Here is a 65173-nt window from a genome sequence, read left to right on the forward strand (position 1 = left end):
AGTAAGTTATAACACCTGGATATTTGTCTTCCCTTCCTTCCCCACCACAGCTTGGTTTCTGTTTGAAACTATAGGGTGTTCTAAATGGCAGCGACTATACACATGGTATATATATGAAGGAGGGGAGTTAGTGTAAAGAAAACTGTTGAGTCAGACAAACATACCTCCTTGAAGCTCAAATTCCAGCATGTTCGTCCTTATCCTGTAAACCTAAGTTTATGGCGGAGTGTAGAATTTTCCAAAAAAACTTTTTTGAACAAGATGCGGCAGTGGAAAGGAAACCTGAAATAGAAGAACTGTAGATGAACAAATGAGTCCTTCAAATGTGAGTGTTCTCATATTGATGAAAGGAGCTGAAACAATGCTGCCTAGAACCAGAGCCAACCTCGGCTAGATGGGCTTTTATGCCCTGTGGAATCTGTTGGTACCACCCACTTCTGCAAATCGGGAGTACGGTTAATGGCATTAAGCACTGTACCTGGAAGCAGCATTTACCCACCTGAGAACTTAGTTGATTATCAACAGGACTTGTATAAGAAGTTCTCAAATCATATTTAATGAGAAAACAGTTTTCTATCAGCACAGTTAAGTAAAGCAATTGGCTTTTACCCATTCACCCTTAATTCATTAAAGTATCCTTTTGAAATCTTCACTTATAGGATGGGTCATGTAACTTGACCATTGTATCAGTACCATTAACAATAAATGGAAATGTTCTCCCTTCATCATAGCTATGAGATTATAAGTAAGAGAAAAATCATAATTTTGATGTAAGTATCAAATAGCAATGAATAACAATGAATAATTGAATATAAAATATCACAGATTAATATTCACTATTATTCAATAAGTTTTTGAGTTCCTGTTTAACAGTTTGGAATTTGTATTTCCATAGAACATTCAGATAACACTTGGATAACTGTGACAAGAGTTGTACTGGTGGTGATAGTACTGGCGGTGATAGGACTGGCAGCGATAGGGGTCTATCTCTGTCGCAAGGTATGTACAAACATTATGGTATTTACTTTTGAGCATACTATTAAGCTGAATTTCAGACCTTGAATGTTTGACCAAAACAGACTTGATTTTCATGGCATAAAGGATGCAAACAACACTGAAAAACTTAGAATAATGAATCTCAGCTTAAGTAAACTGCCCTATTTTTTTTTTTCTGTATTCTATGTCCAAAAAGCCCTCTTTAGTACATCTAGGCAATAGTATTTTAGTTGTAACAATGCTAACATGCCCTTTCCTTGACCAGATTGCTCTCCTGCACTCTATAAAAAGATGAAAAAAATTGATTACCTGTCACAAATACTTGCTGATAGCTTGCTTTGAAAATAATTAAGCATTTTTATAATTTTCTCTCACTTTTATTTAAGACAAACAAAACCAGTGAAGATCCCCAAACAACGGGCTGTACTAGCATTCATTTGGGCCCAAATTATCACTTCAGCTCTGTCCAACTTCAAAATTCAACGAAGCTTGTTTGTGTAAAGACATGCAAATTGCTTTGTTTGGGAGACTGCTGTGACCATATAGCCTCTAATCTCGTCTCTCTGTACATCTGTCCTATTTACTAGTGCTACCAAGTCAGAAGGACATATGGTTCTCCCCCTGATAGATTAATAGAACCAATACCTTTGAGATGAAGCTGTTTCATTTAAAGAACTTAAGCAAGATGAATATATATTGGGACCTGTTGAAACCTTTAACATATAACTGGAGGAAGCAGAATAATTTACAAGTTAACATTGCTCTGTTTATGTTTATGAAAACTAAATGGAAGAAACGGGAATGCTGCTGCCCTTTTATGTACATGTTTATTTTATTCAGCTGATGTTAAAATAGAAGATAGTGACTTACCTCTAACATGAGTATGTCTTGTTCTGTTCCTACTGGGGGGTTAATTTTATGCATCAGTAGTTCTCATGGATGTTTTTGTTTTAAATAGAGAATCGGGATCACTCCAAGATGCAGGGGATCAGGAGTGGTATAAGCACTTTGACATACCAAAAACACCTGTCTGCACAAACACAAAAACTACTGAGCATGCTGCTGAAATACAAGCTTGAGCAGAGGAGTTCCTTCGTCTTCCCTATTGAATTACACTAAGAACCAAGTGGAAATGCAATCATCTGAACAACAATAACAAACAAGTAAACTGACAAAGAACATATACAAGTCAATTGACATTTGTATATGAGGAGTCTGCGTGAAGAACCGGCATGCGAGTGTACTAAAAGGACGATGAAAAAGTGTCACACAAGGTTGAGTTTTGAGTGTCGGTGGACTTTGGGTTTGTTTTTGGACTATGAGAGGAAGAGAGGGCTTACTGTTTTGCACTTCGCTGAGTATTGTAATTCCAGTTCCATGACAACTCTTCCCTTTGTTTTCAGTTTTGACATTGAAATGTTTTAAAAGAATGCTATTTATGAGCCAGGGGCAGTCCTTATGGGATAAGTCCCCAAGCAGTATCTCTTAGGCCCCTTGAGCAGATGGAGAACAAAAATGCTTCCACTGATACTAGTGGAAGTTTCTGAACTGACCATTTGCATTAAAGTTAGTTTCTGCTGTCCTAAAAAAAAAAGGTGTAGCCTTTGACTGGCAGGACAGCTAGAAGCTGGGCTATCCCAGCTTTTAGGGCTGTCCCCTACACAGGTTTAATCCAGAGTGCTTTAACGATCTGCACATGAAGGATGTGGGACTGTGAAACGTGACTGGATTTGCCCTTGGGTTTGATTTCATCATTTGCCCTTAGGTTTGATTTCATCTGCCAATTAGGATTTGTTCCAACATAATGAAGTGGGTTGTTGGCAGTGTGTAATCTTGTATTGATCCCTGGGGCTTGACAAAACAGAAATACATAGAAATGAATGTAATCCACTACAGAGTCTCTTTGGGTTTTCACTTGACATTTATTTCTGTAAGTGCTTTTTCTTTTTTTTTTTTTTTTTTTTTTCCCATACACCTGCTTTTGGTTATGCCTGATTATATGAAACATCTTCTCATATTTGTCAGCTTGGACTGCACTTACTCCTCTTCATGAACCTGAAATGCAATTGAGAGAGATAGTACACAACTGTTAAAATTAAACTGTTACATTTAAACTGCTAGAAATTAAAATTACATTGTTGATTTTGATCTCTTTAACAGTTTAATTAAAATTAAACTTTTAAAAACTGTTCAAGTTTTACAGGGGGGTTTAGAGTTCAAGTTTACATGTAAACGACAGAAGTTTCTGTTAACTAACACTTCTGCTTCCTAGCATTGCCAGCTTGTGTCTGAAATACACTAACACTAAATAGATGTACCATATTGAATTTAGCCGTCATTTTGAGTCTTACTTCAGCTAAGAAGACAGGCTTCTTGTCCTTATGCTAAGATGTGCATCATCCCTTTGACAGCAGAGGATTTCTATAGAGCCCTCTTGCAATACATGATGTTGTTTGCTCTGAATGACACATCCTTTCAAAAGTATGAACATACTTTTGAACATACAAAAACATGAATAGCCGTAGTAGAGAAGGTATTTTTAGGGCTACGCTATTAAAAAAAAAAAAAAAAAAAGTCTTTCCAATGCCTTTCTCTTCCTAAAGGAGTTGTTGTTCACTGATTTTTGGGACAGCATTCGTTATCTGAACAAGTGCCCACTTCTCTATGACTTCTGCAGTTATGAGGCAGAAGGAGGTGCTAGGAAAATACAGGGAATGAACTACAGTCTACAAAGTACAATAAATGATTCTCATGATTTACCTATTTTAGTGTCTGAGTCTTGGGAAATTAGGAGTTTTTTTGGGGGGGGAAGGAGGAGGTGGAAAAAAAATGAAGAAAAACATGGAAATTTTTCCTCTTAAAGCCTACAAAACTTCATGTGAGTTTCAGTTGCAGTACTGCTTCCATCACGTGCAAATGCACGAGACCAGATGTTCATCTAGTTTTAATGTAGATGGTGGAGCTACAGGAATTAATTTCAACTAGAGGTGATTTTTTAGTCCAATATAAAAGCAGAAATTTCCTCCCACAGAATTGTGGATAAAGTAGAGAGAAGGGATCAAGTGGTATGGAAATAGCTAAATGATTACAGAAAGGTTTCTTTTATGTCACTTGACTGTGGAGCTGTACCCCCATTAAACTTACCTGCTATTAAGTATGGGAGTTTACATTACATTTGTAAATGAAATAGATAAAGCAATGACCCAGCTCCTCTTTCTGTCTTTCCTACAAATAGCAGCACCAGTCTTCCTTGCTGAGGTTGCCATCAGGCAAGCATAGACAAGCAAGGGTTTGCTTTCAGTTCCAGACCACGTTCCTAGGCACCTTTTAGTTTCATCTGTATTACTCTACTACCATTCCGATCAAGTGCAAAACACCACATATATACTTCTAGTTACTAATTACTTCCCAGCATCCAAGTGACTAATGACTACTATTTTCATCAAGCTCTTCAATTCAATACAATTTTTGAAAGAGCACTCTTAAAGTATCTGGCAATCTGCTAGTGCAGTAATCCCCCGGCTTTATTACATAGGTAGAAACCTACATCAGACAGAGTGAAAGAGATGGAGCTTTTAAATATCCCATGTAAAAAGACAGTTTGGCAACTTCTGGATGCTGAGCGGAGAGGTTAAGTGACACCATCGAGAGAACAGAGATTTCATTTTGTATAAGCAACAAATTGCTGTCCTAAAGATTTACTGTAACATTAAAACAAAGGGTTGACTGAAACTAAAAAAAAATTAGTAAAAAACTATTTATTCTAGTCCATATTACTTGAGGAGATGCAACAAATCTTCCTGTATACAGAGCATGTGCCATCGTCATTAACCTGTCACATTTGCTCCATATGGTAGAACCATACCTTTTTCATGCCAATATCTCTCGACTTGCTCCTCAGCTTATTAACTTGAGATTCAGCTATTTCAGCCCTTTCTTCAGCATCATCCAGATCATGCTGCTGTTTTCTGTACTTGGAAAGGTACAGATTGGCTTGTGCTTCCTGGTGAGAGAAAATAGTACAGCCGATTTCCTCCAGTCCACGTGAAGCAAAGCCTTCCATTTCAAGCAGGACAGAAGTGCTCAACATGAATAACCAACACTTCTATGGGAACCACTAGACTCTTGGAGGGATGAGGGTTTTTGTTTGTTTAAGGGTTTGTTGTTTGCAGTGGCACTCTTCATTTCAAGTGAACGGGGAGGATTTCAACGTGTCTCCTGGGGGACTAGCCAGAAGAAAAGGTCTTTCCTGTTCCTCCCCTTCCCTCCACCCCCTGCAAATTACACTCCAATCTTAAGATAAAATGGAATACCTTAATGTAATCAACACAAATGCTATATACTATGTATATAAATACATTTATAAATAAAGAGTTTGTATAAATACAAATAGTAATACACACAAATTCGGTACTTGTACTAAAAACTTTTGCCGATTAAAGATTGTGGTCATAGGGTAACGAATTTCTCAGAGGAAAAAAGGCCTAAATAGTCACTTACAGCTTCCTCTGCTTGGTGCTTGTAGCTCTTCACTTTTAGTTGTAGCTTATCAATCAGATCCTGCATCCGGGCCAGATTCTTCTTATCTTCTTCTGACTGTACCAAAACACCATCAGTTAAGTTAATAGTGTACAAAAGCATCTGTCAAATACTTATGGGTGACATATATATCATTTTACAAACGCGTAGTTTAAAATATGAACCAGCCATATTGTGATCAACCTGTGTGTAGATGAGAAAAAAAAATCTGTAAGCTGAAGATTTGTGAGGGCCTGCTTGCTGAGGACTAAGAATAGCCTCCCTATTTATATGTATGTAAATATTGAGATACATACACACACACATACATGTATGCACACACATGTGTACACACAGAGTTCCTTGCTTGGCAGGTGAGGACCTCTCGTCATTATAGAGAGCGTCATTACTGAGTGAAACAGACCAATGGGCAGGCCTAAAATACGTGTAATTTGCATATTTTAAATTTTTGTTGGGGGCAGGCATTTCTGGCAAAATGATCCAGGTTTAAGCTGTCACAGTCCATAAACAGAAGGACCTGCTAATTCTGTGTGCCTGCGCCGCAGCCCTGACTTCTAAGAAAACAACCTCTGCACACACAAGTCAGAGTAAGACAACATGTAGGATGCTAAGTAATACCCTAAAGCAGATGGTTACGATTATCTGCTCAGGATTCATGTTGAAAGCAAGGGAAACAGTGCTCTGCGATGAAGACCTTTTCAAAAGGCAAGCAGCAACAGCAGCTGATAGTAAGCCTGCAGGAGGCTGAGACTACTACAGCAGTAGTAGTACTACACCCAGCAGTAGGTGACAGAGCCCTGGGACTGGGCAGCCCTATGCTGAGTGATGCACAAGAGTTAACTGACTCCTTATGGCTCTTTTTAGCAACACCAGCACAGCTGAGAGACATCTGAGCTCTTCCTTCTCTTGCAGTATGAATAGTCCTGTAAGCCTGCTCCATTTAGTACTGTGCTGAAACTGTCCAAATCCCAGCAATAGTAACCTAACACTGGTTACAATTCGTCAGGCAAGATGATGGTAGCACTAGGAAGATGTTCCTCCCATCCCTAAAGCTTCCTGCAATGAGAAAGCTCTGGGTAATGCCCTCCTTCATCCTTCACTGAAACACTGAAACAAATTCAGTCCCGGACAGGGAGAAAACCTTTCTTTCCAGGGTGGTTACTACAGTCCTCGGCGTACCTGATAAGTCAGCTCTTTGATGCGCCTCTCAAACTTGCGGGCTCCTTTTTGGGCATCTGAATTGCGACGGAGTTCAGTCTCAAGTTCATTCTCCAGTTCACGAACCTGCAAAAAAGGAAAAAACCTTGCAATTATGCTACAAATATAAAGCAGAGGGTAACTTAGTTCACAGTTCAAGACATACTCATTTTCCTCAGCATCTTAATAGTGCTCAATGTGAGGAATAGATGAAAATGTAGCCTTTTCATTCTATTTTTTCATAAATGTATTTAAGCTGTGCCAGCAGCCAAAGGACCCACTCAGAACTAGATGCTCTATATACACGTGCAAAGGCCAAGCAGAGGGTTTTCCTAGTTGTAGATGTCTTGCCTTTTTTTTTTTTTTTTTTTTTTTTTTTTTTTTTAAATCAAGGGCTTGGTCATCTACTGTGCTACAACAGCTCACAGCTCACTATAACTGGATCTTGGAAGGGAAGGATGTGTCCAAGAGCTGCTCACCTGCATCTTTTGAACTTACCAGGCACCCCAAGGGCACCCACCCGCTCCCAAGTCTGTAAAGCAGCAGGTAGCAGTCCATAGTTTGATCACAAACTTACCCTGGATTCCAGTTTCTGGATCTGTTTCTTGCCACCTTTCAGGGCTATTTGTTCTGCCTCATCCAATCGTTTCTGGAGATCTTTAATGGTTTGTTCCATGTTCTTCTTCATTCTCTCTAAGTGAGCACTAGTATCTTGCTCTTTTTTAAGCTCCTCAGCCATCATTGCTGCCTGAAAAAACAACCAAACTTTACAACACTTCTGTCAGTCTGCTGAATTATGTCTCAGAAAATAGTGATAGAAGATCCATGTTGGGTAATCCACTACTTGGCTCATTGGCTATACCTAATGCTGCCAAGAATAGATTGTGTATGTTTCTCTCTCCTGGACAGAGAGAATGCTTTTTTTTTTTTTTTTTTTCTTTTTCCCCCCATATTCTAACACTGTGATTTAAGTCTTTGCTTGCTTGTATCCATGCTACACAATGTCCTCATTTATAATAGCTACAAGTAAACCTATGCCACTCACTGCAGGCATTTCACCCAGAACTTATGTAAAGTCTAATATTGGAATTTGGGACTCCTGAAAGGTAGTGAATTAAAAAAAATGGCAGACGAGTTTCCTGGCACAGCCATAGACAAAAGCTGCCTGAGCAGCTGTAACAGCACAGCAATTTCTGCAGTCTGTGCTGTGATAGGAAGCTCAGCTTCAGCATCTTACATATTCCCTGACCGTTCGCTAAGACTGGTAACAAGGGTGCCAATTAGCTCATGTCTGATCTGACATGTGTCCCTGCCTCCTAGAGCCATTTGCAGATTCTTGTATCCATCACTGAACATCCATCAGAAGACAGCAAGCACTGCAGTCCAGGCTGGAGCTGAATCAAGGACAGTCAGTGTCTTCTCTCTGGCAGGCAGTAACAGTACTGCCAGCTGAGAAGCAGTGAAGACCACGGTACAAGAATAGCTTCATCCAGGCACTCCAGACACAACTCACAGAAACATCCAGTTCTAGATTTTACTCTGTCTGCTGGTATGATGTGATATGTCAGCCAAACTCTACGTTACTCCAGGTCTGTGGGAAAAGAAACTATACTAGTCCAAAAATGTCATCTTCCTGACAGGAAGAATGCACTCACTGTCTCTTCTTGGGAACTTCATCCTCATGTTTTTCTAATAGATGCCTCATTTTGGATTTGGGAATTGTACTCCTCACAGCAGATTCTATGCACACCTGGCGACCTGTTAGTGCTCGTTCTGTCTGAAGTATATAATATATATAATAAGTATATATAGTCGAGGTATATAATCCACCCAATTCAAAGGTGACGTGACCTGAGACTTTGGGGATCAGTGGAATCTGCATTCTCAGGGAAAGTAAGAATAAAAAAAGATCAAGCAGAAGTATTTCCTTTCTCTTAACCTCTAGTCTGTTTACTTTTGTAGTTTCATCACCTGCCTCCAGATAACTGTGGAGCACTTCAGATATATCAGCTTTGTAACAGGTGCTTCGGAAATGCTGGGTTGTCCTAAGACAGTGTGGTACTGAAACAAACTGAGCAAGGAATGAGGCTACTTACATCTGTGATTGCTTTCTTAGCTTTTTCCTCTGCATTTCGGCACTCCTGGATTGATTCCTCCACTTCATTCTGCATCTGGGAAATGTCACCTTCCAGCTTCTTCTTCTGATTGATTAGGCTTGTGTTCTTTATAATGTTTTTCACAAAAGAAACAGTGGAAAATTAGGAAAAATGATTATTTGAGACATAACTTTTCTAAATACCATAGCACACAAAGGCTTAATGATTTTTGCAGCCCCTGGATTACACAGAGCAATATTTAGGGAGGGAGGTCCACGTATGGGTTAAGGGTTGGCCTTTACTATGTCGCTTAGCTTCAGACTGAGGAAATATTACAAATACTTTCAATAACGTAAATATTCAAATTTCAATTCAGGCAAAATAATAAGCAAGAGGCTGAAACAGAAGCATGAATAAAGCAGTTCATCTTGGAAAAGTAATGATCCATTATCAGTTAGTCAATAAGGTGATTAAAACAAAAGTCCCACGTCAGACTGTTGAAGTATCACATGTGCTGAATATTACAAAATATTGCCAGCCTGTAGCTCATTTTCATCTCCTTCTGAATGTTGGTTGTTTGGTGAAGAGAAGATTGGGTTTTGCAGCAAAAGTGCTGGTGACTCAGGACATTTGCCTCCACAACCCTGTAAAAACAGCGGTGCCCATTGTGACCAAGTCCAAAGGGCTCTCTTAACGAAGACCTGACGTGGTAGAGCACGCTTTGCTGCTGTGCACAATGCACCTAGTGATCTTGAGGCATTGAAGTTTGCTTTGCTAAGTAATAACAGCACCTTGTGCAAACACTGCTGCTTTTCAAAGAAATACTTCCCTATCCCAGCCACAGCCTAATGAAAGCGGGAAGCTGGGTTTTTACAGCACCAAAGAAAGTAAGAAATAAAATTTATTCTTGTTATCTCCCATCCTTATATTTTCTGTGAACCGTTTAATGCAGTTGGTTGAGTCATCAGTTCCAGCTAACCTGACAGTAACGAGGTGGCATTCCTGCAGAGTGACTTATTTCCTCTACCATTTTCTACCTTGGAGGTGGGCAAGGAGTGTGTCTGCCTTATGACAGCAATGGACAAACAGTGTCAGTGCTTAACAGGCAAGGCTGTTTAACCCAGAAAAAGCCAACCTGAGTATGCAGCAGGTTCACACGTTCGGTGGCTTCCAGCAGCTCATGCTCTGCCAGCTTCCTTGCCCGTTCAGTCTGGTCCAGCAAAGCCCTCAGCTCATCCAGCTCCGACTGGAGAAGATTGTTCCTCCTGTCAGAGACTGCCAGCTGTTCCTTCAGGTCTTCATTCACATGCCCTGAGTCATCCAGCTGCACCTGAAGTTCCTATAACAAAGCAGACAGGTTTTTACCAGTCCAAATGCATTTTGAGCCACTGTGCTTACATGAGAGGGCCACCTCTAGAAGTTCAGTGCTTCTTTATTCGAGAAAGGCTTCCTCCAGACCGTAATCTGAATAGCTTTTGTGGTATGTGATGCAAAGAGGGAAAAACCTGATCTGCAATCTGTCAGAACTAGTGCTTCTGCCCGAGGCAGAACCAGCTTCGTAGCATGGGAGAGAGATGAGGCAGGCGATGACTTGAAAGGTCTCTTAGCAAGGCTCTTTAAACTACAACAACAAAAATTACTTACGTTGAAGCACATTAGAAAGCTGAATATATACACACAATCTGTACTGTGGCTAACTGACGCGCTCTCCACTTTTAAAGGCTTTGCAAGCTCACATGGAAATCAGATTTTCAGTACCTCATGCTGTAACTTTCTGCCCCAATGGGAAACTGTAGCCAGCAGGGGTTTTACACCTGGATCTCATCCCACTTGTATGCAAGTCTTGGAAGAGATCCACAGTTCAGTGTTCTCTCGTGTCAGAAGTGATCACTAAGGGCTTTTCCCGCATGTCCCTGAGAGTAGCTTCTCTTAATCACCATCACTGTTTTGCTGTGTGCTATGAAACCCAGCCTGGGACTGAGAGCTCTCAGAGTACCTTTATTTGTGTTTGCAGGACACGTGTTGACTTTGTTGCTTCTGCAGCATGCCTGTTGGCATGGCTGAGCTGGATTTCCATTTCATTGAGGTCCCCTTCCATCTTCTTCTTCAGCCGAATGGCCTCGTTTCTGCTCCGGGCTTCAGAATCAAGGGTGGACTGCAGTGAATCTATGGCGCGTTGCTGATTTCTCCTGGTATTGGAATAATGTAGAAGGGTCATTTAGAGTGAATGGACTCTCGGAAGTCCATTAATCTCTGGGAAGGAACACAGAACTACATGCAACAGTACTTCAACAGGTGTCTCGTTGCTAGAATCAGCAGTACGTTCCTGAATGACATACATAGCATGGGTTTCTAGTGCCTCATTGCCATCTACCTGTCTGCTGTGTTTCACACCCTCAGATAACTCCTGATCTGCAATAACCTATAATATTAATCTCCCTCATTTCCTTTGGCAATATTACAGCAAGGATTTCCCTTAAAGCTCTTGTGAGCTCAAGCAAGTACAGCTTTGAACCTAGCAAGAAGCATTTCAAGCTTAGCTGTCACTTACCAAGGTATTTACCAAATCATTTACTTGGTTACTTTACATCTCGGCCTCTTTATGAAGGCATTATGGAATGAAATTAATCAAACTGCTGGTAGGTAGCTATGTTCAAGCCAATCATTCTAGGCACCCTGTATATAGTAAATGACACTGGCAAGATCCAATTTATCACATCTTAAAGTAGATGTTGAAACGTACATTTCTTATGCTCGATTATGACAGGAGTATTGCAAGAATAGAAATCTGCATTACAGACATCTACAATTAGAAGAGGTTGAGCCCACTGTAATTAACAGGCTGCTCCCCATGTGAAAGGCCATTTACTGTCTATGTAAGAGATGGCAAAACAGAGACAGGTGCATTATTTTCCTCTAACAATCTCAACAGAGAGGCTTAGAAAACAACAACAACGAAAAAAAAAACCTGCAATTCTAGGCTCTGAGTCCAGTAGTACAGGTTTTGCCTTCCTGCAACCAGAAAGAAACTCAAAACACCAAATATGACTTACACAGTGAATTTTCTTCTCACTGCCAGCTGAGCTTTTCTGATTGCATAGGATTTCTGGGAAATCACCAAGTCAACAAGGAAAACCTTGAGGGTGTTATTGCTTAGGCAAGACACTGAACTGTGCCCTGCATTCCCAGGAGACACCACAGCTTGCCTGCTGAGCACTCTAAGCAGTCTAGAAGCAAAACATGCATGCGGCTGAGGCAGAAACACTAATTAGAATAGCCTGTTGGGATTTCTGTAATCCAGACATCTGCAGGACATCAGAAAATAGCACCAAAATCTTGTTTGTTTTTCTGAAGCAATTAACATGTTAATGCTTGTATCTGTTCTAGCCAAAGTGGACCTTTGGCCTCCCCTTTCCCTGGCCTTTACACTTCTAGCAAATAATGATGTGTTTCTTGGACTAATAACACTACAGCACGAAGTGGTTCAAGACCAGAGTTTCCTGAAGGACTGCACACACATTGCTAAAAATCTGACCCAGGATCAGTGTAACTCTGCAGACTAGAGATTGTGCTGCAGGGAGGAGGGGAGCGACAAAAGACATCATCCCTCTGCCATCTAATTGCTTTCCGTTTTTCCTGTTCATCCCTTTCACCTGCAAACTCCTTTCCTTCTATATTGACACTTCCTGTACCTCTGCAAGTCTCAGGGGTTACCCAAATGATTTACAGGTAACTGCAAGCTCCTCACATCCTCCCACAATCGGTGTAGCCATGACTGCATAAATTGACTGAATGCAGAGGTAAAGATTGCCTTTAGCCAACACCAGTTTGAGCACCACTGATTTTGCCTGTGGTTCCCCCCTTGGGAGGCACTCATCCTAGGGGATGGGAAGGAGGCAGCAGACTAGCTAGACGTGCTTGGCTCCATGCTGTAAACATGTAGGGTTTGCAGCTCATGGTCGTGTCCATGACTTTGGCTGTGCCAGCCAGCTGTTTACTGGTTGCTTTGTGATGTGTCTGACGGGCTTACGTGTACACTGGCAGAACCTGGACTGACAGGAATATCTGAAGCAAGGAGAGGTAGTAGGTAGGACTAGTAAAGTAAAGAAAGGTAGTAGGATTACCCTGTGGCAAATAACCAGAGCTGCCTTCATTCCTGATAGTGAGTATCAGCTTTTGCTGGTGTGTTTACCTGTGTTTTGTTTGACTGGCTTGGGTCTTGAGAATATTTCTGACCTTTTGAGATTTTCCCCTTAAAAATAAGAATTTAAAAATTATTTGTCTCTACACGGTACCTCATATTTTCCATTTCTTCATCCTTTTCTGTAAGTTTCCTTTCAAAATCAGCCTTAAGCTGAGAAAGTTCAAGCTGAAAACGAAGGGTCTTACTTTCTTCATGTTCCAAAGCTCCCTGAAACAGAAAACACCAAGAGCTTGCAATTGCACCAATGATCCCTTCATGCTTTTCTCACTGCTCCCAGTAGCACAATTCCTTCCCTGCTCCTCTCTCTAAGCAAGGACATGAGCAAAACAACACATTTATCTGCCTTCTAATGCAAGCTGGCAGCTGAAAAATTGAGCAGCAAGCTCCTCAGAGTACAAATTGTCAAATAGTCCATGGCTCACAAAAAGATACATTATGCCTTGCCTGTATGGTTTTGATACCAACAAATGCATTCCCCTGGCACCCCAATACAGACGCTCTCTGGAAATTCATGGGCTTGCAAGCAATAAGGAGAGGCTAAAGCCAGACTGGTGTTGGAAAGTTGAAGGGGTCCACACTCCTTCCAGCTCATAAGGACTTCTCCAAATCATAGAGTGTTGAAAGCCTCCCAGGTATACAATCTTGTTATGCCAAATGACTTTAAGGAAAGAAATAGCAGACATCAGCTCTGTATGAAAATACAAAACTACTCTGTCCCCTTTTTCCAGTTAACATGAAGGAAGCTGTGGAACAAGGCAGGTTTATCCCAACATCTTTGTTCTTACATCATCTCTCATGTATGGAGGTCAAAAACTGCACTGAGAGCAGCCTGCAGTTATCTAACAAGGCCTCAGACTCCCAGGTCTTGCCATTGTAACTCAGTGCTGCTCTCAAACAGGGAAGGAAAGCAGAAGGAACACCACATATTTTGGAAATGCTCTCAGAAGGGTAAAATTGCACTGGCTTAGCTGTGTTTCCCTTAAGAGATGATGGAAACAGAATGGGGTTTCTGATGGCAAAGCTGTTCAAAATCCTTCCTAATCCGTGGACACTGTGCAGCAGCTGCAGGTCACTCAGATGCAGGTTTCATGCCAAGGAACCACCCCACGTTAACAGCACACAGAAGTACCACATTACCAGTGGTGACTGCCAGAAACTCAAACTCACAAGGGAGGGAGGAAGTCAGCATTACGCCATTGCTTTCACAATTAAAATGAGATACATCATCACTTTACTTTCATTAGCCAATAATTTCACTGAGCTTTAGGAAGCCATTCCACACGGTTCAGGAAAGTAAAGTATGCCCCTGAGATCCCCCAAGAACTGGATGTATTCTTTGGTGTGAGAAAAGCTCAGTGACAGAGCATGTAATCACTCTTCACATCTCAGAGCTGTGGAAGCGAGATGTGCTATTTCCTCTGCTCTTATCACCAGACCTGCTTGGTTGGCTGTGAAATCCCTGCAAACTGTAAAGCGTCCTGTAACAGACAAAAGAAGTTGCACGATATTTGAGGTATTAACAGATCCCTGTCACCGCATGATGTTTACTTTAGCATACGCTATGCAGAGAACAATTCAAATGAAATGCAGCCCTCACTAACAATCCTGTGCTGTGTTGCTTCTAGCCAGCAACACCTACACCCCTTCCTAGCTCTGCCATGCACCAAACTTCCAAAAAACCTGACAACCCGTCTTTCTAAGTGAATCGTCAGGATCGTCAGCCGGCCTGTTCCATGTTGTTGGTTTGTTTCTGGAAACAGGGATGGGGTGTCCCTCTTGGTACATGTATACTTGTCACTATATAAATGAACACAGTGATGTTAAGTGTCTATTAAACTCCTGTGGGAGACAAAGATTTTCTAGATGGCCTGTTTTCATCTCATATCTGAGCCTGGTACCACTTCTGTTTTTGTTTATTTGTTTGTTTGTTTTTTGTTTTGTTTGTTTGTTTTGTTCTGTTTTTTGTTTCTGCAGGCAGCAGTATCTAACACACTAAGACCTTAGAGTATTTCAAGTTATCAGGAGGTTTGTTTTCTTATGCTCAAAGACGGGAAGTGGTGAATTTGCTGATTGAAATCTAGACACTAGAAGTATCTGATAAAATATTGTAAAGCCATGGTTCCCAGCAATTTCTATTTCCTGAAAGACTGGAATATTCCATGCTAGACTGTCAGAACATGGGCAGAGGATATCTGAGCTTTCTGAAAGAAAAGAAAAAACAACCACAGAAAAACCTACAACACACCTCCTTTGACATGGCCTCCATTTGATGATCTTAGAGGTGAAATCTCCAAAAGTCACCAGTCACTTTTGAAAGCTATGGCTAGGAAATCCCAGGGGAACTGGGTGCAAGGAAGTTACACTTGCTATCAACACATTCACAGTGTTGCTGACAGAATCAAAAAGGAAGGAGTTTCATGACAAAGGCACCCTTTCCTCTTGCTTTGAGCTCTCTTTCCTTACCTCTGCTTCTTCCAGAGCCAGCTGAACTTCTGACTTTTCTTGTTCAACCTGTTTCTTGATTTTTTCTATTTCGTGAAGGCTCTTGTTTCCTTCACTAATCTGGTTGGTCAGATCAGAAATCTCCTCTGAAACAAGAAAAAGGTCGGAGGCATTTATTTTCAGTCTGCGTGTCCCAGACATAACGCAACTCAGGGAGTGAGAATACAGGATCTGTGCCTCAGACTACTACTTCAAAGGCTCATCAGACACCTTGGGTTACAAGGTGTACATCAGACATCTTGGGTTCAGCTTCCTTTTACAGCAGCTGTTTTTACCCAATTTACTTGAAGGCACAGACTTTGTCATAAATGCTTTTTGAAGTGGTTTAGTTTTATCTGTGATTGGCAGGCTAGCAACATCGTGCTCTGCTCTAGGAGCTATCTAGGCTTCATCTGTTGCACCTTTGCTATCTTTCTTGTTCCTGAGACTGGCACCTCTGCCAGTGGTGGGCTCATTTCCCCTGCCCCTCACACTGATAGGAATGCTGAGAAAAGCACTGGGGACAACTAGAAATTTTCTTTCAGTGACGTGAAGTTCTCCATTGGTTTATTTTACAGACTTTTAAGAGCATTTCTTCTCCTTTGTAATGAGGATTATCATTCTAAACAAAACTGTAGGCAACATTAGATTACACAGACCTAATCAATCCTCCGGCCACACCATTTTCTACACTTAAACCCCCTGTTGCCAGCATCAGTCAGTATCTTTAAACACACCTGAAAGCTATTCCCAAGGACATGAGAAATGCCTTTCCCTACAACTGTCCTCCCTGCTGTGGCACTCACACCAGGCATGGGGCCTGAATGAAACCTACCTTGGAGATTCTTGTTTTCCCGTTTCAGTGTCTCCAGGTGGTCCAGTGTCTCTTCATAGGCATTCTTCAGCTTGAAGAGCTCGGTGCTGAGGCTACGGGCCTCCTTTTGAGAAGCCTCCAGCTCAGCCTGTGACTCTTCGTACTTTTGCTTCCAGTCATTGATGATCTTGTCAAACCCACGCTGCTTCTTGTCCAGGGAGGCAGCTGCTGAATTGGCCTTTTCCAGGTCGATCATCATGTCTTCCAGCTCATTCTGCAGCCTGTGCTTTGTCTTTTCCAGAGAAGAGCACTTGGCATTGGCAGCCTCAATTGCTTCCTCAGCTTCTTGCAGGCGGGCAGCAAGTTTCTTCCTGCCAGGTGGGGAGAGACAGTAAAATGACTGAGTAACCACTGCCATGCTATCCAGAAAAAAACTGATGCCAAATCAGCATCTCAGTAATTCAGTTTCCAAAAGGAAAGTGTGAAGGAAAAATAAATAGAAATCAAGCCTCTAGAGAGAAGGGTCTATGACAGGCAAAGAATAGCATCTAAATTGTGAATGCTGAGAAGTGGCAGATAATTTTGTGCATGCGTGTATATGTGTGCGAATGTTTGAAATTGAACTTTTGACCTCTCAAACAGAAGCCTGCCATTATTTGCTAGCTGTAACCAGTAAGTGCTGATTGTAAATTTTGATAAAACCTGGTCTAAGTCGAAGTTTCACATACTGAATTCTATAACTAAAAGAGATGACCACTGATAAGGATTGGTTCATGCCTTGGGGCTTTTGTTCATAGACTAGACTGGGAAAATAGGGTTTGGTAGTCACAGCAGCAAGAAGAGGTCCTGGAAATAAAGGAAGGGTCCCCAAAAGAATACAACAAAGATGCCACATGGAGAAAATGTACTGGAAGTGGGGGAAGATCCTGCATATTGGAGACATGCAGATGCTACAGTCCTCCCAGTTGAGGGGCAGATGAAACCCATAGTACCCACTTACTTGGCATCTTCCAGCTCCTCAGTTCTCTGTATGGCATCAGTCTCATACTTTGTTCTCCACTGTGCCACTTCTGCATTTCCCTTAGAGAGAGCCCGCTGCAGCTCCGCCTTGGCTTCTTGCTCCTCCTCATACTGCTCCCGCAAGAGATCACAGTCATGCCTGGCTGCTTGCAGGGCATGAGCCAGGGCATTTTTGGACTGCAGAAATAGAAAGGTCAAAGCATTGGACGGGTACCTACTGAAAAACCCAAATAAACATACTCTAGAAATTCAAATGGAGACAGAAGTCTGTTTCTTTTTTGCCTCTGGCCTTGACAGTCCTGATCAAGTCAAGTCAAGAAATACTAGAGGTCATCCCTACTGATGACATTCTGGGCAAACCATCAAAACGGAGGATACCTCTGGAGAAACAGAAAAATTTTTAAGATGCAAGATTTAAGATTTTGGGTATACTATTAGATAAGTTTCATTTGCCAGTTATGGGCACCAGATATTTTCCAAAACTCTTCTCCTTTGACTTACTTGTGTCAGGGGCAGGAACATATATCCTTAAAATTACCAGGAAGTATTCTCACTCCTATGTGTCATTTCAGCTTTTATCCAGGGTACAAACAAGCACGAGTAGTTTTTCCCTTTCCAACTCAATGAATGGGACAACATCAAAGCATTACCTTAGTTTCCTCTTCTAGCTGTCTCCTAAGTTCTTCAATCTGCTGGGTAAATGATGTTTTTCCCCTGGACAGCTGACTTATCAGTGACTCCTTCTCTTCAAGCTGTCTTACAAATTCACCTGTCACAGAATTTGACCAAGAAAGGGTAAAAACAGGAAGTGACACACTCCTAGCCAGAGCCAAAAATCAAAGTCTGACTTGTCCAATTCTGCAGAGGAAAAGAACTAACAATGATTGTGGCTAACCTTTTGTGAAGTGTCTTTCGAACTTGTAACCACCAAGATACTTCACTTTCTTCTCTCTCTTTTTTCTTTTTTTTTTTTTTAATAGTTATTATTTGTAGTGCCATTACTTTGATTCATGATTGTTAGTTCATCTCATGGATCAGGCTAGATTGATTCTTACTTTCACATGCAATTGTAGCTGGTTTTGCTTACATATTTTCTTCACTATTTTGCTTTTCTACAGACTGCTTTTCAGTTGGCTCCAAAGTATCCTAATGTCCTCACAACTGCCAGCATACAGAACAGGGAGATACATAAGGAAAACTATTTATCATGAGAAGGGCACCATTGCAGGGTGGAAATTGCAGCCTTATAGGAGTACATAGAACTAACAAGATAACTGACAGAAAATGAAATACATGTCTTTGAAAATACATGGAAAGTTAATATAGCAGAACAGTGATAACTGATGAGGATGATGAGATTAAATGGTTCTCTAGTTAAAAACATAGCACACACTTGGAGGATATGTCTGAGTGGATCCAAGTATCTTTTAGGTTGCAATGCCTGAGGTTATGCTGAGGAAGGCAGTATCCACACAGACAACAACAGTGCACCAACTTCCTCATCTTCCCTCTAGCTTTGCAGGATAGATGCACATGTCATTGTTTATGAAACTGGATATTTAGCCAACATATCCATTTCAGCTCATGAGGTGGTAGCACAGCATGCTGGTACCTACAGTTATAGCTTAGTTTTAAAAGCCAGTCCAAGGCAGGGTCTCTTCTATCAAGCTTATGCAAATACTGAAGACAGGAAAATTGGAAGATACAAAGCTACAGCTCCATTCAGCAGTCCTAATCCAACCAGTTCCAGTACAAGTGCTACTGCACAATACTCCTCTCTAATGTAGCCGCCTGATATACTGAATCCCAGTATCTGGGCTGAACACTCATGTGCCACACATACCATTCTCACTCTGGAGCTTTGCCTTCTGAGTAGTGAGGTCGTTCATGAGGCGAGTCATTTCATCCAGCTTAGTTTTTGTCTCATTCAGATGATCTTCATAAGTGCGACAAAGTTTTTCTGCATTTGCCTAAGCAGGAAAAAGCAGGAAGCAGGAGAAAAGACACACAAAGCTGTAGCTTCCAAGTAACTATTTGGAAGCTGTAGCCTTCCAAATCTGTGTGTGTGTGTGTGTGTATGCATCCCTTTCAGAGAAATGTCAGATAACAAAGACCCAAATATCACTTTCAGCAGCAGCATACAAGGAGCAATAAGGCAGAGGTTAAGGCTTGAATAAAGAATTTGGGATTTGGCTCAGATATAAGAGTGACCAAGAAGAAATGATCCTGCTCATCATCATGCATGTGTAGTTAATGTTTTTCAAGATACAGTTCATGAACAGCAAAGGTTACAGAGGGACAAATGACATCCCTTGTTCTTAGCAAACTTCTCATAAGTATCTCTTAAAGCTCTTCAATAAAACAGATCAAAGTCTTGCCACTGTTTTGAAGACAGGGACACTGGAACTGAAAGAGGAAAACCTGCTTTGGCATCTTGGAGGACAGCAGCAAAGCAGGAAATAGGAGCCCTGTGTCTGCAGCCCCAGTCAGGGCTCTCCCCACCAGACCATACCACATTCATTTTCCCTTAACTGCATTCTGAAATAACGCACCAGAGTAAAAAGACTTTGCAAGACCTTCAGAAGCAATCACATGCCTATGAAGTTCAGTCATAAGCCTCATCATAATTGCTAGATGGGAATATCACCTCCAATGAAAACTGCTTTACTGATTCTATTTAATTGCCATTTATCATAAATTGAGGCTGATGACAGCCTTCTAACACTCAGAATAATGAAATCTCTTTTTTTCAGTTGCACAGAAAGGACTCTTTAGAGTGCCCTGAAAGCTACCGAGCTCAGGAAGCAAAATGGGAACTCATCCATAGAAGGTCAAAATAGAGAACTGTCACAAAGCTTTTGTTTTATGCTCCTTGTTAACATGACTCAAAACAGTGAGCCAGGAACAGGATCTGGGGGTACTGTGCTTGGGATGGGAATCTAACCTTGGATGGCATCACACCAGTTATCATCAGCCTGGTGGAGCACAATTAAAGTGACACAGTTTTGTGCTCTGAAATATATGATTAACCAATATGTCTGGGATGGGGGATGCACTATATATTAGACAGGTCCTCTCAATTGCTGTCTCATCTCTAAGGTAAGGAGGGTTATACCACCAGCTGAGGAAAGTGTGATACTATGCGCACATGCACCACCATATCGCAAGAAACCACTTTGTGAAACACCCCAGTCCTACCAGGTGTCCTAGGAAACCTTCAGACCAGCCTTGGCTACGCATGACCACTGTAGGTTTGAAAAGCCTCAAGATGCTTACTTTTCCCTTCACCATCTGCTCCATGTTGGATGACAGATCATCCACCTCCATCTTCAGCTCACTTTTCTCCTTTTCCAGTTTCTGCTTGACCCGCTGGAGGTTGTCCAGTTGTTCCCCCATCTCAGCCACACTGTCTGCATGCTTCTTCCTCAGAGTGGCAGCCGTGGCTTCATAATGCAGCGTGGCCTCCTCAAGGTCCCGACGCAGCTTCAGGAACTCAGCCTCACGTTTCTTGTTCATCTCCAGCTGGGCAGCAGTGGCTCCCCCAGCCTCCTCAAGTCGCTCACTTAATTCCTCCAGTTCTCGGGCCAAATCTGATCTCTGCTTTTCCACCTTGGCTCGAGCAGCTCTCTCTGCTTCCAATTCCTCTTCCAGTTCTTCTATACGAGCCTATCAAAAAGACAGGAGTGCCTTTGGGTTACCCTCCATGATGATTCCTATCAGGGAAACTTGAGGCACCTTGCAAATACTTAAGCCTTCTGACAGCCCACACTTCACAACAGAGATGCAAGCAGAGCAGTTAAGGACTTCCCAAGTTGTGCCAATAAATTGGATCTTGAGCTAGAGTAAGGATGATGAGTTACATCTTTCTCATAGTAGATTGCTCTACAAGCTCTACAGTTTGCTATACAAGCTTTAGTTCAAGACACTGAAGTACACTGACCTTGTATTCTGTCATGTACTTTACAGTTAGGTCAAGTACAGCAGTGTGAGTTTTTTTTATAGTAGGAGGGAGGAATAGCAATTAATTGCAGTTGAAGGGGAGTGTAAGAGTTCTCTTTACTTCCACTGTAAGAGTGAGGATTTTGAATATAGCAGTGAGACAAACTGTATGTATAATGAGTACTCATTGGGGGTAATCTTTATCAAAAAACAGTTGTTTTGATGAACATATGCTTCACATTCAAGTTACCTGAATGTTCTTTATTTATAAAACATCAGAGCTGATATTTTGGGTCAAGACATTTAATTTGGACTGTGCTGGTTGCCTTTGGCCTTCTAATTTCTGTTGAAAATTTTCCGAGCATTTGAGCCCTTATCCTAAATTTCAAATCCATGGCTATTCACTGCTGAATCCTCCACAGCATCCCCACAACCATCCTCAGGTTCACTGTTCAGAGCTTAAAACACATTACCAAAACCTTTCTGTCTATCCTGAAACCACTAGCATTCTGTAGTCATAAGTCCTGATACTGGGAAAGAACCACTATGGAGAGAGCATTGTAAGGGGAAAAGGTATTAATATGGGCTGCTACAGAGTTACAGCACTTGCTGTCTCAAAGCTGAGCTGCAGCTTGCTGTGAAAATCTCTGCAAAGCATTTCAGTAAGGCATAAAAATCACAGACTCGCTGAATGGTTTGGGTTGGCAAGGACCGTAAAGATCACCTAGTTTCAACCCCTTGCCACAGGCAGGGACACCTTCCAGTAGACCAGGTTGCCCAGGGCCTCATCCAGCCTGGCCTTGGAGAGACTCATCCTAAGATAGATGAGAAAGAACCACACTGACCTGAAGCTCCTTGATCTTCTTCTGCAGCTGCATTACTATAGCTTGCTCATCTTCTATCTTGGAATTCAGCTGGCTCATTTCAAATTCTTTCCTGCCAAGGAAAGGAAAATCCTACTGTGACAGTTTTCCCCATAATTCAAATAAAGTTAGGCTTATGCAATTTTTAGAGTTGTTCAATAAAACTCCTAATGCATCTAAAAATGAAAACAATCATGTATTGCCATGTGCATGAAAACACATCCTTCTCTGAGCAGTTGTTTCCAAGTCAAGACTCTGCAATAACTTGTGAAATTACATTTCTTGTTCTTTTGGTCATACAAAGTAGTATTATTTTCTTACTCAATGAAAAAAATATCCCTAACCAAGCCAGGTCTTTCAACAGTACTGTCATAGTTACTTAGAATGGACAACTTTTTAGAGGCTTCCTTCAGTTTTATCTGCTAATATGATGATAAGGGTAATCATCTATAATGTTTCAGGCATACTGTATGCGAGTAATAATGATATTCCCCTCCCTCCTTGGTTATACACTCTCTGTCATGGAAATTCTATTTAGCCACCATCAGAGCAGAATGACACACCCGAAGTCTCTAAATGGCAGTAGTAACTGTGTTGCTTTACTTTGTATAAAAGAAATAGTCTCTTACTTCTTCAGCTTTTCTTCCATCTGCAACTTATCATTCTCCAAGTCCATGACACTCTCTTGGGTCAGCTTCAAATCCCCTTCTAGTTTGCGTTTTGCCCTTTCCAGATCCATCCTCACCTTCTTCTCTTGTTCAAGTGAGCCCTCAAGCTTTAGGTACAATGTCACTTATTAAATATATTCAACACAGATTGTTTCCAACAGTCATTTGCATGCTAAACCCATCTTTGTGCAGAGCTCTAGCAATAGTTGAATCAGAAGTACTTAAGTATAAGCATCTGATCTTATGTTTTCTTGGTTTCTAGCAGCCAGTAGACATATGGGATAAATAAACATAGTGTAAGGATTAGTCCATGCTTTACGTTTGTGTGAGCATTATAGTTCTCTTGGTAGCAAAGCTCTGCTTGACTGCATGCCAGTTACAATGCAAATGCACACTGAGTGTGGATTTTCCCTTCTACTGTATTCCTTTCAGAGGTGTGGCTACACAGTAAAGTATTTATAGCGTTGCTGTAATTTTACTTTTTGCAAGGTGCAACAAGGACTGCATTTATAAATCCTTGATTGTTTCTGAAAGAACAGGAATACATTGCAAAGCTCTGTGACATTTCAGACACATGAAAATTGTTAAGTGGTAGACAAAACAAGCCTTCAGAAAAGTGAAGGCAGAGCCAGCTTACATCATCCACTTGCTGTTCCAGTTTCACTTTAGCTTTGCTCAGTGTGTTGACTTTGTCCTCCTCTGCTTGTAGGTCATCCAGAACTTGCTGGTGAGCTTCCTGCAAAGACTTCTTCTCCTTAGTAAGTTTGCTGATGTTCTCATCAAGAGTTGCCATTTCCTCTGTCAGATTTTTGACCTGTGGAAGAGAGGACGGTTAATTTATAAGACTCTTAAGCAAGGGATTATCACAACCAGGCTCAGATGACTGTCTATACTGAATTTGTATGGAGGAAGACAGTGGGAAGAAAGGGATGTCTTCCCCTGACTCCTTGTGGGGTTTTGAATGAAATTGTCATCAAGGGAGCCAGTATGTGCCAATTCTTGTTATGGACATTTTTATTTCAAATACATTCAGTTTGTTTTTTTTTTTTTTCAGTGTCACTCTCACTGTGACAAAATCCAGCTCCTGGTTCTTTCTGGGAGAATTAAGAGATGAGTTTTACAGGCCCTCAGAGGAAGAGCTGGAAGAACTCATGGTTTCAGCAGAAAATTGTTTGCTTAAACACACCAAAACTAGACGTAATTCTTTAGCAGTGTTGGAGCAAAACCCACTTCTGAAAAAGAGAAACTAAGGCTCAGACTTAACACTTTTTCCCTCATAAGTCTGAATGGCTCTGTATATATTGGCCCTTTAGTGTGGCCTTTGTAACAGGCAGTGTAAAGTTGTCAAGTATACCGGTAGCTCTTGTGAAAAAGGTTATCCTTGCCTGACCTCTTCTGAAAACATGACAAAGTTCTAAAGGTACCTTATTTTCAGTAGCATGTTTCTCTTTCTCAACTTTTGCAAGAGTTATTTCAAGATCATCAATATCTTTCTTGAGCTCAGAGCACTCATCTTCCAATTTTCTCTTCTTGGAAGTCAGCTCAGAATTCATCTCTTCCTCATCCTCAACCCGCTCCGTCAGCTCTTTGACTTTGGCCTCCAGCTGAATCTTGGATTTAATCAACAAGTCGCATCGTTCCTCAGCATCTGCCAGAGTGTCTTGCTCCTGGTGAGAAAGGAAGAGGACAAGTGGTCATTGCCTCAGTTATCACCTACTCTGTATTCACAGAGACTGACCCAATGTTACAGAGCAGTTTCTATCTGCTCTAAATTTTTGGCAAGACTGACAAGACCAACAACTTATTTTAGTTGAATCACACTAACACACTGGTCTGTAAGCTTTTGAACTTGAAAGTACATCTAATGAACATACAAATATACATCCCTACTCACAGCTTGGAGCTGTAGAAGCAAGTCATTTTTTTCCTGAACTAAAGAGACTTGCTTTTCTTCAAGTTCTTTTCTCCTGGCTTCAGATTTTTCCAGAGCCTCCTTCAGTTTCAAGAACTCTTCCTTCATATTGGCCATCTCTTTTTCAGTTTCTGCAGACTTCAGAAGAGGTTTAATCTTAAAGAAAAGCTTCATCCAGGGCCAATTCTTTACAGCCATAAATGCACGGATATTCCACTGAATTACAAGAAGGGCATCCCTGTTTTAGGAAGAAAACACAATCCCCTAATGGTTATCCTGAATTGAGAAAATTATAATTCCACCCCCCCCCCCCCCCCCCCCCCCCCCCACACACACACAATTCCCAGTTAGTTTTATGGCTCTGCTCCCAGTAATACTGGGAACTTATTCCAGGTCCTAACATATGCAAGATACTTTCTCCACAGTTCTTGATTTTCAGAGATGTGAAAAATTTTCCAAATCTGATTTTTGTCAGAGCTGCGGGCAGCAATATACAGTTGTTATTATTGTTATCAGACATGTAAGTTAAACCTTTAATTCAGGACTAGCTATAGCTTTAGGAACTGTAAAAAGGCCTCCACTCAACATATATTTAAATGGCAATGACTATTATATGCTAAGATTGAAAGGGGTGACTTCATACCTGCGCTCCACTATCTTCTGGAACTCAATACGCATCAGTCTGCCACGTGCCCTTGCTTGGATCATCGTTAAGATCTTTGCAAGTCTCTCATCCCTCATTTCTTCTAGATGGCCCAACAGACCAGCCTTGAAGAACACCTGGTACATGCACAGATGACATTTGACCATAGTGAACGTATTTTTTCCAGAGTACACCAACAATTACACAGACTTTGTTTTAATTGTTCAGAAGAATGGTAACTATATTGGCACATTTATAAAGCAAAAGAAAATAGAGGGCTAAATACTACCTGCATCAGGAACTGCATTGCACAGTTCCACAACTGCTTTAAAACTGGCTCTCATCTCCCCAGTTTTGAATAGGCCAAACCATTTTTTCATCATCCTACACAGTATCTGTTGGATGTAGCAGGTTCAAAGCAGGTCAGCTGAACCTCAACTCCCAGTTCTCAGGTCTCTGCTGAATGGGATTATGTCATAATTGCAAATGGCTTCATTTAAAAAGCTGTAGCTGATCTTGCAGTCCATATATGCTTGAGCTTATCTATGCTATAGTAAACTACTGTTATATTGATAGGCATGGAGCATCAGCTGCTCTTCTGTTTGCTTGCTGTGTTGCTGTTTGTGGGAGCTTAAGCTGGAGAAATAAAATTTCCCTAGCATACCTTAAAAGTTATTATAGGTTTGCTGCCATATTGCTGGTTTCTTGTATTATCAATTTTTCATTAACTGGCACCACCAGAGATTGTATAATATTCTATTCTGACAATCAGATCCATCCTTTCTCTCTAAATATTAATTGATAATCTTTTCTGGTTACCTTGGTGTGTCCAAAACGATATTGGTTATGGTCAATATCTAAAGATGCCAGCAGTTTTTCAGCAGCTTTTCTGCTATCGACAAACTTATCCTCTGGGATTGCACCCGGATTCAGAATGCGGTACCTGTTAACAACAGATAAGCAATGAATAGGACTGGCAAAAAAATGACCTAGACTAATTTCCTACTTTTCATCTACAGGCACCAGGCAAAAGTAGAATTCTGCCTTCTATGTTCAAGCAAACTAGATAGAAAATAAACTTGAATCAAATAAAATACCTCAAATAAAAATGACAGGACATGCTTTGCTTATTTTGGCTGATAGGATAAGGACAGGAGACAACACAGCTCTGTCATTACCTTTGTTTAAAGTCTGCGTAAAGCACCCTGTTTGGGAAACCCTTACGGCAAATGCGGATACCTTCCAGGACACCATTACACCGGAGCTGGTGCAAGACAAGGAAAGCATCCATTTCACCTACGGGGGAAAAACAAAAGAGAATGTTTCCATATGGCTTAATCTTCATTTCACAGTGGGAAATGAAAAATGGGAGGTGTCATCTGAGAGGGCAACACCATGGGAAAAAGTGAATAACACAGGTCGTACAGAAATATGTTCTGGAGGCTTGTAAGTACCGGAATGACAGTGTTTGAGTATACTAAAATTTTAAGACAGCTGTGCTTTTCTTACCTGGTGTTTTGGATTCATTGGGGATAATGCATCGTACAAAGTGAGGGGCTGTAGATTTTAGGTTAGTCATCAGCTTATTCAAATTTTCCTGGAACAGACATGACAAAACACAATTAGCTTTAATGGTCTTGTGGAATTCCAATCGCTTATTTCTCTAGTTTGTTAGTTAAGTTTATTAAGGTCATCTACGTAGTTCCTAGTAAGATTATAAACTTAAAAATCATTAAAAAGAAATGATTTCAAATAAATCAAACTAGAAATTAACTTCTTTATAGGAATCCACATCAGTTGTAGCAAAATCTTAAGAAGATTTGTGTTTTACTTACAGCCCCAGAACTGTCAGATGCAACATGAATAGCCAGCAAGATGCAATATCATCCCGCAGAACATTTTTGCATTTTTTTCTCTTACACTATCTACAAGGCATACTCTTCATGTAATGGTACATGAAAATGGAAGATCCTCAATAAAACATGTTACATTGATGACTACCTTCATTAACACATCACTGATGTTAAACCCTGGTTTTTCATCAAATATTATGGTGACACTAACCATCAGGACTCTCTCTTCACACTGTACTGTCTGATGACAGTTTTCACACCATCCTGTTTAACCAGTGACTTCATACCTTCCGCTAGGAGTACTAAGTTCCTTTCACCTGAAGAGACTGATTTGAACTGCATTTTTGCCTAGTCACTTCACCCTTCCCATCTGTGCCTTGTAAAAGCTAGGCTTTTGTCCTCGTGGCCAAACATTTTCCCTTTATTAATCTTAGACATCTTTCAGGCAGGCAGCAACCTAGCTCAGAAGAAGCCAAGCATTCAGTGCCTGCCAGTGATCTCCAGGCTCTAGGGAAGGTGTTTTGTCTAGTATGCAGAAAATAGAGAAGATTAGAGGTGAAATATAATGTAATCAGGGCAGGCTGTTAAAGCTGAAAATTTCTCCTGTGCGAGTCAGGATGATAAATGAGACAACCTGAGCCAGCTCCTTAGCAGCTCCTTGTGCTCTGGAAAATGGGCCTCTATTATTGGACTATTAAATTGCTGTCTGCAAATACATCCTTCAGATATCTTTACATTTCTTCAGCTGGCAAGATATGTCTCTCTGTTTCCTGTGATTTCACTTCATGAGGAGTAACATCTAACAAAATAAAATACATGTCTAAGGGGAAACCCCTATCAACTTCCCCACCTGATGCTAGCTTACATTACGTCTTCCTCAATATAACGCATAAAAAAAGCCAAAAAAAACACAACCAAACCAAAAACCCACAAGAAAACAAAAACACACTAATGGTAAATTACAAGCCCATTTTTTCCCCAGAGATGATCCTGATGTCAGCTTCCACCAGGAATGCATTCCAGTGAGGGAATTACACAGGAAAAAAGAGGTTATACTCCGCTCCTTTCAACAACTTTTGTTTTCTACAATTGCTCTTATCCTAGGATCCCATTAGAAGCAGTAACAAAGCAGGGAGTAGCAAATGACTTGTAATCAGTTCCAGTTCCAAAGACTTGCATGAAGCTACAAGCCATGAAATAAATGATACTTGCTAAAGTAGAATTAAAAATGATTTACCTCCTGCATGCTCAAATAAAAGAAAACATCACAGCCCCTCACACATACAGTTTTAATAACTTTGACAGGGTCAATAACCTAGGCTTGGAATCAAATTCTGATATCGGATTTCAGTTTCCTTTGTCCATTATAGTCATTAACATCCTTCTTCAAAGCATTGTCTCAACACTAACCATCAGGTGTGGTGATGTAAACAAACCTTGTGTAATGAGGACACAGTTTGAAAAGAAGCACCTTTCTTCCGTTTCTTTTCTCCACCCTGGTCAGCTAAGGAAAAAAGAAAAAAAGAGTAAAAATCACACCATGTATCTCAGTAAGGGGTGCAGGCTGTGGCACGGGAAACAGACAAACCATAGATGACTTGATGGCTGTGATCATTCAAATATTATACAAAAAAACCTTCTGAATGTCGAGTGTTATATATCACAAGTTTGCAGCTTACTGTCCACATTCAGGATTTTTGTCAAAGACCATTGCTTTCTGCATTGCATTTTCATTTCAGATCTGGACAGCATCACTTGTTACACAGAAAGTCCATAAATATGAATAAGGCAGAAAAAGTAACTTTAACAACACAGAGTAGCTTGTATTTCACTAAAATGCCTAAGGTGAGATGACACAGAAAGAGAAAAAGCTAAAGAAAGAAATGCTTAGGCAGAATTTGTACTGCTCATTGTACTGTACAGACCTGATTCTCATGTCAGCTAATGAGACACTGAACTCATGCAAGTTACATTTGGCCAGAATAAATAGAAATAAATATTTATTTTGTAATTTTAGATACAGTAGCTTGGCATCCCCTGAATTTTGCTTAAAGCTTCAGAGTTGAAATCTCTTGAAGAAATGATAATTTTTGACATGACCTTTATGAAGTTTCACAACTCATGAGCAAAGCATGACCCAAAAATATACAGAAATTTCTGAATTTCTACAGTTTGTAAATACTGGACCATTAGATCATTTCCAGGAGGTCTGACATTCTGTCACCTGACAACAGTCAATGTAAAAGGTGAGGTGAACAGTACAATCTGTTTGTTGCAATTATCGAAATCCTCTCCCCCTTCTGAAAGGGACACTGCTAAGACTGGAAGAGGCTAATCTGGGCAGGCTGTTCTTTTCTCCTGACACTGAAGAAAAGCAAAGTAGCATTCTGACAGACAGGACTATCCACAGGCAAGTAGGCAGCTAGTAACTTGCAAGAATTTGCTAATGGCATGATTTTTGTTATTTATATTCAGCTCCATCTCTTAACACATTATGAAGTCTGCATTCTGCTTGCTTTCTCAGCAAGTGTCTTATGATTCACGACAACATCATCCAAGGGAATGAGGTTACTAATAAGTAGGCTGTAAGTGATTGCAACTTCAGGACATAAGAACGACATCTTTATAAAGAATGCCAGTTTATTTACTTAGCATCCTTTCTCTGGGTGCTTGCTACTTGTCTTCTCTCAACTAAAACAGTTCTGTATAATGCATATAGCTTAAATGCATCCTCAGATGTACATTAGTCTATCAGTCTTTTCAAAAACAGACAAAAAGGAAAAAAGAAACCCACGTCAACAGCAGCAACCAGAAAGGAAGATGTATTTGTAAAATCTTCTGCTACTTTGGCAAAGGAGGAACAGTGTTCAGTCACATTCATTATCTTCTTGCCACTAATCCAACAAAATATTTCAAGATTCTCTCTTAAATATTGAACTTCTTATTTAATCCAGGATGGCTAGCAAGGAGGACTACAGCACAGGGAACAAGAGCTGTTCTTGTTGACAGGCATTTATGTACAAAATGTTTTGTGAAACACTTGCCTGCATAACTGAACACTTGCATGCTCAAACACCCACTGGAGTGTTCACAACACAGATTTCCTTGCCAAAATTGCTTAGAGGTATTATGCATTCAAACTAGCTGAGTTAATGGCCTACTTAGGATAACATGGCAGACTCCTACAGATGCTGTGTGCATCTAAATAACTAGTCACTGCCTCATTTAGCATTGAGTCGACTGCAGTTTATAGTTGTTTCTTAAATTCATTTCCAAGCACACGCCCCAGAAATGAACAAAAACTCATGTGAGTTGATTCTACTTACCACTGTCAGCACCAACGTAGCTTTCAAACAGGCTTGCCAGGAGTTTGTTGGATGATTTTTGGAAAATCCCTACTACGGTTTCATTAAGCGGGTCTTTGTTCTTCTCAAGCCATCCAATGATGTTGTAGGGAACCTACAGCAAGGTGTTGAAAACATAAACCAGAGGTTGCAAATGCTCTCCGTCAAAGTAGTCCCTTAAGGCTTGGCTCGAAGCTAATGACCTTTTGCAAAATGCTGTTCTCAGAGCAGGACCAGCCACCCAGTTTTTCCATCACTTTCCATCCAATTCTCTGCTTCTTAATTGCCCGACCTCTCTTCCTAACAATTACCATCTGAATCCCACACACTCTTTCCAAACTTGTTGGTCTCTATATCTTCTGAACTCCATGTGGCTGGCTGTAAATACACCACATGCCATCAGTGTCCCAGGAACCCTCCTTATAACAGCTGAACTATAAAACACACAGGTAATAATTTCACTTCACAACAGTATACTACGCTCAAATAATTAAGATTTTCTGACAGAAATGTAGTGATTGAAAAACTAACTCCTGGACTTTGCCACGTCTCTCTGTTTAGTGAAAAAATACATTCTGTTAATAGTACCATGTGGAAATGAAAATTCCCATTTTCTTTGCTGAATACATTAACATCTACAGATAAAGAGCAAGATGAGCATTACTTCTCATAATAAAAGCAAAGGCAGCTTACAGTTCAATCATACTTGAAAATGAACTCAAACCAGTACTAGGTAGGTTCCAGCTCTGCTGTACTGACACTTCTTATCAATGCTAGTTTGATAATAAAATATTTCTTATGTCCCTCTCAAATTCTTTCTGCCCATCTAGTCTGAAAATGCAGCTTTGAAATCGTGTACGTTTTGACTCAAGTGTCACAATATTGGATTGTATTCCTTTACCCCATCATCATCAGACCTGTTAACTAAACCTTCACAGCAAAATCAATGACACTTCCCTTTGGCTGTATTGACACACCGGTCCCAACATGAGTAATAAGTGATATAAAATCTGTTCTTTTAAACCTTCCTGAAGTTAGGCAGAGATTACTTAGTTCATTTGTACAGGAAAACAAGATGGAAAGTTAGATGCTGCTGCTATTTAACCACTAACCTGAATCTGATTACAGGACAAGTGAAAAAAATAAGGCTTATTTTTAGCAATACCACTGTTAGCCCTCCTCAGTTCACTTCCTTTATTTGTGTAGCCAAGAACCAGATGTCCTGAAGCCTGGTGGCATCTTATTGCGTTGCAATGTTTATGCAGAGAGAGCAGGCATTTGCTCTTAACTCCTTTCCATCTTCACCCTTCCCACCCTCCCTTCCTCACTGTGTGCTACAGTTTAATCCCCCCTCCACACATACACACCTGGAAGACCACTAATATAAGGTCTACTTGCAAACAGAGGAACTTACTGCACCAGCATAATGAAGAAGTTCAAAGTGAGCTTCATATTTCCTTTTCTTATCAGGCCTGGGCTTCTGCAAGTTAGGTGACTTGCCAAGATGATTGTCATAAAGTTTGGCTTTGAACGTCATATCTGTTGCTTTTGGGAACATGCATTCCTCTTCAAGGATTGACAGGATTCCCAATGGCTGTTGATTAAAAAGGTCACAGAATCATAGAATACTTTGGGTTATAAAGAACATTAGGGATCACCTAATTGCCATTGGCAGGGACACCTCCCACTAGACCAGGTTGCCCAAATCTCCACCCATCCTAGCCTCAAACGCTTCCAGAGATGGGGTATCCACAGCTTCACTGGGCTACGTGTTCTAGTGCCTCATCACCCTCATAGTAAAGAATTTCTTCCTTATATCTAATCCAAATCTACCTTCTTTTAGTTTAAAGCCATTTCCCATTGTCCTATTACCACTCTGATAAAAATTCTGTCTCCAGATCTTTCTTGGAAAATGTTTAGTCTGCCTACAGCAGCTGTGCAGCCTTTAAGTTTGATCTGATGGAAGTTTAAGCTTGCAAAATTTCTTCCCATTCTGAGGATGAAATCTTTGACTATTCTGTTAAAATTGTAACCACACCTTTCGCTATTCAGTATGACACTTCTGCCTTAGGAGGCTTTCTGATGGCTTCCAGAAATTGTTTGGTTTAGACAATTGGACCAACTCACATTTTATTGCTCATCTTTCAGAACAAGATAGACTAACTTCCTAGGAGTTGACAGGACAGATTTGTTGTGAGATGAGGGTGAAATGCACAGACATCCTAACCCTGGAGAAGAAAGTGATCAAGTACAAGAGCACTTAATAATCTGGCTGTTTCTGCTGTTCCAAGTGTCCTACTAATGCAAGACTCAAAATTTCATTTTTTCTCAGAGATCAGCAGGGTTAAATACTATGTCAGAAGAGATGGCATAAAGAGATACAGCAAGATTCAGCTGCCCTGACAAGGCTACATTATGTTCATGAGGAAGGGAAAAGGAAAGGCATATCCTATGCTGGGAAAGCTGTGGGAGGGAAGCATGGCTTCAGGCTAGGGAGAGCCTGAAGGACTTTGCACATGAACATGTAATGTAAGAAACAAGACATCATGGGGAGAGAGATGCTGACATTAAGCATATGTGGAACAAAGTAAACTGTTGAACAGTAGGAGAAAAGTGAAGTAAAAAACAAGGAAGACCACACGCCTACACAAAACGAGTACAACTTGTGGCTGCTGTTGGCTCTTCAAGGCAAACTTACTGAAATAAAGTTAAATAGAAAGAAATGGCACAAATATTGATTTTTCTTTGATTCCATAATGCATATGGTGAGAAATCTGTCTTGCTGTTTATCCTGCTCTATTGACTGGGATTTGAGGGTAACTCCAAAGGAACATCATGAATTAAAACAATTCATTAAATACACCTTAGCACTCCTGTACGTACCTTCTCAATTAGATCGATACAAGCCTGCAGGTCCATGCCAAAATCAATGAATACCCACTCAATGCCTTCTTTTTTATATTCTTCTTGCTCCAGGACAAACATGTGATGATTGAAAAACTGTTGCAGTTTCTCATTAGTGTAATTGATGCAGAGTTGCTCAAAGCTGTTGAACTGCAGGAGTTAAAAGGAGATGCATTTGTACATAGTTCTCTATGTCATGGGTTTAGTGGAAAAGCAAGAGGGAAGCTATCTACATTTACAGCCTTCTAAACAGTAACAAGTTGAGAAACTACTGAGCATTACACTGAAGGCAAAGGAGGGGGAGTTCAATAGCAGGCTGCTGGCTGCCTTGTGTGCTGTTCTCTGGAGTGTGAGGATGCCCAGATTTGTTCAGGTCTCTCAGTTAGAATGCACACCAGTTTTCCTCAGCAGCATGCCATCCAAGTCCTCTAGAGCAGAGCCAGTGCAGTCTTTACTCTGCTTAATACAGAGAGCAAATCATAGCAGCATCAGCATTATGCACATACCCTCAGGAATGGCTTCTGAGAAACAGAAGTTGTGAAATATTTTATGTTGCAGACATTTTTTATGGTGATAATAAAAAAAAAAAATGAAGAAGTGCTGCATCATATAAAAGGCACTTTTTCTCAAAGAGAAAAAGTGGCTACAGTGGGCACACCATCCTAAAATTCAGCCCAAACAATATGAGATGTTGTCTCTGCTAAAGACCCTCTTCCTGCCCAGGAACTATGAGCATTTCCAGCTGTGTTGAATACTGAGCATTGTCTGCATCTATTCATGGCAAAACCTTGTAAAATCATATATGCTGTTTGCTCTACAGCTTTCTTGCCTTTTGGCTTTGTGTCCATTTAGAAGAAAATACCCATCCCAAGAAGTATTGTTAAGTAACTTCTGTGTCCTTCCCCAGGTCCTCACACATGAATACTCACATCAAAGATTTCAAAGCCAGCAATGTCCAGCACTCCAATGAAGAACTGTCTGGGTAGCTTAGTGTCCAATGTCTTGTTGATACGGACCACCAGCCACTTGAACATTCGATCATACACTGCCTTGGATAAGGCCCCAACAGCATACAAAACCTAAAATACACATTTCAAAATGCCACTACATACAACAGAATTCATTGTGGAACACAAGGATTTCAGTACATTAGTCTTTTAAAATTCCTACTTACAGTTTAAATATCACAATTTTTCTTATAATTGCTGAGGTAATTACTAGTTAATACAACACACAGCTTCTTCCATTATCTATGCTGACTTTTCCTCAAAGCATTGCTATACATATTTCAGTCACATATGTACAAACATGTACATAAAGTGTTAGTAAAGTTCCTCTTTGGAAAGAGCTGGATGGCAAGTAGCAAAAGGCTTCATCCCTTGTACCGCTGTGGAGTTCAGTACCACAAAGCTCAAAGGCCTGACGTTAGCCATGATAACCAGAACTGTAGGCACAGGGGATGTCTGTGCTTAAGCTACTCCTTGACGTTTGTTTCAAATTTTGAAGGATGCTATGTCACAAGCAGGATGTTGGAAAGGAAATGTCTGTGCCTTTTCTTTAGTTTACCAAGTGCATGACTACACTAGTAAGGTAGAGCTCTCTCCAACAGTTCTCCAGTTACTGAGCCTGTGCCATAGCCTGCCTTCAGACAACAATTTTCATTTTAACCACAATGCTGAAGTACCTTCTAGAATACTATACAGCCTGCAGCAGTGCTAACCCAAGGACATTTGTTTCCTAAATTAAAAGGTACCTTTACGTGGATATTGCCTTTAGCTGATTGAGGTCACACAGAATTTAGAATTACATGAATAATAAATGAATGTATAAATAATCCACAGATCATCTCCTCTAGGTAACTATTCTCATCCAGAATTAGATACCAAGTCCCATGTGCTTTTACTGCACCTCATTTCCTTGAGTGGCTGCTACTAACATGTTTGTAAAACAATCCCAAAGGCCACTATCCTCTTGTCAATCTTTTTACCAGTATCCTGCTCTTTCATCATCTATTCCCCCATGTTTGGGGATATAAAATGAGAACAGTTACTAGAGGATCCACTGTTCAAACAACACGCACGCACATTAATATTGCTAGCAAAAGCCTCTCTGGGATGTTACAGAAGGCCCCAGGCTTGTGGAACAGGTATCCAAATACTGTGACAGTTTCTCCTTACCTGTTCAACACTTTGACCTTTAGTCACATACTCATTTCCAACTTTCACTCTAGGGTGCAATAAACCCTTAACCAAATCAGAGGAGTTGATTCCCATCAGGTAGGCAGCTTTGTCAGCACCTGATTGGGAGAAAACAAGGTTTTAGCTGGCTCTGAACTTCTACGTGAAAACATACCTAGCCAAGTTCTTAGTTCATCTACATACAAAGAGAAACTAGATAAAGAACTTTCTTTTAAAATTATTCATCTTGGGTGTGCTTATGCTCAGTTCTGTGGTGGAGAAGGTCAGCTAGAAACACACTTGAAAAACTCTTCAGATATAAGAAGAGATTTTCAGAATGGATACAGGCAGTTGAAATAGTACTATTTCACGTGCTAGAGGAAGCAAAGAAGAAAGCCTGAGGAAATAAAATTTAAAGCTAAAGCAACAACTTTTTACAACCATTTTGTTCAAATGGTCAAAAAAAAGGGAGTTTCATTGTGTTGCTCTGACTGTGTCTATTCACTCTCTACTAAGTGAGGTTGCTTGGCAGTGTACGAATCACTGCTAGAAATGAAGTGCAGCACTCTTGGCTGAATAGCAGCTATACTGCACAAGATCAAATTAAACAGGCTCCACCTTCCTCAGCACAGGGTTTGATAATGTGCCAGACTTTTGAAAGTAAGGAGTAACATTAAATGTTTTTCTTACTTTCAGTGCCATCAGCCTCTGCCTGCTCTTCTCTGGGTCGTTGTTTGAATTTCATGTTTCCAAAGTGCATGATGGCTCCTGTGAGTTTGTAGGCACCAGACTTTTCATCTGGCACAAATCCCAAGATGTCCATGGCTTGCTGTGAAAAGCAAAAAAATGGGTATTTTATTGCTTGCCTCTTCAATATTAATGTCATTTTACAGCCCCACAATCTACCCTTGCACAGGAGGGTGTTATTAACCTGCCAAGGGGCATTATCTCAAAGCAGCCACTGGAACACCCTGATGACCCAGCAACGGCTGGGAAGCAAGGGAAGAGATCCCATTATTTAGTGTTTTATGTATCAAAATTATAAGAACATTGAGCCCATGGGCATTACATGGACCAGATTCAAAAGCACAGTATTTTACCGGGCCTCATGATTCATGGTTTGAATACAATTGAGACCCATTCCAGTTTCCATTTTATTCTAGCAGTTTCAGTGACAGAAGTTTGGCTCCTGGCCAGCACCTTTCCTCCTCACATGCACCTAATCAATGAGGCAAAAAGTTAAATCAATACAGGCTTACATCTGTTGCCATCAATTCTTCTCCATCATCCAAGTTGTCCACTGTAACTACTCCTTGTGAGCAGAAGTGGTAGTCATATGGATTGGTGGAGACCAGTAACATATCTGTAAAAGAATTGCCAAGGTCAAAATCCATTCCAATCCAAATTCCATCCATTCAGGAAATCCACCCAAAAATGGAGACTGAAGGGATCAAATCTGACATACATTTGTCTTTACACAAATGTGTAAAATGTGTTTCAAGTGCAGGGCAGCAACCAACTCTTTCATTTTACTGTTCCAGTCTGAAGACCAAGATTTAGAGAAAGAGTAAATAAAAATAATACGAGTAAATAAAAATATAAAAATAATAAGAGTAAATAAAAATAATATGAATAATATGCACACACTTCTATTAAACATGTTTTGCATTATACTGAGGTCATCATTTCCTATATAGCCCTATTTTCTGCTTTGCATGGCTGTAGGGGGTAAGAACACTATTTAGTTACAGGGAAAAAATATTTGAGTAGGATTCAAGATAGGGACAACTGGGATGGTTCCCTCTTTAATGACAGACCTGAAAAAAATGAGTTTCAGGATTCTTTGGAAAAGTCTCTTGTATCTTAATGAACAAAAGCCTAAACACAGCTTTTTATTTCTCTCCTCTTTCCTTTCTCCTCACATCAAAAGTCAAAATTACAGAGTTATTTTCTAGAAAGCTAGAAGGCTTCAATACTTCATGGAGAGTCCTACTTCCTTGAATTCACAGGAAGTTTCACCTGGATTCAGCAGACCAAGCTTTGACCAAGCTAGATGTCAATGTTTTATTTACACACACACACACAGAATAGCCTGAGTTGGAAGGGACCCACAAGGATCATCAGGTCCAACTCCTGGCTCCACACAGGACCACCCCAAAATCAGAGTTTGCGTCTCAAAGCAAACAAAGGAGGCCTCATGAGGCCTCCCCTCAGCCTGCTCTTCTTGGGTCTGAACAAACCAAGGGCCCTCAGACACTCCTCATACTGTCTTGCCCTCTAGACCTTTCACTGTCTTTGTAACCTTCCTTTGGAAGCTAATAATTTTATGTCCTTGTAATGTTGTGGCTCCCAAAACCGCACACAGTACTCGAGGTGAGGTCTCACCAGTACAGAGTAGAGCAGAAGTACATATCTAAGTGTGTGTGTAAATATATATATATTTTTTTTTTTTTGTCTGTTATTATGTATATATAAAGTCATATTCTCTATGTCTACACGTTACTTTGCTATGTAATCACTATCTTATGCGATCACTTATAAATATACACATAATACATATATTTATCTATATTTAGAGAACTATGTATTGATGTACAAAGATGTACATTTCTTGTCTACAAAGCAAAGCCACCATTGGTTTCAGACTCTTTAAGAGCCTGTAAACATGCCCCTCCTGGCCAGAAAGGTGAATGCTGTTTGTGGAATATACAGACAGTTTATGAGAAGGACCATATTTTCCCAGCACAGGGATTCACAGAGGAATCTCAGTCCAATGCTTCCTTGAAATCTTTCCCATAATTGTCATTAGACCACATAAAAGTTAAGAGGGTTAGGGACTTGACCACACACTGTCAGGATAAGACTTCAAAACAGATTATGATTGCTACAGCTTAACGGGAGTTCAGCATAGCAACAGAGTGACTCTTCAATGTGTTTTATAGAATATGTTTCTTAGAGCACAAATAAAAGTCAGCTAGCCACATCACTTTAATGATTAGTGAAGGCTCTATTTAAAGCATTAGGATATAGGAGCAAGGAGACCTCATCTGCTCTCTGCTCTTCTCCAGCAGTCTATGGGACTGCCTTCAGCCAGGGGAAACTTGACAGGGGAGATCGCCAAGCAGCCGTGCATATTCCCCTTTTCTATGAGTTGTGCTAGGATACTATGCCCATTTGGGACAGGAAGAGGGAAATAGTTTTTCTTCATGGATATATAAGCAAATCTCCTCACACACACACAGAAAAAAAAAAAATCATTATCAAAGTTTTATTGCCATAAATGCTTTTAAAGGCATAGATTTTTTCCAGATGTTTTGAGAGCTTGAATTACACAGATTCAACATGATGGTTTTTGGCTTTATAATGCTACATTTTAGAAGTCACATCCAAACCTAATTCCTTTATTCTAATACCTAAAATCACATCACTTTATTGGGTACTTGCATCAGTGAAAGAGACTTTCCGAACACATCTTTGCTCCCTACCCCCCTCTTTAGCTGCTTCAGAGAAAGGCTGGTTCTTAAAGGCTGTGTATCCATTAAACACTTACCTAGTAACTCTGGTTTCTTTCCTGACAGGATTTGGTAGAAGATGTGATAGTCTCTTTCACCTGGTTGCTGGAAAATCACTCGGGATTTCTCCAGTAAATCTGGTTTCACAAAAAAAAATTCAGTGAGTAAGGTTCTCCAAGTTTTCAGATGAGGAATTGTACTTTTAATTACTTTAAAAAGAAAAAAAAAAAAAAAAAGAAACAAGAGAAAAAAAAAAAAGAATTTGCTGCTTACAAATCTCAATATCAGCAGATGACAGTTTGCCTGTGGTTCCAAAGTGGATTCGGATAAATTTACCCTAAACCCCAGAGAAAAATATTCTAATTAGTGCATACAGTATACAGAGAGGAAAACTTGAAGGCGATCATTTGGTTCAAAGAATCAGTTTATGCTAACTACTTGGCTTTGCACAGGCCCATTTTCAATGAGAAATACCAAACAATGATATAACAGTTTCTTAAGCAGCCTGAGTCTGTATCTACAGCTCTTTAATCAGCTTGTGGGGAAAGGATAACTGTGTACTATTATACCAGGCTGAGATATGGGAAAGCATGTGGCTTCCAGTTTCATATTACAGCTTCACAGGAATGTGGGACTCAAAGTAATAATCCAATAAACCTGAACATGAGACACAGATGTCTGCGTCTATGCATGTGTGTGTAGTGACTCCCTCTCATTTGTAGTCCTGACTTATAATTTACAGGTCTAATGAAAACAGAGAGAGAGGCCCAAGCTCATGACAGAACTAAGAAACAAGAGAAACAAGCAGGGACAGCTTATTGAGACCAAAAAAAAAAAGTAGATGGTGTTGGTCAAAAGCAGAACTGCTCTCTATATGGGTCTGCAGAAGAAGATGCGGGAGGGAGCAGGGATTGTGGTACATCTCTGACACTTCATGATCAAGTAGAGGTATTGTAGAGAGGGTGGATGACTTGGGCTGGTGGAAAACGGTAGGACAATAAGGCTATGCAGCAGAAGCAGTCTTGGGGAGAATTTGCCATTGCTGTTTAAAATTACGTGATGTGAAGGGCTTCATAAAGTGAGGCTTTTCTTGGTTCCTTCTCATGGAATTGTTTAAACAACTATTCAAGGTGGATCAATCTCTCTTTTTTCCTCATTAATCCCTCCAATAGTTTTTCCTAGACAGATCCTACTTTGTTATTCCTTCCTTGTGAAGAAGCCCAACCATTTTAGTGGACAAAATGAGAAGCAATTTATGAAATAATTATTACAGAGATGTTACCAAGTGGCATTGTTAATGACGATATTATTATGCTGCATTACAGACTTACAAAACGTGACGAGTTGTCATTTCTCAGGGTTTTGGCATTTCCAAAAGCTTCTAGGGCTGGGTTTGCTTGAATGATTTGGTCCTCCAAGGTTCCCTAGAAATCAAGGTTGCAGTACTATTGAGAAACCTACAGGCCACAAACTCATACGGTAACTCTAACTCAGGCATGCGTTCACTCATAGAGAGAAGCCTCCCAAGGAAAACAGCTTAGCTCCACCCGAGGGGTGGCACAGCATGGAGTGGTGTAACAGCAGAATTGACAGCCAACTAGGAATGCTTAAAATGCCTCAAATGTTCAGTGGCTCTCTGCTGTTTTGCTTTGTAGATTTGATAATTTATGCCATCTGCATGCAGATGAAATCACCATATCTTTCCGTGTACTGAGAAGTCGCTGGGGACATCCAAGTGCATGTGTGTAGGAGAGGGGCTACTGAAGACAGTGACAAGCACTGCAGTGAAATGCATTATTTTTTAAAGCACTCAGAGCTTTTAGTGTCTAGAATTTTTGGAAACGAGAAAAGCGTTAACCACCACTTGCACAAACTTCAGTTTGTTAAAGAAAACTACAACTGCCTTGGCTTTGGGGAACACTTCAATAGGGGAACCACGCAAAGCAAGATGCTGAGGTTCGTGAAATGGAATGACAGAGCTGAGTGCCGTCTTCACACGGAAAAGGTAAAAAAAAAAAAAAAAAAAAAAAAAAAAAAGCTGAATACTTACCCCAGTTTTGGTAGCTGGTTGCTGTCAAAAGACAGAAAAAAAAAGTGAGTACTTACTAAAAGGACATCACAGGATCACAGGATATAAACATTAGCAAGGTTAGACATCTAGTTGGGGCCCACATACTAGCAGGAATTTCTGAAATCTTATTTTGCATTCACCACACATCACAAAATAGCCAAGTGCTGCTCCTACCCAGCTCATTATTTTAACTCCCTACTCCAAGCATATGCCTGGTTTTACTCCAGAGGTGTTCCAGAAGGAACCACAAGATTAACAAACCAGACAGAGAAAACAGGCAAGTACCAGATGGTAAGGATAAAAGAATGTAAATGCAAACAGGAAAGTTTTAGACAATCAGATTGTGCTGCACGTGAATTCTTGGATTATTAGAAACAAGGGCTGAAATGTTGAAGATAAAATGTGACCTCAGCTGAGAAGTTACATGGACAAAGTTTTCCAGCTGCAATATCTGTTATTTGCACATTTTTTTTCATGCCAGATTTCTGATGCCATTATGAGCATCAATGTCATTGCACATACAAGGCTGACTCTGGACCACTCAGTCATTTCCTAAGAGAACTTTGCAGACTTCAGATGAATGCATATTATATTTTGGGAACATGAGGTGAGCAAACAGAATCTGAGGCTGGCTGAAGTCTTAGCTTTATACATAAAGTTCATAGGAATCAATTTGCCACAAAAGAGCGTTGAACCTTGAAGTGCAATGAAGTGTAGTGAATAAACTCATAGCAACACAGAATAAAAAGCAACATGAATGCAGTATTCACTGTAACCTTAGCACTTAAAAGCAGAACAGCACTTAACCAAAAGGAAATATAGAGAAGTTGATTTAAAAACCTTTTGTCAAAACATTCCTATTTTAGAGGACAAAAAGGCTTTTCAACAAAACAGACATTTTGATCAAAGCTATGCTTTTGAAGACTGTTTTCCATGTGAAAAGAAATCTTTTTTTTTTTTTTTTTAATCTTCATGATCTTCCCAGCATTTGACCAGTTTTAACGCATTAAGAAACATTTAACACGTAACAACTAAAACTCTTAGAAAAAAATATCAGCAACCAGCAGTAGTTCAGAAACAGGAGGGGTTTTGCTGCTCTGCCTGCAGCATGGCAAATTTGGAAGAGCATTGCCTTCCTACCTTCAGGACTACATGGTTTCAGTAATGCCATTTAGATGCATCAATAACTTTTCCCAACAATTTCTTATCTTAACCATGCCCATTGAGGTCTAGCACATAGTCCAGCACTCAGGATGCAGACTTGCAATGTTGTGCACAACAAATATCTTGGAAGCTTGAAATGAAAGAGCTGCTGGCAGACTTACGTTCTTTTTACCAGGTTCACCCAAGGCTGCCACTGTGGCAAAGTACTGGATGACACGTTTTGTGTTGACAGTCTTGCCAGCACCGGATTCTCCGCTAGGGGAAGAAGGAAGGTAACATTAGAGTCGCCCAATCAGCTCTAACCCATTCTTTTGCCCGCCCATCCTGTCAGCTCCATGCCCTGCACAGGCTATTCTTACAGTCACTGACTGATTTCTGCAGCCTGTTTTTGGGTCATTCCAAGGAAAATCATGTCATATTAACTGAATGACGAGCTGAATGCCTACAACAACAGCAACTATTTCTTCATGTGACTGCATTCAGAAATCTAATGCAAACCCACACAACTTTGAGTTTCCTTTAAGTCTTAATAGAAAGGTTTATTAAAAATGTCCAGACTCAGGATCCAACTCTATACAGCTAATGAGTTAAAAAACATACATGAGAACTGCAGTATTTTGCCAGCATCATCCAGTAGAATATGTGAACTGTGTAGAGAGAGACCTAGCTCTCCACCTTTCATGCTTGACAGTAAATGTGCCTCCTCTTTTCTTGGTCATATTCCTTCCTGTGGATGAGTCTATTCAACATTCTTGACTATGTTTTGTAACAAGAACAACATTTTGAAGAAAATCTTCTGTGTCCGGAGAGGGCAGACACAGCAAGGACAACCCTGGAAGAAGCTTCTCTAACTGCCTGTTGAGTTGTTTTCATGCCTACTTGGAAAGGACACCAAATGCAGATCAGAAACGGGCCAGCCTCCATCAAACTCTCAGCTATTCCTTTCCAATGGGGCTCAAGGCAGCCATCAGGTGGCTAAATTGCCAATTATTTCACTTGGATCAAGTTCCAGGCAATATAGCTGAGCTTTTAAGGGTCAACTTGTATTTCAATGGGATTTTCAAGGAGACTTTTCAATAGTCTTTTTCTTTTTTTTCCTTTTGAAGTTTTTTTCTGCAGCAAAAGAGTCTTGAATCAGCCAAAAGAGAAGCACTTACGTGATCAGCATAGACTGATTCTCCCGATCTGTGGAGGAGGAAAAAAAAAAAAAAAAAAGAATTGAAGCAAACTTAGTTGGCTGTAGAAATTGCTTGTTATCATTTCAAATCAGAACCAACTATTCTAGAACCAGTCCTGAGTGGACAGGAGAGAAACACAGGAAGTAGCAGTGGAAAGGTAAAAATAAGCATTATTAGTCCAACCTCCAGCATTGCCAGTTTTTCCTGTACCCTGAAGCCTCCTCTCATGTTTTGTTCAAGTCAGTACTAAAGACCTGCAAGTCATGCACATTCCCCTAAGTCTAGGAAACAAACAACAAAAATAAAGTAATTTGCTGTCAGCAAAATGTTGCTTTACTTACTCCCGTGTAGGTCTCTGCTCATGTCTGACTCCTCTGCCCTGCATTATTGCACCAACCCAAGCAATTCTACTACTTGTTCTTGGGCCACTCATCACTGTATGTATGTACGCTTTTTTGGTGAGCCATGCTGCTGAAATCAAGTTTTATAGTTTCCCTACTGTTAACGGCCTGAGCAGAAGTAAACATTTATAAGAACGTTTTGCAATCAATATATTATTAAACTAGTTCAGCAAATGCTAACTAGAAGCAGATTCTAGGAACCACTGGGCCTGAATCCCTCTTTTCTGTTTTAATTCCAGACATCCTGATGAGATACATATTGGGCAGCGTGGCCATATTTCACTCTCATCTGATAAAAGAGCATCTTTCTGCAGACACGTCTCTGCCCCAGCACCTTTTGTCCCCTTGCAGCCATGGTGCTTGCCATTTTATGAAAACCAGGCGACAGCAGCGTGTGACCACACCAAGTCTCTCTGGGATTTATCCTGCAGCCTTCACAGGACCCGGTGTAAGCACATCACTGCTGCCCTCTGCTGACAAACTCTTTTTCCAGTGATTGGAGGGCTTGGGCGAGATTCTATAGAAAAATAGCAGAGCTTGCTGCTGCACAGTAGGCGCTCAGACCCCACGCGCAGTCAGCGCGTTGCTGATCCACAGCAGGTTCTTGCCAACAATGTGCACGCAGCATCCTCCATAGCTGCCCTTCATTAACTTCTGAATGTTTGCATCTGATGAGCATCTGAATGAGCTGTTACCAGAACTAGCACAGGGACAGGCAGGGCAAAAAACACAATAATTAAAAAAAAATTACTGATGCAGACTCCCAAGCCCCTGTTGCTTGTTGAGTATCTGCACATTTGGTGCACACTGCAAATACTCTCACAAATGGCCATCTGGTATCAATCATGTCTGCTAAATAAAGCAAAACTAAATTTAAAAGCAAGGAGCGCCACTTACTACGCAGCATGTCGTGGTATGCGTTATCAGCGATGGAGAAGATGTGAGGAGGAGCCTCTGAGCGCCTCTTGCCTTTGTAGGCAGCGACAACCTCCGACTTATAGACAGGCAACCATTTGTAGGGGTTTATAGTCACGCAGAATAAGCCTGAGTAGGTCTAGAGGGAAACACAAGACAAGGGTGGAAAAAAAAACTTTCAAGGAATAAGAAAGAAAACCTAAGTTAACCTGGCAGGAACTCATGTTGCCAGCTTTTGATCTGACTTTGAATTCTGGTCAAAATTGTAGCCTTTGATCTGAATTCCTAGAGCTACTGGTTTGCTACTGGACTTCCCATTAGCAATCAATAGTACCAATATAACAGATATTAAGCAGTTTTCCAAAGGGGGAAAATTATTTTCAAGATGACAGCCAGAGAGAAACAGCCCCTCCAGATGAACAGAGGAGCAGCAAGGAGACCTCTGTCTGATTTTCTGCCTGGCCACCCATTAAAAGCTGTTTCCTCTTGAAAACAATGATTATGAAAAGGAAAAAAAAAAAAAAAAAAAAAAAAAAAAGTCAGAGCTTTTCTGTTTGAACTCTGTTCTTAGGAAGAGAAATCTGGGAGAAAAAATCTCCCATTACTAACTTGATGTGAACACCCTGGGGCAAATTTCAGTTGGATGTTCAAAGAGAAAATAACTTTGTCGTACTATTCCCCAAAGCTTTTTCAGCTTTAGGAGAAATGCAGTTGGCAAATAAATAAATAAATAAAATCTATCTTCATAGTCACTCTGTGGGCTCTCTTTATCAATTAGCTGGGGCCTGACAGTTCTGAGGAAGAATGAGTTTCAGGTTGTAACCCTGGGGGATTAGCATTAACTGATAACTTTTCAGGTACTTAGTCTGGGTCAACGCAGAAAACTTTTCAGAACCCAGATATTATATGGGCACAAGCACTACGTTCATATAGATTAATGAGTTCAATGAGATAATGATTGCAGGTGTCTTTCCCTAAAAGAGGATTAGGACCTGCTCCAGAATGGCCTTGGCATGAGTCTTCAGTACTAATTTTCTAAGCAGAAAAACAACCAAACAAACAAGCTGTAAATGGATTAAGCAAGATGATGAAATTTCATTTTCTAACTATAATGATCTACAAGACTATAAGCTATGTTTTACGCTGTACATGTTTATACAGGGGTTATTAAATAAATACAGAAGCTATATAACAATCAGAATTTAAATTGGATTCACTCCTCTGATGTAAACCGAAAACCTGAATAAGGATTGGCTAGAAAAATCTATCGATTCTCCTGACTGACTTCAGACACAATTGGATGTAGCAAGCTGAGGGCAAAAGTTTGGCCTCATGAAACTAGATGCCACTGAAACTTATTCTGGCGATAACAGAAATTATGTTAATGATGTTACAGGGAAGATACAGAGCGAGGAAAAAGGCCAGAGCAAAACAAGACAGATGTCAACACTGAAAATGAAGCGAATAAAATTACTGAACTAAAGATAGAACGGCTTCTAGTTAAAACAAGTTATATGTGTGCTCTAAAAGCTTGAGGCATTGTTTCTTAACAAGGAAATCTCCATAGCTGGTAATGACATGGATTAGCATTAGAAGTGGAAAAATAAACTAGGTCTTCCCAAGGTCTTGACTGCTGAAAATATGTCCCACGACACCTCTTTCCTAGACAAGCAAGGAAAAACAGAGATAGACACAATCTTATTCACTTTTGTCTGTATTCAGTCAAAATTACTGCAAGGAACTTTCCTTTTTCCTACTGAAAAAAATGAGTGAGACCCTCAGTTTTATAACATATCCAAGTTGTAAACTGAATATGAAGATCACATGCTCGAATATCACAGCATTTGAAATGCGTATTTCCAGAGAGACAAAGTAGTGACCCTTACATAAATCATCCAGTTGCTGTAGCGCTTCCTCAGGTTGTACAACACAGATGCCTCATTCAGATGGGTCAGCATAGCCATGTCCTCAATCATGTCAAATTTGGGAGGGTTCATGGACTGCACGTCGTCTTCTTTTATAGTCATGGTCTGCAAAGACAGACAGAGTACAGCACCACTGGAAGACACTGAGATTTTCTATCACTTTGCACACCTTAGAGGAGAACATGTTTTTCCCTGTAGAGGGAGATTCTTTGGCTCAATGTCGTCTATGTACGTGATGCCATTTATTTTCACAGACACCGAAAGAATGAGGGAAGCCTGAGATGGAACAAATAAGAAGAGTGGTGGTGTGGCTGTGGAGCCATGGGAATTCACTGTCAGCATAGGGTTTTACCTCCCACCTCCTTATTTCTCCCTCTGGGGTCCAAACCTGGACTGGTTGGCCGCATACCTCTGTTCACAGTGCTGTGCACATACTGATGCTCCTTCAGGCACCAGCAAATTCCTATTTTTCCCTTGGTTGTTTCTCATTTGCCATCAGTTACCGAGGCTTCTTGTTCACAGCCTATTTCATGGATGACATGAACCAGGCAGCAGAGCTTAAACTGAGCCAGGTATGTTCTGGGACTTGCTGCTCAGCCCTCATTCATCATGGGTCATACAAAAATGCTATCATACCCGTCCATCTGTTGTCTCGACGGTCACTTTGCCACCACTGGTTTCTGTAATTTCAGCTTCAACATAAGCTTTCTTTTCATCGGGAACCCAACATTTCTTCTTCCCTGTGAAATTAAGGAGACAGAGGGTTCACAGTCTTGAGTCAAATAACAATGCCGAGTCCTACTAAGTGAGATTGCTAGGGTTAGTTAAACCCCTGGGATCACAGCAGATCGGCAGTGCTGCGGGAGCTGAGTGCCAAAACAGAAGGTTCAGAGCTTCCAAATGTTGTCTCTCCTTTGAAACTACCACTTGGCTTCCCTAGATCCTCCCAGCACAAGGTGTCATAATATTTCACGAACACTGGCGAAGCCTCAGCCTTCACAGGAAATCCACAGTCATCATCACCAGCGTGCAGATGGAGGAACTGAGATCCAAGCCCAAATGAAACCATTTGCTAAAAAGCCACAGAGTATTGCTATCTGAATGAGGAATTCAGCCCATATTATTTGCCTGCCAGCTATCAGATTTAACCTTGTTCCTGCACACTCCTTTGAAGTCTGTCTTGAAAAACAGTAATATTAATAACTCACACTGAGTTATGTATGCTGCTTCTTAGAAGTTTGGATTAGCCATGCTGGACTTCAGATGACTTGTTTTAGCAACTACTCTGAACAGCATACAGCTGTGGTTATTTGTGATCTTACTCTTACTACTACACCTCAGAGCTCACAAAACCATTTCATGAAAAATAACTTATGTAAAGTTAAAACCTAGCACTGGGCTGTCAATAAAGCATACAAATCAAGCAGAGGTACACGTACAACAGGGACATTTAGTCAGGTCACAGAATTTCTTACATTACAGCAACATCAGCGTGCAACATTTTTCTCCCAAATGGACAAAGCAGCAATCTCTCTTTTAGCAGTGCAGTGCAAGTATGTCTTGCTTCTAAATCTAGCTAATTACTTAGTATGAGTTGATAGATTGCTTCCCTTCAGCACTGCCTTAGGGCTCTCTGTAGCTTTGCAAGATAGAGAAGATTATTCAAACTTGGTTGAACCAGCCATCTCATCAGCAGCAGCAGCAACAGGGGTTTGCATCCTGCTTTGCTCTGCACTCCCCCAGCTACATTATGGATGCAACCCTTACTGGGTTAACAGGCCAACACCAGCATAAAAAAATGGTGCTGCAACTCACCATCGAAGGCCACAGTTTGTGCCATCATCAGCTCCCTCTCGCTCTTTCGTAGGAAGGGAGCAGCCTCCCCGAATTCCGACATGTCCATCATCTTGGCAAGGTTTCAAGGTGTCACAGCTCAAGGAGGAGAAAGGCAGGGAACCGCTCTAACAAAAAGGAGGAAAAAGTTGCATTTCTTGGACCATGTGATGCAATATGAAACACTCAGCAGAACGCGGCAGGTGGCTGATTATAGTGACGACTAATTTGAAACAGAAATACCTAATGGAGATTTTGGGCTTTACTGAACCCTTCGCTAAACCCTTGCCTGTCTCAGTTTATTTAAAGCCAGACAGATCCTTTGTGGTTCAAAACCCCGACACGGGTCACAGTTATCTCCATGGGAGAATGCAGTCTCCTCTTTATAGCATGAATGGTGCTTAGGAACAGCAGATAAAAGGGACCACTTCAGCCTGTGACTTTGAAAACCATTTAGCAGTGGCTCTGCCTCCTACCAACTCATCTGGAGTGGGCTGCATGCCCTCCAGTGCTGGGGCACATCCTCCGGGGCCCTGCCACGCATCCTCTCTGGCAGGCACTGTCTTGAAACCGCAGAACAAGAATTCCCTGCTGCGAGCTATTGCAGAGGCATGCTTTACACCCCCTGGCGAGGCTCCAGAGAGGCATGCCCATGCTCCTGCCACAGAAAACTGGAGCTGGAGATGGTGCCGTGCCCACAGTGCTTGCCTCCGATGGTGCCAGACAGCCTGGCAAAAACCCAGGACTCATCCGTCTCGGGTACGGCAGAAGGCAAATGTGCCTGCAATACTGGCACTAAGGCTTTGTTGATTTCCACATTGATCTGAGTTTATTAGTCCAGCTTAATACCTACAACACTTGTTTTCTCAAATGACAAGGCCACAGCATTTAGGAGCCCCTTATCATATAAGAAATGGCAGGGCACACTCATGTAAGTGAGACTGATTTGCTGGGTTTGTACTGCCAAGCACTAAGGCTGGTTATCCCACTCTTATTTTTAGTATTTGGAAAGCAGATAGCTCAAATCAGTGGCACTTTATATAATGGAATCTATAAACACAGAACTTAAGCTTTAAGGAAAATTTGCCTAAACAGCTATACACGATATTTATTTTTAAGGATTCAAAACTTGACAATTGGGCTGAAATAAGTCCTACTGAATACCACTGAAATGGATAGCTTTTTACTAGGAATTAATTTGATTCACGTGTGCTTTCTATATTAACTGTATAAATGACTTTTTTTTATGTATACATATGCATACATACACACATCCTTATAAAGACTTACACAAACACACATAAGTATGTAAGTATGTAAAATATTCAGGGTGCTGTCCAGAGACATCTTAAAAGCTCTGCTGCTAAAAGGTGTCCGTCCCCTTCCACCTCCCTCCCCTGGTTTAAATATTTCAGATATTTTTCTCTTTCACATCAATACCATTTAATTAGTACTGAAACTGCGTAAGTGACCCTAAGATACTACCTTTTCCCTTATTCTATTTACTATGCAATATCCAGAGCAGCTGATAAAGTTTCAAGAGTCCTATCAAGACAGACACTGCAGTCTTTTAAAATTTAATTAGATTTCTTCTTAAAAAATCTTTGTACAGATATGAGATCTTCATCAATGAAGAAAGGTGTTTTTTGTTGTTGTTGTTGTTTTATTTATTTTTATTTTTTCCCCTTCTTCTTCCTCCAGCACATTCCTCCTGAGGAATGTAAAGCCCTAATAGAGTTTGTCTGCCAAAAGTTTTACATGCAGCCCTCTCCCCCCTGACACAATGCAAGCTTGGGATCTTCTGTCTTGTTGTTGTAAAGCAAAAACTTTCTTCTTCACAGAACTAACCTCAACTTTTTTCCTTTCTAAAGGGCCTACCTAAGCACAACTACCAGCAATTATTTTAACATTATCTGAACTGACCAAAATTCCCAACTGGAAACAATTCAAAACTAGCACAGAGAAGTCTGTCTCCCATGGGGAGCGTCTTAGCTCTGGTAGAGCACAGAAACTACATCGGTTCATACATTTAAACAGAACAGGGTTAAGGCATGTAAGTGCCATTTCACATTAAACATGCAAAAGTAAGAGAAGGTCTTTATCTCTAGGATTCAGGACAGATTCTCACAAGTCCAAATATACACCAAACCTTTTCCATGTGGTTTAGCTCTATTTGCAGACCTCTTAGCGAAGTTTCTCCTGCTTTGACTTTCTGATGTAATTTTGTTTTCATGTATATTTAGAGCTAAGCACTACATCTAACGTGTTACGATGTAAGGAAGCACTTGCTGCAGCTGGTACAGAATCCCTTTTTCTGCAGCATTTTCACGTGCTGGGAGTTAAGACAGAGGCCAGAGCCCAGGAAGCGCACGTGGGGGTGCAGAGGACTCAGCATGGGAAATACACTGCAAGATATGAGAAACTGGAAATGTTGTTTGGCTTATGGTCATAGGATTCTTTGTAAGAGGTAGTACAGTCAGGAGAGACAAGGCTGAACTAAGGACATTCACTTTCCTTTCAGTTTACTTTGAGTAATAACAAAAAGAGGTAGCCCTTGTACATAAATTTTGGAAGATCCTTGGAAGCACCAGTATTGGGACACAAAATTCAAGTGGCACACCCAGGAGCACCAACAATTTGGTGGTGCACTCAAACTTGGAAAACAAGGACCTCCTCTTCCTTTTCTGTTGTTGTTGGAAGAGCTACCACTGTGCTGGTCGCTCAGCTGCTATACCAACAAAAGCCATCATTGTCTGCCTTTGAAAGGGAAACCAATAAATCTCCAAGGTTTGTAATTCACTCTAGATTAAGGAATTCTTTGAAGCAACAAGCTGTTTATAATTGTGAACTGCACCAATCATCATCGCTTGCAGATGACAGAGAAGACAGCAAGGATGGCTTGTAGGTAGCGGTCAACCATTCCGCTTAGATGCATAATTATAACGGACCTGACATTTTGCTAAATGTTTATTCTAGCTGGCTAAATGAACGCACTGAAGTTAAACAGAAAAGAAGCACACGTTTGCCATCCTACTGTTCAATCAGCATCCCAGGACAACCAACATAGTGCTATACGTTTAGTGATACTTTTACTACTCCTACTACTCCTTAAGCCACATGAAAAACTTATCACGCCAAAACTATGGCAAAGTGTTAGAGCACAGCCGGGCACACGCATTTAGAAGTGAGAAAGGTCAGTACTCACCCCAGAGAGCACACACAGTGTCACCACTCTGCCTGGTCCAGACTTTATATACTCCCATCTCAAGGTCACCGGTGATGGCTTTTTAAAGGCATCAGGGGTTTTTCTTCATGCCTATATTTGTCCACCGGATGAGGAGACAATGCTGGAGCAGGGAGCGCGTCTGGCTGTGCCCCAGCCCAGGGGGAGGGCAGGAATGTCGGGGGGAGCACTCCTCGCCCCCCGCAGCTCCATTCTTGCTTCATGACTTCATGGAAGAAACTTTTCCTGCTTCTCTGCTGTGTTTGTGCAGGGGCAAGGATAGCTTCTCCACGTGCCTGAGGACTTAATTAACATTGGCTTGGGGAAGGGGGAAATTAAGATTACTCAGATGCAGCTCCCCTAGAAAATAAGAAGCAAATCTTGTGCAAGGGATGAGTGACTTTAAAGGGAATTTGGTTATGTGAGCCAAACAGCCTTCAAGCATCAAAGCAAGGATGCGAGTTCTCAAATCCCACTCAAGCATCTTAAATCCCCTTGCCGGGCCCCAGAGAATAAAAGCCAAGCCCATCGGCTCAGGTTTGGGATACATCGGTATTCCACCATTTATAAATGGGAGATGGAGAAGAAGTTTAAGAATTTATTGATTCTGTCTGGAAAGTAAACCACAGATAACAAGTAAAAAAAGTGTCAGTTTTAGCAAATGCTTTGCTTCAGCAAACTCATTTATGAGACTGAGTGCAGGCAACGTTTGGCCTTCTTGTCAACTCATTTTTCCTGTAGAACAAGTGCCATAAATAAGTCAGGACTCATTTCACTCCAGTCCATAAACAGCAAAACAAGTGACACGTGGATTGATTTGCTTTTACCAGTGGGTGTACATATATAGGTTTCCTTTGGTTCCAGCATAAACTGAATATAAAAGCACAAGGGAAAAATAAAGGCTGTGGGCAATGCTTGCTGGCCAAAGGGGAAGAAAACATGTTAGCACTTCAGAACACTCAATTTCAAGGAAGCAAGGGGGAGCAGGGAGGGAGCTTGCCCATAGCTTCATCGAATTCTTAGATAACCACAGGAACAAATGGCTTTGTTTGTGACCTGGCAAGAAGAAAAATATTTGCATACTGAATCTGCTATTTTTAAAGCTGCTGTCCTGAAGACTGGACAGTGACAGGTTGCACAGGCAAAGTAATTTTGGAAGAAATGGAGGGATTTGTGGAAGTGATAGGCTTAGAGATGGGAGATTGATGTGGCAGGTCTGAGGATCTGAGTGCTTTAGTGACTTGGTATTTTTAGTATGAGGGGAATGCAACCAAGAGACAGAGAATCACTACTGCTTCACTAGAGACATGCCATCTTCAGACAGATTTAAGCTGAGGAGAGGGCCTTTTTGGTAAAGCTAGGAGTAAGTAAGGCTTTCAGTCTTGGTCTGGATCATCTGTAAAAGCAACCTGAGCTTGAGCTGAAAACAAACTGCCTGTGCCATGCCCCAGCACTCAAGGGGCAGTTGTGCTCTTCTTACTTATTACTTTAAATCAACATCACTTCCCACCCTTCCCAGCCTGCTGCTTTGTAGATACCCAGTGCCCTGCAGCATGGATGTGTTTTGATGTTGGATTTAACTCATCACCTTTTTATTTTTATGTCTGGCAAAAAAGAACAGAGCTCATGATCTCAAATGAAGTGAATAGTGAATGACTCTCTAAAGCTTAAGCAGATGCTCCTGATCATGTAATTGAAAACTGGATAAACTACATGCATCACCCAGATTCATGGATACCATTAACCTGCTGTCAGGTCTAAGAATAAGATTATTTCATGCTGTGAGGATACAGCACACTGATGCTCTCTCCTTCTAGTTCCTTTCTTTTACTACCAGCAGCTTTAATTCCAAACACAATATTCCCATTACCACCTACTTTGGGGAGAAGGCGGCATCTTTTGCAAATACTCTGTTATCGCTTACATGTTTTTTGTTCTGTAAGTATTCAGCTTTTATCAGTCCTGCACAAACACTACAGTCTCTCTCCCACGCCTCCTTTTTCTTTTTAGGGGCTGCAAACAACTGTTTCTGCAGCTGATGCCAAAGCACTTCCAATGTATATGCCACTAAAAAGGAACACAAGATCAAATGTGATCGATTTATTTTCCTTGCTAGCCTGACACAAATTGGCACTACACACATTATTCCTGCCTTTCTGGAGTTTATTAGCTTTGTTTTAATAAGAAGCAGAATTCACTGAACATTTTCCCTAGATTAAATTTGTAACAGTGACAACCACAGACACTTGTCTCTCGCAGAGGCTACTTTTAGAAAGGTTAATGCTGGTCACCGTTTCTGGGGAAACAAGGGCCTTTGATAAGAAGTGCTTGTGACAAACCTATTTTTAATGACATTACATATTAGAAAAGAATGCAATAACATTTATCAGCTCTAGACACAGATAGTGTCAATAGTGTGGTCTTACATAGTAAAGGTGACACTTGGGATCTGCAAAAGCCTAATTATGAAACCCATTCTATTTTATTAGAAAAAAAGCAACCAGCCCAGTGTGTTCTGACAAAGTTGGCCTTTAGACTACCATCAATAAAGCAAGCTCTGTAATAAATGGCACTCCTGAAAAGCCAGGTTGACAAGATACAAGAACACTAGTTAAAGATACGGGTGCTTGGAGAAAGTGTCTTCTGAATCATGATCTTCTGGGCTGCTCCCTAAGTGAGCAGACAGACTGTCCCCTCCAAAGATATCAGAGCTTCTTATTCACCTCTAGTTTTTTTGGTCTTTGCTCCTTGCTGATGTTTCACTCTGTTTAAAGAACACACAGGAAGGAGTCAAAATGAACTAGTTGAGCGTCATTTGAAAGAAAAGGCCATCCATACAGGTGTAAGGAAGACACAAGCATCGCATCCAGCAGCAAATCCAGACCCATTCAGTTTTCTCTTGTGAAGAATTATACTGCCATTATTTAAGCTGCTGATGCCCCAAAGAAAAATTGGAAGGGGAGAGAAGTTTAGCTTTAAAAATAGCTGCACTCTGCTACATCTCAAGAAAGTTGGCACTAAACAGTACATTTAAAGTATGTTTATGACAGGAAGATTAACATTATTGGGACAGGAAACTTCCCAGTTTGTGCAAGCCTTCCTGCTCCAGTGCAAGTGCGGGGCAGTGGGCACAGACGTCTGCAACCTGGAGGGGGAGGAGTAGCTCCGGTTCACACTTTTTTCAGAATAATCATTTAAAGTAGTTTTCTCTATTTAATTCCTTGCTGATAGCTACTGTGTGGTGTGAAAGCTTACCATTGATAGTATAAAGGAAAGCTAAGTTTCTCCATGGAAAGCACCTGCTGTTATGCCAGCGTGCCAAGGGAGATAATTTCTAAGCCAGAAAAAAAAAAAAGCTCAAGTGCCTTTTGAACCACTGAAATCCATGATCTATTGCTCTCGGTATGCAGACCCCTGCACCAGAATATCTTCTCCTGCATGAGCAGCCTGAAACCACCACCGGTGGTGGCAGAAGCCAAACGCACAAAAATGCAGGAGGCGAGAAGCCAGACTCGGGAGCATTGCCAGGTTTCCCGCAGGGCTCTGCTCCCACCCCTGCTGAGATGAGCAACCTCTGAGAGCTGTCACTGGTGCCTCTGCCCCGCTGACACACGGTCATTATGCTATCTTCAGGGCGTTTGAATAGGTCAGGGCTCTAATGGGGGAGTGCAACTTCTGGGAGCGAGACTGACAGCGCTTGGAGAGTGGATTACTGGCGCTGATGAATCAACCTTGGGTTGACTCTCACACCCCAAGAAAAGTAAAAGGGTGAAAACGGTAAGGAGCGAGCCTAAGTGAATAAATGGCCTAAGATATCTGGCTGTGGAGAGGTGCGGGGAAAGGGAACAAAGGTTTTTGTCATGTGCTTTCTTATACCTGTCTCTAAAAGCTGGTGTTCTCCACCTCGCCACAAAAAGTTTTCAGTCTTCACCAACCTCGAGTATCCCACACTGCCAGTTGGGTAAAAAAAAAAAAAAAAAAAAAAAAAAAAAGCAACGGCACATTTGCAGAACTGCTCTGCATCCTCTTTGCCCAACTTCCACATATCTCAAAAGCCCTTCAAGAGGAGTTCCCCTCCCCACACCGCTCTGCGTTATCTGTAACCACTGGGGAAAGGCAAAGAATTAAATGCCTTAATAATGTATGTAAGTAGTTCAGGTTAATCTTTTCAGTATTCATTAACCAAGCATTTATTTGCACAGCACTTCATTAGAATTACCGAAGCCCATTCACCAGATTGTGCCCTTCCGAAGTTTCTAGTCAGAAGTGCTTTAGCCTTGATGAAGGCAGAAAAGAAAAAAAATAATCCATAAACTTCTCTCTAAAGTTTGTATTATGCAACCTGGCTTGGAAGATAGGGTGCAGCCAGCCCGTGACTACAATGTAATCTCTCTGCTCAAACAGTCCAAAAGCCACATTTCCATATCAACATGCAGCATTGCCCTAAAAATACCTGAAGGCCTTCAGACAACATATTCCATCTCTCAGTGCCAAGCTCCTGCAAGACAACTTGCCTTTGTTTGTCCTTTTCTATATTTCAGCCTCAAGCATTTAAAGCCTGCCTTTTTGAGATTGGCAAAGATAGGCACAGGCCTGTTTTTGCTGCTGCAGAGGTTGATTTTTCAGAGGTGTGGGGGAAAGAAAGGGAAATATTCATGCCTTTCTAGATTCAAGCAACTTTTCAATTTTTTGCTTCTGTAACTCTAAGCCTTAGCTTGACTCCTTGTCAAGGATTGTTTGCTATCTTGCGTTTGTTATCTTGTAGCTGTGTTTACCTTATGCCAATTGCAAACTATACCAAAAAAAATGCACCGACGGTTTAATCAGAAAAATAATTGCCTTGCAGAGATACTTACTTAACATTGCAAGAGCTGAGAAAACAGACCCTGTGTGATTGACATGACACTAAATAGCTGGGAGCCACTGCAGGAAGCCAACTGTGTGATTTTTCACTATTTACATTCATGTAAGCAGAGACAAGACACTGCCTCTTGCCAAGTACAGCTACGCTGAGTCGATCACCTCAGCCAAGAAACTCAGTCAGCAAAGCTTGAAAAAACAATCCCAGTTCTTAAAAATCTATTTCCAGAGATATTACTTTCTGCCACAAGCTTGAAAAAGCACGTCTGTGCTTTTGACATGGTCTAATGACTTAAAAACTTGACTGACAAGAAGCATCAACACCTCCCAGAACGGACACGCCATCCTTCTCTCTAGTGGCACTGCTCTGAAGCAACTGGTTGGGGTGTACATAGAGATGTACATACGTTTATATGTAAACATATATATACACATATATATGCACAGACATGTGTATATGTTTATATAATATGAAAACAAGTTTGTCTCCCCTCTCTGCTATGGTGTTCCACACTTGCAGCTTAATAGGTGACAAAAGGGACTTTTCCTGTGCAGACCCCGCAGAACTGATCCTAGGAACCAATGCTGTACCATGGCCAACTGTGCCACTGCCATGCTCCCCCTCCTTTCAGTGCACCCAGCTCCCCCAAATAGCTCATTCTTGCTGCCCAGGTTCAGCCCCAGCAAGACCAGGGGCTGTTCCTGAAGGAGCACATCACACCTAAAACCGAAGTAATTTCTGAAAAGGCACAGCAGGGCATGACTGGAAAAAGAGAAGAATCACCAGGCTGCAGCACGCCAGGCTGCTGCAAACTCTTGCTGCTACTTGGGTAAAAGGCAGGGGTGGGAATGCAGAGATGCCAGAAGCAATTTGAGGAGGGGTCAGGAAGGGCTACAGTGAGAAAGGGTTGTGCTGGACCAGCCAGAATAATCCAGAGCATTTGGAGACAGGCTGTGCTATGTGCCCAGACCAAAACCACAGCCAAGATCACAGCCAAGACGGGCCGGGTGTTGCCTTTGCAGAGGACTGCCTCTGCCGCAGGAGCCAGCAGCAGCTGGGATTTCCAGCGAGGTTACATGCATAGCTCCCTTTAGAGTCATAGCAGCTCCCCAGCAGCAGCTAATCGTATTGTAACAGAACTGTTTTTAAATGCCCTTTTTGTAATTGAAATATGTATTTTGTCTTTATAGAGGAGGGAAGAATGAGGGAGATGAAGAAAGTCAAATTACATGCTTGGAAATTATTGCACAAAGCCAAAATGCACAGTACACATCCACAGTTTTAGGCACTTCAGTCTCACACAATGGTCTAGAAGAAAGAAGAAAAGAAACAACACATCTGGTAGGGTGAGGTAAATGAGGGAAAGACAGATTACTGGAAAAAACACAGAGCAAGCATAGGAAATATACCCTGCCTGCATCAGTGGGGGCCTCAGAAACTTCACTTTAAATATCAGTAGCTCAGCAGCATGGAAACACCAAGCAATTCATTTGACAGGACCACCAGCCTGGTTGAGTAATTTGTTAAATTTTCATCAAAACTCACCCAACAGGAAGCCTCAGGCTTCGATCCAGCACGTCCCACAGAAACGTCTCACCAGCAGCTCAATCTATTCAAACCTATTCACCAAAAGAGCACTTGGGAATAGTCCTGGTTCAAGGGCTGCTGCTGCCCTGTGGGTACACAGGGCTGTACACGAGGTCTCACCTCTCCTAGTGCTGTCCTGCAGGTCGGGCACCTGTGCTGTGCCTCTGCCTAGGGAGACCGTGGGGTCCTAACAATGGTTTCTGCACAACAACAACATAGCATTTTTATTTATATAGCATAGGAAGATGTACATTTTTAAAATCATCAGTGACATTTTTCAGAGAATCCAAACTCACAGCAGCAGGCTTAACTGAAAAGTTTGACACAGAATTTTTAACAAAAATACAGGTTATTTTGGGGTATGAAAATATGCTATGGAAAAAAAAAAAAAAAAAAAAAAAAAACAAAACAGGAAACTCTGTAAAATAGATTATTCTGCCTCTTGCCTGTCAGGATATATTGGTCCTGGTGGAAACTCTGGTCCTTCTTGTCATACTGAAGTTGATGAACAGGTATTTTTCAGAGCAGAAAGATCTCTGCTCCCATTGCCACCCAGGTGTGCACCAAAAGAACCTCAGAGTAGGAACTGCAGAACTTGAGGGCAGATGATTTCCATTGTGGTCTTTTTTTTTTTTCAGCATGGTCACAAGACCTACATTCAACCATTATTGATGCACCTCCACCCTACAAGACCTGCAATGTGTCTATCCTCATTTAAAAAAAAAAAAAAAAGTCACAGTGAAGTAGATATTATTTCTAGGAAAGAGGAACTGATCGAGGCCAAGGTAAAGGCTACGTCCACATATGCAGTGAGGCAGACAATTCATGCTGATTTATTGTCGCAGAGTTACAAGGCTGATTACCTTTCAAAGAAAAGGGACTAAGCAGTCTGGTCATGGCCATGCTGGTGGACCAGGAAAAACCACCAGGCAAAATAATCTGACAGCCTACTCAGACAGTTTCAGCCTCCATGGGGAGACGAGCTTCTAGCCAGACAGGTCATCTCTTTTAATGCTTACTTGGTCTAAAGAGTAGCAATTTTATCCATGTAAAAGCTAATGGCATGTCATTCTTGTCAGATCGGTTTATTTTGAATCTAGGAGAAAATTAAGATGTGCAAGAATCAGATTTTAGATGTTGAAAGCATAAGGAAAGCACTAAGTAGCACTGCTGTTCAAAACAGAACAGGAAAACATAGTCAAAAGATAATAACAAACCTATTATATTTCAAGTTACAGCTCTAGAAGAAAATTTGGCTTACTCTACATTGGACACAGATTGGAGTTTCAGCTACTTGCAGCTAGAAACCATAAAACCATCATGAACACACTTGAACTACTTACAGCTCTCTATTGCCACACGGGGTGCGCAGCTGGGGTGATGAAAGAAACATGCAAATTGGGATATGGGTTGAATTTATTTCAAGAAGAGAAGGAATAGAAAGGGAATCAGGAGGTGGATGTATGGATCCTTTCCCGTAAATAATAAAACAGTCTCAGAGTCCACCAGTGGGCACCAGCGCTGCCCCATAGCCACAACATGCAGGCGGGTCTTACTGATTTGATCACAGGATATACATGTAGGGTTCAAAGAGTAATTACTCCCCTAACCAGAAAGATTGCAGTCCTTTAAACTACAGCTTCAAGATGCTTTTTGGTGAGCATTACGGACTATAAAACAAGTATGGACATGCACTTTCATATGGGTTATAAAAGGGAGGCTGCAAAAGGGCAAATGTTACAAAATCCTCCACTCTCCTCCCGTTCCTCATCTCACAGCCTGTTTGCTAGTAGTAACAACGTGTGACATGTCACACACGGCTCTGCTGAGCTGAGCTCCAGACATCTGACACTAAACCACTGATAAAGTCATAACATGGGGAGGAAAAAAAAAGCTGTTCAGGGCCATAACCACGCTTTGGTAACCAGCAACGTGTGACTTAATCCAGCTGTCTCCATTAAACGTCTCCCCCACCACTGTTATCACAACCAGAAGCAAAAAGGGCGTTAGCAAGGGGTAGAGATTTTTGCACAGTGCTCTTTAATTGAAATGGGTTTGTGTCTGCCTTACACTTTCCAGCTGAGCAACAACAGGATGAGGAGAGAGTGTCTGTGCACCAGGACACGCATGAGGACTGTCAGGCAGCTGTGAGAGTAGCTCCTAACCACATGCATTCAAAGAGGGGACCAATCATCCAGCTCTGCTTTAACTATGAATATCATTTAATTTTCCTTAGCTTCACCTCCTTTGTCTCCCTGCCTCAGCTGAGGACGAGATGATCGAGGGGACAGCTCCTGAAATCCCTCCTTTTCAGACTTGGTGGAAGTGCACAGCAGAAGGAAAGCACCAGGAGAGGTTGTCACTTTTGGCTCTGCATTTACAAAATAAGAAGCAGACATATAGGGGCATGGAAGAAAAAAAAAAAAAAAAAAAAAAAAGTGGATGTTGTTTCATTCTCATTCCTCTTTTATTCATTAATGTCTGCAAAGACCCCTACTTCCTCACCCCCCAAATAAAACCTTCCTTGAAACAACAGACTGAACACATCACCTCAGATGTTTTTACAACCTGACAAAACGTATTAAGCACTAGCATCCAGTTCATTTTTCTCAAGATTCAGTGCTCATTGTGTCTATTGGAATTTCTTTAGAGGTCTAAAATAAAAAATAAAAAAAAAAAAAAAAAAAAGAGAATCCAGCAGCTGCTGAGCTGCTGAGAGAGTGAGAGGGTATATTCCTAGCCTTAAAGGATTAGGGGCTTTCAAAAATAATAGCAAGAAAATTAAAAACAAAAAACAAACCTGAAAATTCTCCATGATGGAAACAGATCATTAATATTAAAATATTATGGGATATTAAAAATAATGTACCATCCTACTGCATTCACAGTATCTCTGATAAGGCAGTCTAAGTAAATCCAGCCTGGGACATACACATTCAACTTAGAGAAAAACATTTCTTAGGGATGGAATTACAATTAGGAATGTGAAGAGGAACACGACAAGAATGTTCACTGACCCAGGAAGCTAAGAGATTAGATGAAAAGGAAACCTGACTAAATTAAAGTAAGAAACACGCAGAGCTTGGGGTGCTCACATGCAGGGTATTAACACAGGGTCTTAATACTGCTGTATAGCGAGGCCAGACCATGAGTAAGGCATCTGCATGTTTCTATTCCTACTAGCTTTTATAAGCCATTTCCACCTTTCTGAAGTCATTGAGTGAACAATTGCTATCATTCAATCATTTTTATCAGGCTTTAAATTAAAAAAAAGGGAGAACTTGTACAGAGAAGTGGTACGAAAATCCTACTCTGAGCTCTGCTAGTACAGAACTTGTGCTGCTCTCTGTGGCTCTGCCTCATTCCCAGCAGCAGCCAAGGTTTCAGCAGCACAGGGCATGTTTCATGCAGCAATATGCAAGCCACTCAACCATTAAGGCATTAAACTTTTAAAGACAAAAGCAGAGTGGCATGGTTAATCCACCAGTGAAAATGTATGCATGCCTTGTCTCCCCCGTAAGATTGGCATTTCAGGCAGTACAGTGCTTGCCTGCAAATTAACCTGCAGAAGCCTGGTAAGACTTTTCATTTTCTCCGATGCCACAGTGGACCAATCTAAGATTTTTTAGCTTGTTTGTATGCTATACGTAACATTAAGTACAGCCATTACTAAAAGCTTAGCTTAATTATTAGCTGATTCCTTCATATGCATGCAGACATAAAACTTCAATTATTTTTAATTATATGGAAAGTTTCAAGTGTCTGCTTTATTCCATTAAGATCATTCAGGACAAATGCTTACTTTTTAAATGACAGTTCCTTAATAATTTGAACTCTGACTAATTAAAAGATTTGCAGATTCCAACAATCTAGCCCGTTTTCAAAAGGCAAATCTTTAAGCCTGCAGAAAAAAATGCTCTACTTTCCATCGAGATTAAAGATTCAGCCCCTACTTGAAGTGCAAAACCCTCTTCAGCTCCAAGGTACAAACAGCCTCTCGAGGATACCCAAGTCCATTGCTCCCACTCACATAAAAATCTAGGCTCTGGAGACAGGAACGAGAGCTTCAGCCAGAGCCCGTGGTGGTGACAGCCTGGGGTAATACCACTCACCTACCCAGCTTTTATCTTTGTGCAGCACCGTATAAAAGGGGAAAGCAGTGCCCAGCTCTGACAGCTGCTGACAGACAGCCTGCAACATTAAAAAGGAAAATGCATTCACTAGGTACCCCCACAGAAATGCTAGCTTCAGGGGATAGCTTCAGCAAGAGAAGAAAAGTATTTATATCTGTAGCCAATGAAAACGAGGCTTCTGGCTGTGCTGTGGATCTCTCAGCACCCACAGCTACGCTTACCCTCGGTGATCAATTCTGATGACATTCAGCGAGGTGAAACTCAGTGACAGCCCTACAAGTCAGCAGCTGGTGAGAAGCTGGACTTCAAAGCCAACGTGGACAGAAGGTGGTCTTCTTGTATCGTGTATACAAGAGCCCAACTGGCCAACCAGTCCAACCAAGCCAATACCATTACATGTTTCTTCCACCCCAGCAGGAACATCAGTAGTGGCACAGATGCAAGGAAGCTGAGGTCACTTTTTTGTGGAACAGAGCAGGGCTTAAGGAGGACCCAGTCCCATACTGTATGAGTTTTGCTGCTTTCATCATGCACTGCTTTTAAATGCCTGAAAACCAGGTTGTTGATTGGTGTGAATAAAGTTGGATTTTCAGCACAGCAGCTTCACACAGCTGCTGGCAACGAGCTTCCTTCATGCACAAACAGAGCTAATATACACAGAGATGGCTGGCTAGATTTCTCCAAGCAGAGTGAGTAACGCACATAGCCATAGTAACCAGCTCCTGCCTCCGAGTTTTCCTTTACTCTGAAGTTGATCTGTGTGTGCATGGATCTGTGGAGAGGAGGTTACATTTCTCCTGGCTGGAGGAGCGAGTGCAGGAGACCTGGCTCTGCGATTCCGCCACACGCTGCAGCAATGACACGGAGCGACCTTGGCTATTGGTCTCTAAGTGGTTTTCCAGCATGTCACATGCATCTGTTACCCACTTATTGACCCACTTGAGTCACATAAACCAGCCAATACTCTCTGCTACACAGGGTTATTTACTGCACAACAATGTTGCATTTTTAATATCTCCAAACAAAATTATGGTGTTAGATATGGTGTTAGAAAACCATTTTCTATGAGTTCATGGAGTTTCACAGTAAGACAGGTTTATAGTTAGCTTTTTCACTAGCATTTTGTCTGCCTAAACCATCTTGCATCTGAGGACATTGAGCATTTAGTGTTTTAATGATACAGGCGTGCCAGAGCCTTTAACACAAGATAAAATCCAGTCTCACTTGCACACATCAGCATTTGGAAGTGTTGACACCTGAGTTATGAGCTCAGGACCCAGAGCCACTAGCTTTTATTCCTTTGTAAACAGGTAAAAATAAACACATCCTTTCTTACCCTTTATGGAGATGAAAACATTGCAAGGAAGGAGGGATGTGTGTACTGTGAAGAGCAGAGTGAGCTGCAAAGATTACCCCAACAGGGCATACAGCAAGCTTCAGCTGGTGAGCTCTTCATTGTACATTGCAGTGTCTATATAGAAAATTAATGAATCAGATCTTAGCTTAGACTGCAGAGCTGTGCCTGGAAGAAGGAAAAATCCCACCTTCTTACCTCAGAAAGCACTAAGGATTACAGAGATTTTCATACAGAGCAATAATATGCAGAGTAAGAAAAATCTCAAAGTTATTGTGATTTCCTACTGTTACACAGTGCCTTACTGAGTGAAAGGGAAGCTGGCTGTGCATGAACTGTGGAAAGCAACTGACTTCATCCAGCAGTAAAGAAGATCTGACCTGAATTGCTGAGCTTAACTTTACCTTGGGCTATGGACAAGTGCAGAAGATGTTAGTTACCACTGCAGAGCCAGTGCTTTGTACTCCCACTGAATTCCTTCAATTACCTCTAGGTTATGAGGCACCCTTGTAACTGGCTAACAAAAAAAACTAGCGGTTTATGTCTGTTGCATGAACGATCGCTCCTTAATATTTCAGTCCATCAGAGTTCTCTTCTAACATGCCCTTGTTAGATTTGCCTGTGACTGATGACGTTTAATGAGTCTGGGAGAAATCCAGGAAAATGTTATCACCGAACAACAGACAGAGACTAATGCCAGGCTTCGGCTACCTGCTTTAAAATTTTAATCACACTTCAGCACTACAATGAATGGAAAATACTTACCAAAAAGATTAGCACCATTCCTTCTACCTCTCCTCTAATCACTTTCAACCTTAAGGTCTAGGAAATGGAAGAATATGGGGGAAGCAATGGTAGAGGGGATGTTCCAGTTTCTGTAATGCAACCACCTCATGCTTCTTGCAAAAGATGCTCCTACACCATGCCTATCCAAGGCTGTAGCACAAAACTTTTTAAACTTGCATGCATCATGCAGGATAGTAAAGTTCTTACAGAACTTAAGACAGGTATTTTAATTTTTCCCCTCTTACCTGAGATTTATTGACATAGTATATAATAATCTTAAAATAGTCAACATGATATTAAGATAAAGGTGATGTAACAAGTATCACCCTCCTATAAACAGGAGTTTCCTGGAGGACTCTGTACCTCTGAACAGCTCTCCCTTGGGCTCAGCCAAAGGTTTTTCACCCTTTAGCATCATTTACATGCCTCCTGTGTGCAGACTTGGTAAGCTAATCAAATCGTATCTGCAGTTTAGGACTAGCTTCCACATTTTCTCCTCCCCAACTCATGAATAAACATGACAGGATCGGGCACTGAGTAGTTAGATTTCTAATCAACAAGGCTTAGGAGCAGGAGGGAA

The 65173-nt window shown here is 41.1% G+C and overlaps 1 protein-coding gene across 1 annotated transcript; it reads right to left on the reverse strand.

Moving 5' to 3' along the window:
* Positions 1–2977: 2977 nt before the first annotated feature.
* Positions 2978–48722, reverse strand: LOC116502169 (myosin heavy chain, cardiac muscle isoform-like). The gene is made up of 42 exons (XM_032207933.1): positions 48632–48722; positions 47453–47556; positions 46778–46921; positions 44874–45030; positions 43555–43582; positions 42547–42652; positions 41213–41233; positions 40494–40586; positions 39436–39499; positions 39201–39299; positions 36910–37013; positions 36341–36479; positions 35651–35769; positions 34403–34552; positions 33453–33623; positions 31984–32163; positions 30552–30684; positions 28662–28729; positions 26882–26969; positions 26551–26668; positions 26192–26315; positions 25373–25509; positions 24712–24967; positions 24242–24484; positions 23455–23631; positions 22779–22924; positions 22132–22222; positions 20624–21013; positions 19191–19317; positions 17998–18116; positions 17328–17524; positions 16349–16698; positions 15496–15620; positions 13124–13239; positions 10825–11017; positions 9964–10167; positions 8829–8954; positions 7310–7480; positions 6715–6819; positions 5497–5592; positions 4862–4999; positions 2978–3051 (listed from the first exon to the last, which is right to left on the reverse strand). The coding sequence occupies exons 1-42, from the start codon at positions 48720–48722 to the stop codon at positions 3034–3036; spliced, it is 5826 nt and encodes a 1941-aa protein (XP_032063824.1). The 3' UTR covers positions 2978–3033.
* Between the last annotated feature and the right edge of the window lie 16451 nt (positions 48723–65173).

This window comes from Aythya fuligula, chromosome 1 (genome assembly GCF_009819795.1).
Source record: "Aythya fuligula isolate bAytFul2 chromosome 1, bAytFul2.pri, whole genome shotgun sequence".
NCBI lineage: Eukaryota > Metazoa > Chordata > Aves > Anseriformes > Anatidae > Aythya > Aythya fuligula.

Bases quoted from the DNA above. Each gene is read 5' to 3' on its own strand.
- LOC116502169 (XM_032207933.1), bottom strand. From the start codon at position 48,722: ATGATGGACATGTCGGAATTCGGGGAGGCTGCTCCCTTCCTACGAAAG. The intron at 39,300-39,435 runs GTAAGCAGCAAA...TTGTGAAACCAG, and splicing joins ATCTGCTGATATTGAGATTT to ATTTACTGGAGAAATCCCGA. The intron at 26,970-28,661 runs GTTTGTTTACAT...TGTCTGTTCCAG, and splicing joins CTGTGTCCTCATTACACAAG to GAAAATTTGAATAAGCTGAT.